At 46.3% G+C, this 72,089-nt stretch overlaps 1 pseudogene; it reads left to right on the top strand.

Moving 5' to 3' along the window:
• The first annotated feature begins 17,496 nt into the window (after window positions 1-17,496).
• On the top strand, window positions 17,497-40,060 carry LOC101388570 (Y-box-binding protein 1 pseudogene; annotated as a pseudogene).
• Window positions 40,061-72,089: the final 32,029 nt, after the last annotated feature.

Below are 72,089 nucleotides of genomic sequence, written 5' to 3'. Positions count from 1 at the left end.
CAGCTTGGGGTGAGACAGAGCAGATCTGACCATGCGACTCCCCTTCCCGGTCCTCTCAGAGGCTCCCCTTGCTGGAAAGTTAAACAACCAGCCCCTTGAGTGGCTTACAAAGAGCTCCAGATGAGTCCTGCCCATCCAGATCTCCCGCAGAGTAGATTAGGAGACTGTGCTTTGGGTGAGTATATGCCAGCAGATTTTACTCTAAATATCAGACTGTGCATCTGTCTCCAGCAGTCGCCAGATTCTGGGGTCCTCCAGGGCACAGACCTCCAGGTCTTGCACACAGTTGGTACTGAAGAAATATTTGCTGAGGGAATGAATGAATGCAGAGCTGAGTGAACATTCCTCAAGGGACTGAGTGCAAGCCCTGGAGGCTGGGATCAGAGTAATATGCACCTGATTCTGGCCACCTCTTCCAGATGCTCCCTACTCCGAGCACACAGCTTCCCCCCTTCCCTGCAGAGCCCATAGTTAACGCGGCCCCCTCAGTAATAAACATGCACCTTGCGGACTCCAATCTTTCTCATTAGGGGCTGAGGCAGATTGCTCATCTTCTTTTCCTGGTGCTGATGAATGAATCATGCTGCCCAGCAGATGGCCCTGTGCTGTCCTGGGTGAAAGTGCTCCCGTCCTTTCGGGACCTGGTACCAGTGGCCAACACAGAGACCCCGCATTGTGTGGACGTGGGCCCATAGGGGAGAAGGTGGTCCACGTGGTGCTCCAGTCCTAAGGGGCTTTAGGTTAAAGCCTCAACCTTCAGCCTGACATTCAAGGCCCTTTCAGGCTTGGTCTCAGCTTGCTTGCCAGGTTGGACCTTTGTTCTCTAAACCCCTCCAGACAGCATGTTCCTTCCTTCTCCAGGAGTTCATTCATGCCGTACCCCTTTATTGAGTCCTCCTCCTTACATGTCTCTCTGAAGCTCACTCATTGTGAAAAAGCCTATAAAAGTGACACCTCCTCCATGGAGCCTTCCCTGACCACTCGCAGTGCAGAATTCCCATGTCCTCCTTTTACACTCAGCAGGGAATGTCTTCTAGCCCCAGCTCTGTCACTAACTTTGTGTCACTTTCCCTACCCATGTCTCAGATTCCTTGTGTTTAAAGGAAAGAAAACACAGACTTTTCTTGAAATTTAAATGACCTTCATTCATTGAACATTTACAAACATTTACTCCATATTTAGTTCAAAACACACAGGAGAAGGTGCAGAGGAGAAAAAGATGAATAAAATACAGCTTCACCCACAAGTTCACTGGAAAATAATCTAGATGATGATGATGATGATGATAATAATAATAACAGTAGCTTCCCATTTATGCTTTCCAGGGCATATTGGGCTAAATGTTTTATATACAGACAAACATAAAGGAGAAAATAATACCAAGTAATAAAGTGCTTTGAAATTAGATAGAGCTGCAAATAAAAATGATCTTGCTATCACTACTCGTCTTTAGACATCTGTCCGTCTTCACTCCCATTCAGGCTACAAGCTCCACAAATCAGAACAGGAATCATCCCTCTTTGTGGATTCCATGGTGCCCTCAGCAAAGTGTGTCTCAATCCGTGGTTGTCTGCTGATTGGTTACAGTTCTTCCAGAACCAAGGGGACCAGAGGAAAGGCTGCCCGGTCAGAGGTAAACAACACTGGAGGTCCAGTCAACAGGGCCTTACTGAGGTCACCTCGTCCAGGCCTGCCATCGGCCAGGCCCAGCAGGCAAGGAGAAGTTGTCCTTCTTTGAAGGGCTTCAAAGTAGAAACATCTGCTTTTCCCGGTAGGTCCTGAGTTCTGACTCTTGTTCTCTCAAAATTCTTCTCTTGGTCTTATGCCCTCCTCCCGGATCTTCTCTTAGAAACATCCTTTGTCTGCAAGGAAAGAGCAATGCCCTTCACGTCCTCTTTCCTCACTCGCCCTCCCGGTCAGCAACATCTCCTCCCTCCCAACGCAACAGGCGCCCACGGCTTTCAGCCGCTCCAGGTTCCACCCAGATGGAAACGCATCCACACTAAGTTGGTGGGCAAGGCCTGAGCATCGGAAGACGTGGATCGGGTCTCGACTCTGGACCCGGCCCAGCTCTGCCTCTATAACTCTGAAGAGTAAATGCCATCCTTCCTCACTTCTAGGCTCATTAGGAGAATCAAATAAGATGATGTCTTAATGGACCTTACCATCTGGGTCATGTGAAACAGAGCTGAGGGGTCATTATTACCTGCATTTTAAAGAGAGTCCTTTAGGTTTCAAGTTTTAAAGCAGTTTTACTAAACCTCATGATGGAAGTTCAGACCAAGTTCAGACCTTTCTTCTTTTCCGGAAAGAAAAGAGATATGGGGACACCAGGATTGCTCAGGACCCATCAGTGTCACCATACAAGTAGGCACAAGTCTTTGGTCAGTCTGTCTCCCTTCTCTGTCACTCAGGGTAGGTGCTGCGGGAGCGGGGAGGGAAGGGTGGACTCCTCTTGTGCTGGGCAAGAGAGGGGACAAGTGGGGAGGTCACTGCAGTGTCCGGCTGGGGCAGGATGCTCCTTGTGGCCCAGCTAGTCTCTAGGTCACTTCACAAAAGGTCACTGTACCTGCATGGAGAATTTTCCAGCTTTTAATGAAGCCACCAAAGCAGTGCGTCGGTAAAGTTCAGCCTCTAATCCCCAATCAAGGCTCTGGGCCTTAGCTGCATCCGGCATCTGGTAGGCAATGGCTATGGTAATTGTTGCTCACCCTCTCTCTCACCTTCCAGCACAATTTCCAGTGGGAGGGGATCCTTCCCTCTGGCTCCTGACAGCCAGAGACCTCTCCCCAAGGTGATGTCTCAGAGTGCGAATGGGGAAAGTTCTGGGTTCAGCCTAGCTTCCAGCTCCCCCCACTTCCCTGTCCCCCCGAGCCCCTCCCCTGCTCCTTTCAGTGTCCCCATTCTGTGTTGCTTGTGGCCTTAGGCCATTTATTAAGAACCTACTCTGTGCCAGGCACTTTTCATACGTCATCATTTAATTCTCAAAATAAGCTTTCGAGGAAGAGTGACCCCAGCCCTTTTCACCAGAGGGACAACCGAGGGTCTTAGAAGGTGTGACTTGCTGTGGCCCCACAGATGGGAAAGGGCAGATCTCAGACTTTCTCTGGGTCTGTGGGACCCCAGAACCTTACCACACCAGTTCCCACCCCACTGTGGATGTGACATGAGCTTTGCCGGGGCCGGGGGCTTAGGACAAGAAAGGATGACTAGATCGCTATCAAACAGATTATTACAATAATGACAGCTGCCGTTTTTGAGCCAGTGTCCTGGCATTTAGTAGATGGTGAGTATTCAGTTTTTTTTACATGAAAGGTACTATCTGGGCACATTACTACCCATCTCACTTAGCTTCACAACAATCCTGCCAGATGAGAACTTTATCCCCATTTTACAGATGAACAAACAGAGACATAGAGAGATTAAATTTATCTACAAGTTTAACTGGATTAAATTTCCACTTTTGTAGGTAGAAATTAGAAAAATATCATCAACTTCATATGGCTCAGCCTAATTATAAGTAAAGTAGTGAAGTTCGAACCCAGTTCTTTATTAATTCCAAAATTCCTCCCTTCCCCAATAAAGCATAGCCTTCCTTTTGCAGTTTTTTGAAGCTATATGATAAAATAGAAGAGAATTGGTATGAAGAATAGAACATCAGCTCTGCTAACCTTCTCTATCAACTCTGGAAGGTCTTTTTCCTGTTCTAAGAAGCACTGGCCTGGTGGGACTTTCCTGAGCAGGAGCCATCTCTAAAGGCTGCCGGGCAGAAGCAAACAGGCTAGACTTTGGGCTTGGAACAACCACAACAGCATAGACACACAAACAACTCTCTAGGTAGAAATGCGTGGGGCAACGCCTGAGTGGATAGAGGTTTTCGCATAGCATTGTTCCTGAGATGGGGCAGACCAGAGACAGAGACCCCTGAAAGTGAAAGGGAGTGGGTTGGGGTCTCGCCACATGCCTACCCCAGACTCAGCAGAATGCACACCTCTCGTCAGAGTTGAACTCCTGGTCGTAGACATGTGATTGGGATTTACTTTGATTTCCAAAAGTGGACGGTTGTGCCAGCCTCCCAACAACACAAAAGCTTATGCATTATTTACCAGTCACTAGAAAAGTCAGCTTAGGAGGCAAAGAACACGTTTCCATTATAACCCTCATCAGAGTGCCAGAGAAGCATGTGGCGTTAGAGCTCAAAAAATGCTGGCAAATCATGGACAAAAATGTTGACAAAAGAGTAAAAATAGTGGAATGAGGTGAGAGATGTCTGCCCCTGGCCCTGTCCCACGGCCGTCCCCTACAAATGGTGGCGTCTCCGTAAGCACGGGAGCACCTTGCTTCAAAATACATTTCATGTTGTTAACGGGGCGAGGCCATTTCAAGCTCCAGTTTATGGTCTGAACAACTTGAGGGGCTGAGGCGAGGTTCTTCCTTCTTTGGGACAGCATTGAGACCCGTGTCCTTTGAACTGTGTCCTGGTTCAGTCCTCTCCATCTTCTCTGCCCTAACTGCTGCCTGATGAAGGATACTGAAGATATTTAGCTGGCCAGGATGCACGCTGTGACTGTGTCCATCTTTGTTGACCTCCCCAGCAAGGCTAAGTGAGACTCTCCCATCCTCTCCAACCCATGCTTTCATGAAATCCTTTCACCGCTAAGCTGCAATATTGGAATCACCTGCAACACTTTAAAAATATTGATACCTGGGTCCCTCCCCAGGAGGTTCTGGCTTAATTGTTCTGGAGCATGGCTTGGGCATCAGAACACTAAGTCTGGGTTCCTGACCAGCTGTTTCTAATGTGCAGCCAAGCCCAAAAACCTCTGTATAAGCTCTATTGTCTCCCCATTACCTACATAGTCCTTGGCATTCAAGGAATATTTGTTGAATGAATGAATGAAGGTTGATGAAGAAATGAATGCATGCAGGGCTTCCTACCCAGGAGCGAGCAACAGAATAACCTGGGAATGTTTTGCAAAACATATGAGCCCTGGCCCATCACCCCTTCTATTCTCCATGCCCCTCCATCATCCTCCTCATCATCCACCAATTCAGATTCAGTTCATCTGCCTATAGTTTGGGTTTGTATGCTTTGAAAAAAACTCGCCAGGTGATTTTGATGCACCGATCTGGTTAAGAAAAATGAGTGAATGAGAGAATGAATAAGACATTTGAGCTAATAGAAGGAGTTTGGGGACCAAGAAACTGAAGAAGCAAAGACAGTTGAGCATTCTATATGGTTTAGGAAATTGGTGGGTATGATCTTCCACAAATCTTGTTTCCTTTCACGCAATTGGCAAAATAAACAGCACTTGCTGGGGAAGCAAGAAGCAGCTCTTTCCTCCTTCCTGTCCCTCCTTCTCCTCTTTTCTAGGAGAAGCCAATAATTGCCTGGAAGCATGAGCCTGGCCTTTTCCCTTTAGATTCCAATTTGCAGGTCGCAGTGGTTGCTGCCTTATTGTTAGCACATATATTGGATTGGAAATTGAGGTCATGGTGAGGAGGGGGAAAGGAGGAAGAGGGAGGAGGGATGGGCCAATTCGGAAGTTGGAGATTAATTGCACCTCCCAGCTCAACTCTGCAGGACCTTGTTCAAGCCATTTAACCTGCAGTCACTGGGACTTTAGGGAGTAACAGAGAAAGTCAGTGGTGAGGGTGAAGAAAGAAAGAGACGAGCAAGTCAGCCCCTGCAGGCAGCGGGGCCCTTCTCCTTCTCTGCTGTTCCAGAGGGAGGTGCAGCAGCTCTGCGAGGACGCACAGCTTCTCCTCGGCCTTGACATTCAAGGGCCATCAACAGCCAGGCGGGGGAAGCCAGGTAGAGACATGAATCAGGGGAGTGAACCAAGTCCAGGAATCTGCAAACTGCCAGCTGCTGGGCTTCCAGCAATTTTTAGTAGAAAGAGTAAGACAAACATACAAAGAACAATAAAACTACAGAAGTGAACCTTATACTATCAGTGTCCAATGATACTTTCTGCAACTGGCATAGGGAATTGACTTTTAAATTTTATTTCATGTTAATGAATTTAAATGTAAATAGCTACATTAGCTAGTGGCTACCATATGGGATAGTGCAGATCTATATGGTGGGGTGACTGGATGGGGAGGAAGGAGCATGAACCCAGGATGGGGTAGGAAAAGAAAAACACTGATGAGGCTCCACATAACTTGGACAAAAATTTAAAGTCCCTGTTGTGTGGGATGGAATAGTTTATAAAATATTGTCCCTCTTAGGGAGAGGCAGGCTCTCTGAGCTGTGGCTTCTCGGGATCTTGAGCTAATACAGAGAGTTCTTGTTCTCAATGTGCCTCCAGCACCACGAGGGGAGCCTACCACTGAAGCCTGCTCCACTCAGGAAGAAACGATTCCATTTTTCCATTGCACCAGTTCTCATAACCCTTCCTATTGAGGAGACTCTAAAAGGAGACTCTCCTGCTGGGCTGAGGAGAAAGCTGGGATTCGAACTCAGAGCTGACCAGCTCCAAAGCCCCCAGATTCTCAGCCCTCTGCAGTCACTTCTCAGATTGGGAGTCCAGAATTCCTTGGGTCAGATTCTGTTATCAACTTGCTGAGTGGTGTTGATAAAATCACTTAATTTCCCTGAATCTTATCTGTAAAAAGAGGAGGTTGGCAGCCCCTGAGATGCCCATGGTTCCTTCCTACTGCAAAAATACTATTTCTAAGGCATTTAAAATTCCCCCACTACACACCAATTGAAGTCAAATGGGCAATGGAATGGCTTCTCTCTCACTGCAGCGAGCTTTTCTTCCAACCCTAATTACCCTCGACATTAGCTGTTTTATCTATTAATGTTATCATTACTATTAGAACAGCTCTATTTTCTGCTGCTCAGCCTGGATCACCCCCAGGAAAACCATTGTCAGCTTCAGCCAGGCCTGAGCGAGCAGCGGGTCAGAAACTGGCATAATCTGCCCCTGAAACCAATGGGGTCACACAGCGAGCTCTTGTTATTGTCTCTCTGCCCTTCTCTCCCATCTTTGCCTTCTCTATTTTGTCATTATTCCCCTCTTCTCCCTTTTCCATTTCCTCTCTTCCCTCCCCCACTGCTCCCTCCAGCTTCCTCTTTCTCATCTTCTTCCTCTCTCCCCTCCCTCGCCCTGTCTGGGTCTCTACCTCCCCTGCCACTCTTGCCTTCTCTTACTCAAGTCATGGGAGCCCTGGCAGACCTGGTTTTATGCTCTGCCCAAGCCACAGACTAAGCCACACATTGGTGGGCGAGAGGAGCAGGTAGCGGCTGGAAGGGTGGGAGGCACTACATCCCACGATTTTCAGATGAGCTTATTTCTCTAGATGAAAGAGAGAGAGCCTGGCATGGGAGCAGCTCTTGTTGCTAATAGCAAACAAAAAAGGAAAGGAAAAACCTTCTAGCCTGTCATTGACTGAACGTGTGTGTCATCCCAAAATTCCTATGTTGAAACTTGACCACCCAATGTGATGGTATTAGAAGGCTGGGCCTCTGGGAGGTAGGATTAGTTGAAGTCATGAGGGTGGAGCACTCCTGACCGGGATTAGTGCCTTTATAAGAATCAGGAAAGAACTTGCTTTCTCTCTCTCTTTCTGCTGTGTGAGGATACAAGGAGAAGTCAGCCGACTGCAATCTGGAAGAGAGCTCTCACTGGAACCTGTCCATACTGGCACCATGATCTTGGACTTTAGCCTCCAGAACTTTGAGAAATAAATTTCTGTTGTTGATAAGTCACTCAGTCTATGGTACTTTGTTATAGTAGTCTGAACTAAGACACAGCCAAACCAACCCCCAAACCCAAACATTCCACAAGGCATTAGCAGTGATGTTTGGGAGCTGGGAATCAAAATGGGGGAGGTTACTCCCTATCCTCCAGCTCAAGGAAGGGGACTTTCTCCTCAAACACAGGGAGCCTTGTCTCACAGAGAGAGGCAGACAAAGGAAGGATACAGACCCGGGGGCAGCCAGCAACTGCAGCAAGGGATCCCTGAAGTCTTCCACTTGTGATTCGAGGCTCCTCAGCCAGGCTGCCTCTCTGTTTGCAAGACCTAAATAGGGCAGCTGCAGCTCGGGCTGGAGACCTGTGAGTCTGCATGTTTCATGTGCCCCCATATTGGGATAGTGAGAGAAGAGCCCTGGCGGTGCTCTCAACAAAGTCTCAGGGATTTGCTGCTAACCTAACTCAGCCACGCTTACTGCCACCCCACCCTCTGCTGCTCCATTCTACAAGGATCCTGCTCCACAGAGTTAAGACTTGGGATTCCCGTTGCCTCTGGGACCAAGGCCCCCCTTTCAAGCCCTATTGCTCTTTGTCAGAGGTAGCTGAGAAGCAGGAAAGGGGAAGATGACCCTGAACGTTTTTCTCTAAGTTTGCAGAGCCAGTCTGGGACAGTGAAACAAAGCCTAAGTCTGGGTTCCTGGCCAATGCCACCACTTACTAGCCTTGTGTTCCCTCCAAGCCTCATTTTTTTTCATCTGTGAAATGGGAACAGAACACCTCCTTCATAGGAGATCTTATGAGGATTGAAGGGATAATAAGTACTCCCTTTCTTGGTCAGTGGACAGGTGGTTTGGTTAGCCTGGAAGCTGGAGGATGAACTCAATGACCTCTTCAGGTTACTGCCTTGTTTGGCATCTATAACTCTAGGGAAACTTGAGTGAGTCCAGAAATGACCCTGCAATTGGCTGAGGTAGGTGAGACTTAACAGCTCATTACTTGTGTGGCTGACAAAGTGACAGGGCCCTCAAGCAATTTTGAGGCAGTCAAGAGAAGGTGTCAATGATGGACATCTCTTTAGCATCAGGACCAAATTTCTCAGGCATCGCGCATCAATTTTCAGCGGGCTCCTGCTGATTCGGTTTTCACGGTGATGTGGTGCAGAATGCTGATGCTGATGCGCTGGGAGGAGGAGAACAAAAGGAGCATCGCCACATTTGAGTAATGTCGACGCTCAGCCAGGAACAAAGCGCTTGTTATGTGATAGACTTAATGGGAAGGGCCAACCCAGGGCAATAGCCTGGAATTGTAGGGCAGTGGAGCGACACTTTCCCCAAGGGAGGTAAAACTAAAGTGACTGCAGCTTCCAGCCTTAGGTAATGGGAGGGAAGTGGCCAAACCAAAAGAGGCTGGTCAACCTTCAAGAAGAGGATTGTTTTCAATGGCCATCTGCCAGGGCCACTGTGGATAGTGACACAGACTTGAAGGCAATAAGTAGATGACAGTACAGGACTATAGAGAAATGGCAGGTGACGGGCCAGCAATAGCATGTTCAGGAAGCCAGTTGAGATCAAAGAATCAGGTAAGTCTCGAAGACCAAGGCCCATGTGGACACCAGAAGGAGAGTCAGAGCTCTCGGCGCCGGTGGACCAGAGGCACCTCCCCAAACTCAATCCTGCAGCAGAGGCTGCCTGTTCTCCCTTCTTCTATCATCTCTGCAGAGTTGGCTGGATTGAAGGGTGGACAGGCAACAGGAGAGAGCGGCTTGCTCATGATGAAGGCAGAGCTATTAAGTGTCCCCTGAGGTTGGGACTTTTTCATGGAAGACAGAAAAGATGGCCTGCAGCTCTGTGAGGAGCAGTTTATTCAAAGAAGGGTGACTTTCTGTGTTCTCCTTCTATCAAGGAAAGAGGGTTTAACAGAGCAGTAAAATTGCCAGTGCGATTCAGGGGAAGAGTTTCCTGGCCATGAACACTGTGAGTATGTGAGCAAGAAAGTTGGGAGATTTCTTTTCTTTTGAAAAAGACAGGGTGGCAAGCAGTATGGGAGGGGTTGCCAGGGTCTTTAACACATAGGAGGCTTTCTTTCTGGGATGGTCAGGGGTAGCTCATCCTATAGGTAAGGGGATGCAAGAATAACCTCTCTGATTCACAAGTTCTACAATCTTCTGACTCACCTGTGCGTCACCTGCTGCCTCACACATCCAACCAGACTCAGCCTATATGATAGAGGTGGGCGACTTACTATTCATACAGCTTATCAGAGCAGATCATTTCCTACCTAAATACCTCCAGGACAGATCTGCATGAACATGAGTGTTATCATTTTCTGATTTTCATGAACAACACTTTGAATATCATGATATTGCCTCCTTCTTCACTCTGCTCTTGTGTGAAACAAGCCGGCCTTCTCTCCCTCTTTCTGTCTCTTTCTGTCTCTCTCTCTATCACATACACTACGATGAGAACATAGCCCTGGACCAGATACCTGAACCTGGTTCCCAAATCCTGATGTCTTCTTTGGCACCATGCACACATGAACCATTTGCATAAGCGAATCAAGGCCAGTTATTACCAGGACACAGTTGTAGGTTCTTGCCTTGGCTTCCTGCCATTAGAGCTGTTTAAGGGCTGCATTCCTCAGATGCATGGGGAGATAATAAAAGAAGAAACCGAAGGAGATTCTGGGGTTGTGGAACAGAGAGCAAGGAGGGCAGAAGCAAGTTTCTCCCTCTCTTTTTGTCTCCAGGGGAGTCTAGGAAAACACTGCAATAATGATGACGATGGTCACCACTGCTGAGCACCTGCTGTGAATGGTCACGTACACAGAGATGCTAATAATGACAGTTCACTCTTGAGAATTTGTGGTATGTATTTTACACACATCTCTGCATTTACTCCTCTCATCAAACCTAGGAGGTAAATATCATTATTCCCATTTTACGAAAGACAAAATAGGATGAGGCGTCTGACCAACCTCACAGGTAGTGGAACAGCCAGAATTTCCAGACCCAGGTTATTCTGGCTCTGGAATCTTTCTACTTGCTTAACCTCCTGCTGTCCCTTGTTCTGCTGGTCCCCTAAGACCTGGATTTTCAATGAACAAATTTCAGTTTCTTCACCAGACCCGAACCCCAGAACCCCAGCTCAGTTTCCATTTCGACTCTTGTCAGCTGTCAGGAGATGATGAGCACATTTCATCCCCTCAGCTTGCCTTCCTGGCCTGACTGTAGGGTGCTTCCTTGCTTCAACCATCTGACCTCAGGGCAGGTGGTTTCAGCTACCCGTGGGCGCCCACCTCCCTCTCCTAAATGGCTGAGGGTGCAGGACCGTGCCTGGAGGGGAAGGTGATCTATCCACAGTAAGAGTCTCAGCAGAGGGATGGCTCATTTCTTTCATTTTCCAAAACTGTGTTTCCAAAAATATGTTTCCATTTTACTTTATTATAAAAGTAAAAATACTCTTAAAAATAAAGGTTTTGTTGAAACACAGTATAGGGCAGACGTTAAGAGTGGGGGAGAAACAATGTAGATTTACCTAATTCAAATAATAGCAACATAGTATTCCACAGACGAACCATCATTAAGTCAAACATGCCCCTACTGTTGGACAGTCAGGTTCTTTCCAGGTTTTTTGTCATTAAAAAGAACAGTGAAATAAACAAATATATACTTATATGCTGGTATTTTTATTTTTATAAGAGAGAGTCTCCAAGGTGGAATTTCTGAGTCAACATGTAGGGATGTGGGGTGTGTGTGTGTGTGTGTGAGAGAGAGAGATTTAAATGCCATTGTTACTGTGGTGATTGCTCATCTGAATCTATTTGATCTTTTCTGTGGAAGTATCTAATCATGGAACTTCTAAGAATGGAACTACTATTTGTAATGGAGTTGACTTTTCTTTGTTCTAGAGAACATTTTTATAATACTCTCTTTTCCCCCTAACATTTTAAAAATTTCAAAGAAAGTTGAAAGAATTTTACAGTAAACACTTGTGAACTCATCACCTCGATTCTACATTTTACTATATTTGTTTTATTACATATCTGTCGATCCATCCAAACCTCTAACCATTCTTCAACCCAACTGTATTAATTTCCCAGGGCTGCTGTAACAAAGTATCACAGACTAGGTGGCTTAAACAATAGGAATGTACTGTCTCACAGTTCTGGAGGCTGTAAGTCTAAAATCAATGTGTCGGCAGAGTTGGTTCCTTTGACGGAAGAATCTGTTCCAGGCTTCTCTCCTTGCTTTATAGATTGCTGTCTTCTGTCTACGTCTCTTCACATTGTCTTCCCTAAATGCGTGTCTGTCTCTGTGTCCAAATTTCACTTTTCATTAAGGATACCAGATATTTTTTTTCCTTTGGTGAGGATCATTAGCCCTGAGCTAACATCTGTGCCCATCTTCCTCTATTTTGCGTGTGGGACGCTGCCACAGCATGGCTGGATGAGCGGTACGTTTTGTCCGGGCCTGGGATCTGAACCCGTGAACCCCAGCTGCCGAGGCAGAGCTTGAGTGTGAACTTAACCACTACACCACTGGGCAAGCTCCCTAGAGTCATTTTTAATGGCACATCTTTACCATTCCAATTTCTTATGCAGTTATTGTTTGCTAAGATTTTCTTTCCCTCTTTGGGACAATTTTGGGGGTTATTATTTGACTAGAAAAATCATCCATTTCCTCTAGAGTTTTAACTGTGTTGCACATAATATCCATTTATTGTATATATTGCATATTTGTGGTTATTTATGTCCCTTTTTTCCCCAATACTACGTATTTTGCTTTCTTTCTTCTGTCTTTAATGGACTATGCAGGGATTATCTTATTTTATGATTTTTTCCCCCTCAAAAATCAACTTTTGACTTTATTCACTGCTCTAATTTTTTGTTGTTGTTTTCTATTATATTAATTTAAACATGTATCTTTATTAATTATTTTTTTCTAACCTCTTTTGGCTTATTTTGTCATCATATCCTCTAATTTTTTAAGTTGAATACTTACCTAATCTATTTTCAATTTAAATGATAATAAAAGAGGAAATTTAAGACTATCAAAATTTCTGTGAGTAGATTTAGCTATGCTGGATAAGTTTTGATGTATGGTATTTCCTTTCTGATTATTTCCTATTTATAATTTAAATGTAGTCACTATTTAAGAAAGTAATGACTATTTGAAATTATAAACACAAAAATGTACTTTACTTTTAGTTAGTTGTTATATGGTTAAGGTTTTATTTTTGGAGGAAGAGTATTGTTTACTGTTTATTTTCAGGTTTTTTAAGATCATGATCAGACAATGTGGCCTATTACAAGTTTTATATTTTGTAATTTCTTAAGCTCTGTTTTGTCCCAAGTACATGATGAATGTATTGTAATGTACTGTGTGAATGTACTGTAATGTACTAAATGTACAATGTACTAATGTACTGAATGTACTGTAATGATAAATGTTCCATTGACATAAAAATGATGTATGTTTTCTGTAGATAGAGCTTTTAAATCAAATCTGTTGATAGTATTATTAAAATCCTTTTTATCCTTGTTATTTTTTCTCTACTTAATCTGTCAAATTTCAAGAGAAATGTATTAAAATCTTCTACTATTTTCATTAATTTTTCTTATTTTTACAAGAACTTAAAAATTTCTGATTTGGCTACTATGATGGTTAATTTTGTGTGTCAACTTGATTCGCCGTGGAGTGCCCAGATTAAGCATTATTTCTAGGTGTGTCTGTGAGGATGTCTCTGGAGGAGATTAACATGAGGATCAGTGGACTCAGTAAAGTAGATTGCTCTCCCCAAAGTGGGTGGGCATCATCCAATCTGTTGAGGGCCTGAATAGAACACCAGGCGGAGGAAGGAGGAATTCATTCCTTTTTGTCCAGCCTCACTGTTGAGCTGGGACATCTCAACTCATCTTCTCTGGTCCTCAGACTAGAATTTACACCATCAGCTCCCCTGGTTCTCAGGTCTTCAGACTAGGACTGAATTACACCACTGGCTTTCCCGGGTCTCCAGTTTGCTGATGACAGATCATGGGACTTCTCAGCCTCCATAATCGTGTGAATCAATTCCTCATATTAAATCTCTTTTTATATATATCTCCTACTGGTACTGTTCCTCTGGAGAATCCTGACTAAACAGCCCCTATGTTGTTTGTGCAAATAACTTAATGATTATTTTATCTTCTTCTTCATGGACTACATCTTGTATCATCATAATTATCCTGTTTTTTGTCTCAGATCTGAATTCCACTTTATTTGATATTATTGTTACTGTTCCTGCTTTCTTTTTGTTTGGCTGATCTTTTTATTTTCAACCTTTTCAAATTTTCTTTGTCATCATGTTTCCCGTGTGTTTATTGGATAATGAAAATTTTACAGGATTTTTTTTTTAATTCTCTGTATTTTAATAGGGAAATGGAGTCCATTCACATTTAGTGCATTATACTTTGTATCATTAATTCTAAAGTATTTTAAATTTAGTATGTTATTTTAAATTGTTGCTTTCTTGGTTTTCTTTTTCCCTAGTTTTGCTGACAGTTTAGTCAAGACTGCTGTTGCAAGTGACAGGAACCAAACTAAACAAGCTTAAGCAAAAGCAGGAATTTGTGCCTCACATATGGAAAGTCCAGAGGGTGAAGCCAGGCAAGGGTGGACCCAGGTGCTCAAGTGATATCATCATGGATACTCTTGCAGATTGCATTTCTTCTCTGCAAGCTTTATACACAGGCAAGTTGTTTCTATGAGGAAACAAATATGATCACCAGCATCTCCAGGCTCATTTCATCTGCTTAGCAATCCTTGGGGAAAGAAAGTGTCACTTTACCAATAATTCCAGTGAACAATTCAATAGAAGGCTCTTAATTTGTTCAGCTTGCGTCAAGTGCCCATTCCTAGACCTATAACTCTTCTGTAAAATGGGTTATTAGGAGCATTAAATAAGTTAATATTTGGAAAGGACTTTGAACCTGGCAACAATAGAAAGTGCTGTATTAGTATTTATTAAGCAAAAAGAAAATCTGGGTGCCATTAGCAGAAGAAGGAGGAATGGATATTGGGCAGGCAAAAACAGGGGTTACCCACTATATTTGGCTTGCTCTAATTGCTGCTTATTCTCTTTTCCTCTCATTAACTGTGATGTTTTGTTATGCTTTCTGATTCTGTTGTTGATTACCTTCCCATTCCTAACAGTCATAATTACACTGATTGTTTCGGTTATTACATTAAAATTCTCTTCCCATCATTCCCAAAGGTTCTGCAAAACTTTTCTCCCAAGATGAGCCCTGGTGGTCTATCGAACAGTTATAATTCTGCTGCCTTCTAATTGTAGCATGGCAGATGAGAAATCCAATGTTAGTCTGATTCTCTTTCATGTGTATTTCCTCTCACCCTCTTCCCCCTTCCCTTGGATTGGAAGCTTTTAATATTTTTTTTTTACCCTTTGGGAAGATTCAATATCATAATTTAGGAATTTCTCTAGGATATTTCTAGGTTTGGGTCTATTCTCATCAGTCTTTACTTGGATTTTTTAATGTCTTTTCAATCTTCAAATTAAAATCTATCTGGAGTTCAGGAGAAATTGTCTTCTCTATTTGTTCCCCATTTCTCCTTCTGGATCTCCTATTTTTTGTCTGTTAGGTCTCCTGGATCTTTCTCCAGTTTGATTATCTTTTCCTTTATTAATTTCATTTTGTGTCTTAGTTCTGTTTTATGAGGCAATTCTCTTGGTTTTCTGGATCTCTAATGTGATTCTCAATAGTGACTATCTTGTTTCTCAGTTTGCCTATTTTATCTATTAAATATTTAGGGTTTTTTTTTTTTTGCTTTGTTTTTAGCTTCTGAAAGACCCTTTGTGCTCAAATTGCATCTCTTTGAGAGCCCTTGCCACTTTTTAAAATTAATATTCTCATACATCTCTTTCATCAGCCCTTCTTCAGTGGGAACCATCTGCTCCACACCTCTTACTTAGTCATTCCCCATTAAGATCCCAGAGTCCCTTAAGTGATTTGTAATTTTGCTTTTCTTTCTTACTGTTTTTGTTCCTTTCGGCCCCATATAGGGCAGGTTGTTTGCGTTCCTACTAGCGGTGTCGAATTGACAAGTGGTGGAACACACGATTTCTGCTTTTTTGAACCAGAGATGATTGAACTGGCAATTATTGAGGTTTGAGGAGGATATTTCCCTGCTCCTAGGACTGTAGAAGGTACTTGGAGAAATTCCACCTGTGTGGTTCCCTTCCTGGACCACTAGAAGTAGCAGGATCAGCCAGATTCTCCTTTCTAGAGTTACACAAAGCAGGCAGTTAAAGCTCCTCTCCAAGTAGGTTCACAGCCTTCTACTGGCTAAGCTCCCTCCACCTCTCCAAAAACCACAAAAATCCCTAACTTCTCCCTAGGTTTAAGGAAATGAAAATCTGATCCTCTGTTGCTGGAATCTTGGCGCTTGCCTGGATCTAAGGAGAATAAAACACATTCTCTCTTCTCACAATCCCTGAGATCTCCAGGTGCCACTCATTCGGCTGCCTTGGTTGTGGTATCATTGTATACTGTTTCATATAGCTGTAGCTATTTCATTTTCAATGCTATATAGTATTCCACTGGTGAGTATAGGTTATTTATTCATTCTACAGTTGAAGGACTTTGGGGTTATTTCCAATTTGGGCTACTATAAACAATGCTCTGCAAATATTCCTATAGATGTTTCCTGGTGAACATGGGCATGCATTTCCCTACAACAATGTAGTGTGCTATTCCTAGGGATCTCTAAGACTTTTTCAGGGATTCATGAGGTCAAAACTTTTCATAAGACATTATTTGTTTTTTTCACTGAGTTTACATTTGCACTAATAGCCCAAAAGCAATGGTGGTAAAACTACCAGTGCCTTAATATGAATCAAGGCAGTGGCACCAGACTGTACTAGTAGTCATTGTATTATTCACCACAATGTACCACAGTTTAAAAAAATGCCTGTTCCATTAATAATGTCCTTTATTAAGCAGGAAAACTTATTAATTGTATTAAATCTTGACCATTGAGTATATTTTTAAAAATATTCTGTGTAGCATCAAAAAAATATCAAGTATGTAGGCAATATTTAAGAAGGGAAAGACTTCTACAAGGAAAATTCTGTAACTTCATTGAAGGATATTGAATAAGACTTAAACAGATGAAGAAATATGCCCCATTCATAGATTAGAAGACTCAATATTGTAAAGATGTTAATTCTCCCAAAGTTTATTTGAAGAGTCAATGCACAGAGATTGCTGACATTGTTTTACGTTTTTGCAAAACTCTTTAACGTCTGGCTAATGGAAGAGAGCTTAATTCTTAGGTGGCTGATATTCTTTGATGCTATTATGAAAGGTGTCTTTCATAAATTTTATTTTCTGTTAGCGGCTGATACACAAAAATACTATTTAAAAATTATTAGCTTTGTATCCAGCAAACCAATGCTAATAGTTTAACTGTAGATTCTTCTGGATTGTCTAGGTGCACAATAATTTCTTCAGTGAATAGTGACAGTTTTATTTCTTCATTTACAATCTTTGTACCTTGCATCTATTTTTCTTACCTTAATGCCCTGGAGAGGATCTCTAGCACAATGTTGGACTCCAATTGTTGTATCAGACATCCTTGTCTTATTCACCATTTTATAGATATTCTTTACCACATTGAGAAAGCACCATCTCAGAGAGCCCTGAGCAGTCTCACTGCCTCTGCCAACCTACTTACCATCACACCCAGGAAGAAACACAGCAGCCGCAGCCAGCCCCAGCCACCATCATGGCAACCATGAGCAGCGAGGCCGAGACTCAGCATCCCGCTGCTCCCACCCTCAGCACAGCCTACCCCAAGCCTGGTGCCACCTGCAGTGGCCTAGGGAGCTGTGGCCCTGGTGGCCTCACTTCCACAGCATCAAGAAAGTCATCACAAGGAAAGTTTTGGGAACAGTAAAATGGCTCAATGTAAGAAATGGATATGATTTCATCAACAGGAATGACACCAAGGAAGATGTATTTGCCCACCAGACTGCCATAGATAACCCCAGGAGCCACCTTTGCAGTGTAGGAGATGGACTGTGGAGTTTGATGTTGTTGAGGAGAACCAGGTAGGGAGGCAGCAAATGTTACAGAGGCTGGCGGAGTTCCCGTGCAAGGAGCCATATGTGGCAGACCATAACCAGATTGACTACCCACGTGGTAGGGGTGCTCCTTGCGATTACAGCAGAATGACCAGAACAGCGAGAGTGGGAGGAGGAATGAGGGACTGGAGAGTGCTCCCAAAGGCCAGGCCCAACAGTGCCGGTCCCACCGCAGGACACGGTGCCCACCCTACTACCTGCGGAGACCCTATGGGCGTTGACCACAATATTCCAACTCTCCTGTGCAGGGAGAAGGGATAGAGGTGCTAACAACCAGGGCGCAGGAGAGCAAGGTAGACCAGTAGGACAGAATATGTACCAGGGTTAGAGACTACCGTTCTGCAGGGGCCCTCCTCACCAAAGACAGTTGCGAAAGGACAGCGTTGAAGAAGATAAGGAAAACCAAGGAGAGGGGACTCAGGTCAGCAGCCCCCTCCACGTTGGTACCACTGCAACTTCAATTACCGACGCAGACACCCAGAAAACCCTAAACCACAGGATGGCAAAGAGACAAGGCGGCCGATCCACCAGCTGAGAATTTGTCAGCTCCAGAGGCTGAGCAGAGTAGGGCTTACCATCTCCACCATCATCGCGTTTAGTTACCCAAGAAGAAGAAACGACCATGAAATTCCAGCAATAAGAAATGAGCAAGAGACTGGAGCAGGAGACTTTAAGTGCTTGATCTTTGCCTGTTGACCAGATAACTAGAACTATCTGCAACATTTATACAGCTTGGAGTTTTTGTTGTTTTTATTGAAAGGTGTCTCTTTTCGGTAATGACAAACTTTTTTTAGTTTTGTTTTTCTCAATACATCTTTAAAGATTTTAAAATTGTTTTATGTCTAGTCAAGTTGAGATTTTTAAGAATCTCATTTTAAATTTGTAATAAAAGTTTACAACTTGATTTTTTTCAAAAAAGTCAGCAAACTGCAAGCACCCATTATAAAGGTCTTTAATAATAATAGTAGTAATACCAATAATAAAAGAAAGCATCCTCTCTATTTCTATTCAGCTAAATGATTCTTCCTTAAAATTATAAACCAATGTTGCATTTTGTGAAGATTTTTTCACATCTATTGTTGATAGCCATGTGATTTTTCTCCTTATCCTATTAATAAGGTAAATTACCTTGACTGATTTTTCTAATGTTGACTCAGCCTTGCATTTCTGCATTACATCCAACTTATTCGTGATCTATATCTTTCTATAAATTGTTGGATTCAGTTTCTAAAATTTTTTTGTAAATTTTTACATATGTGTTCATGAATGAGATTTGCTTATAATTTTCCTTTCTTTTAATATTCTGTCAGGCTTTAGTATCAAGGTTATGCTTAAGTTGGGAAGTGTCCTCTTATATTTTTATTCCTCATGATTGTATAAAGATTCAAGTATTTCTTCCATTAATTGCTGATAGACTCACTGGTGAAATCATCTAAACTTGGAGTTTTACATGGAGGAATATATATATATATTTACTACTAATTCAATTTCTTTAATGCTTGCATAAAATTTTTCAGCTTTTCTCCATAATTTATTTATTTGAACTCTATTGATGGAAACATTAATTGCTTTCAGTTTTTACTATTACAAAGGATACTGCAATGAACACATTTATACAAGCATTTCGCAAATTTGTGTGTATCTTTACGTTTTTAATATATTTTTATAAGATAAATATTTACAAGAGGAATTGCTGGGTCACAAAGTATGAACATTTTTAGGTGTCTGTGTCTTAATATCAGACCATTTCTTTCCTGAGGAAGCAGCATTAGATTGAGAAATGCCCTCTGTATTAATTATTTATTGTGGGTAACACATTACCCCAAAACTTGATGGCTTAAAACAACAATAAACATTTATTATCCTCATAGTTTCTGTGGGTCAGAAATTTGGAAATGGCTTCATTGGGTGGTTCTGACTTGAGCTCTCTCATGAGGTGGTCATCAAGATGTTAGCCAGGGCTGTATTGTGTGAAGGCTTGACTGAGACTGCAGGAGCCAGTCCAAGATGGCTCACCTATGTGGCTGGCAAGCTGGTGCCAGTCCTTGACAGAAGGCCTCAGTTTCTCCCCCAATGTGGGCTCTCCACAGGCTGCTTGAATATTGTCACAACATAGTGGTTGGGTTCTCCAGAACAAAATGAGAGAGAGAGAGTGCAATGCCTTTTGAACTAGCTTTGGAAATTACACACCATCACTTCTGCTACATTCCTTTCCTTAGGAACAAGTCACTGATTCTGGCCCACATTGAAGGGCAGGGGAACTAGACTCCACTTTTTGAATGAAAGAGCATCAAAGAAATTGTGAGCATATTTTCAAACAATTGCAGCCTCCCTCTAAGCCTAGTTTAAGTGGATTGATCTCCTTGGCATAAGCCTTCAAAAATATGTTTCTGAGGAAAAGTTCTCAGTGCACTGAAGTCAGCGAGGCAAATGGGATCAGCTGGCGAGAGTGTGGAACTGGGGCTACAAGCTGTCAAGCACCTGCTGTCGTTAGTGTCCAGTGTCCTTAGTGTCCTGGCTGCTATCCAGGCTCAAGACTTATGTCTTAATTATGTAAATGGAGCGATTATGCCATCAGGGGCTCTGGTAAGCTAATTACTAAACAAGAAATCAATGCTGCTGAAGTCAAGACTAATGAATCCCAAGGCTCCCAACACTCTGACTGTAATTGCAATATTGAGGATCTTATTTCAACAGACCATGCCAGAGAGCTTGGAGGGAAGATGGTCCTTCTCATGATGATTTATTCATTGACGCCCTATCCAGGCTTCCTTTTCTCATCGATGCTAAGGGCTGGAAACAATCCCTAGCCACCCCTTTCCCATTTCATGGCCACCTCTGCACTTACCCAATCAGCCTGCAAAAGCTCAGGCTCTGGGAAGTGACCATATGGATTATTGTGGCCAGTTCCAGCGGTGAGGGAGGGGCTTCAGCCAGAACATCAGCTCAATTAGATGTGACATTTGCATCTGGAGGATCAAGGCAGGGTGAGAGGGTTTCACTAGGACCCCTTTCTCCCCAACTCTCTGCTTTTCATGAGATGTCTGATTGGCCCTGACAACGGACAAGACTCGACAGAGAGGTCTCTTGACCCTAAAGACCCTGGAGGCACAAGAGCGCCTACGCTCCCCATTGTCCACCCTTTGTTCTCCCTCACTTCAACATCACAGGGCTCTGGGCTCTGTCTCTCTGGCTTTATGTGGCTATTTTCCCTTTAATTCCAAATTGCCTGGTCTCACCCTCAGCTTTTATCCGGTGCTGCTACAAGAAATAGCCATGTGCCATCTGGCTCTGCAATTATTATAAAAATACTGTCGAGGACCATGACTGGTACATTTGCAACAAGATGATGAGGGGAATTTGTCTGGTGTCCCAGAATTGTGGCTAAGGTCCAAACCAAAGCAGTGGAGAAGAGGCGCGGAGGAACCCTGCATTCTATAGAGACTGGCCAGGAGCAGAGCCAGCGCATCCTGGCAATATGACAATGTGGTTTGAAAACCACAGGTTGCAGAACCAGCCTACCACCTTCAACCCGCACCCCATCCTGACTCCTCGGTTCCTCCACTCTTTTTTATATAAGCAGACGACCAGGGAATGTGGGGAGATGGCACCAGAGCTGCCAGTCTTACAGTGTTCATGATGATGGGCAATTTCCTTTTCTTCCCATGGGAAGACATACGTGATCACAGAGACCACTGGCTACTTCTGGTCTAGAGATTTCTGTAAGAGGCCTATGGAAATGGCCCATGCAAGCAGAGGGAGAAGGGACTGTAGAGGGCCTGGGAAGGAAGGACTGGAGGTACCCCTATCCCAGTTCCCCTTACTCCCTGGAGAACACAGAGGAAGTCCACAGCCTTTCCTGTGGCTCTACCTAAAGAAGCATGGAATGAGAAGGGTCAGGAGCTATGGGCTGCCCAAATAGTTGCCACAAGTGAGGAGAGTCTCCATCCAGAGAGGGTTGGGGGCCATAGCCCAGACTGAAGGAGGACTTTGCCACCTCCTCTCTGAGTGGGTCCTTGTATGAGAGGAGACCCAGGATGAGTTGAGCATTGCTCCAAAATACCACCCCACCTTCCACGTGGAGACTACCACTTCAGCAGGGTCCTCTAGCCTCACATGGACCAGACTGAACCAAGCCAAGATCCAAGACACCACCTCACCACTACTGGCCCTCAGCCATGCTGAGATGCCTCCCACCTCCCCACTCCTCCTTCCTGCCTCTAAGCCTCGAAAGCTAGACCCAGAAGAGGGAGGAGGAGCAGAAGTGAAAAAAGCGACCACGTTGCTCACTCCTTCTACCTCCGGTACCTAGAGCGACAATCTTCCTGGGGCTTGTTGCAGGGAGGAAGAGCTTTGATTCAGATATGGATTTGGAGTTTTAAACTGACTGGACTGAGTTTTTAATAACTGAAAGTGACAAGAACATTCACTTTCTGCCCAAAATATCATTAAGTGATGGGGAAAAGGGATTCAACAGAACATAGTAGAAAGCAGTGACTGGAAAAAATTAGCTTTTGTGTTTATACCCCACTGAGTTGAGACTCTTCAATAACCCACTACACATCATTGCAGTCAATGCTCCCTAAAGAAAGGCCCGTGGAGGGAAATTATTCTCAGAATTTTTTGCAAGGCTATCCGGGATGTGAGGAATGAGCGTGTTCACACACTGTGGGAGTTAAGGTAAATTATGATGGCCTTTTGAGGGATCACTTTGGCAATATATTTTATAAGCCTTAAAAAGTGCATACTTTTGACCTAGTAGTTTTATTCTTAGGAATATACTTATTTATTGTTCGATTATTATGGAGTACCAATTATGTGCCAGGCACTGTTCCAGGTACATTGACCAAGACAGACACGATCCCTATCTTTATGGACATTACGTCTTGGTGAAAGGGAGAGGCAGGGAAGCAGGCTCTTACAATAGAGCTTGATTCCTGCTCTAGCAGAACGAAAGGCAGGTGATGGCGGCCCCCATGAGAGGGACATCTGACTGAGTCTGTGGTTATGATGATGATGGCAGGGTGTCAGGGGAAGATCATCTGAGTAAGCAATGTCTAAGAGCTGAATAGGGGTTAGCTAGGCAGGGGATCACAGGTGGATGAAGAATGTCCCAGACAGCAGGAAGAGTGTGTGCAAAAGCACAGAGGCAGAGAGTATGGCATGCTTAAGGAACCCAAAGAAGTTCAGTTTGGCCAGAAAGAGAAGCAAGAGTGAGGGGATGAGAAGGAGGGAGGCAGAAAAGGGAGGCAAGGGACCCTAAGGAAATAATTCTGGGTGCATACCAAGACTCACCAAAGCATCATTCTTGATTATGATATCTGAAGCTCCGAGACAACCTAGGTGTCAAACAATAGGTTGGTGTCACCAGAACAATAGAACACTACACAGCCGTGAAATGATGCTGTGGAAGAAGATTTATTGACACAAAAAGATGTTCAATGTTATATTGGCAAATAAAAAATCAGGATATAAAATAGTGTGTAGTATGTGTTGTTATTGTTGTTTTGTTCGTGCCCATTGCATTGATTCCAGCTCCTAGCGACCCTGTGTACAGCAGAGCAGAACCCTGCTGGTCTTTTTGTGTGTGTGTGTGCCATCCTCTCATCTTCAGGTGCTGTATCAGATAATGCTCCACTGCTATTCATAGGGTTTTCACGGCCAATTTTTTCAGAAGTGGCCAGGTCTTCTTCCTAGTTTGTGTAGTCTGGAAGGTCCACTGAAACCTATGGCTGATATTTGAAATACTACTGGTACTTGAAATACGGGTGGCATAGCTTTCAGCATCACAGCAACACGTAGCTGCCATAGTTTGACAACCAACAGAGAGACGTTTGGTGTGGTTCCCTGACCGGGTAATGAATCTGGGCTTCAGCAGTGAGTGCGCTATATCTTAGCCACTAGACCACAGGGCTGGCTATGTATAGTATGGTCTTATTTTTATTATAGAAATTATACAAAAATAACAATATTTATCTCTGGGTACTGGGATTGGAGGTGAATTTCATTCCTTCCTTTTTGTTCAACTGTGGTGTCTACTGTAGTGTATCTGTGCACAAGTACGGCTTGAGTAATAAGGAAGGAGTGAAACTTATGAGAAGTAAAATCACCAAAATGTAAACTTAAAAAATTTGGTGCCAGGAAAATCTTAGTCTCCCTGTTAATCATGAAGAAATTATTCAAAATTGAGAAAAGGAAGTTGATGTAAACGCAGCTGACACGGAATATCAATTTTAACATTTATGGGCTTCAACAAATTCTGCACGCTCATGCAGACTGTCCACCCACACGCATGCTGCCATTCCCAGCCTCGTGCAGGAGTGGCTGGGCCCCAGGCAGCACCAGCTTCTTACGGACGTCCCCAGTTCTGGCTCCACCTCCTTCTTATCTTTGTATAATAAGGCTATGTTCTCTAGTTTCATCTCAGATGCTTCTTTCTATTTTTTTAAACAGCTTTATTGAGGCATAATTGATATACAAAACACTGCACATATTTACTGTGTTGATGAGTTTGGACACATGCGTATCTGCAAAACCAACCACAACATTCAAGGGAATATCCATCACCTCCAAAAGTTTCCTTATGCTTCTTTGTGGTTTATATGTGTGTGTGTGTGTGTGTGTGTGTGCATGTGTGGTAAGAACACTTAACATGAGATCTACCCTCTTAATAAAATTTTAAGTGCACAATACAGTACGGTTAGCTATAGGCACTATACTGTACAGCACATCTCTAGAACTTATTTATCATGCATAATTGAAACTTTGTACCCACTGAAGGATTTGCAAGCAGATAAGCCTATAACTTTACACTAAAGTTTATTCAAGGCCTTATGAATTCCAGGGAGTCACACAGCTTTGTCCAGGAAATAGGCATCTTCTGCTGGGCCTACTAGAGTGGCCCACTTGCACGCACACACATCCAGCATTATGAATATACACCAATGTCTTAGGGAGGCTTGTACGGTTGAGGGTAGAGAAGCTTGTGATGTGCTCTCTCCTCTTTGATAACAATCCTTGCGTTAGTTATCAGATTTCCTTCTTGTCCTGCATGCCTGTAATCTGAAACTGTTGATGCTCAAATATTAGGGTGAAAGAGGAGCTCTTCAGAGTCAGCACTTTGAGTTGAGTCTGATCCTTGGATATGGCGCTTCTCCAGCCATGTGGCCCCTCTGTCTAAAGCAGACCAATCTCCTCTCTGTCCCTTGAAAGAAGCATGTGGTCCCCTTGTCCATTCCCGTGTTCATGCTGGTCCTCTTACAAAGAATTCCCTATCTGTACCACTTCTGGTTTATCCACACTGATCTGTCACAGCCCAGCTTAAGTCTCATCTTTGTGAAGGCCTCCCCAATGCTACAATTTATGTGTATCCAAACTCTATGAGCTGCATGGAAAGAGCATGGATTTTGCCACTGGAAGCCCTAAGATCCAATTGTGACTTCACTACTTACTAGTTGAGCGATCTTGGGAAGTTTACTAACCTTTAAGAAATTCAGTTTTTTTCACTGAAACGTTGTGAGGATTGCAAGATGTTATATTTTAAGGCCCTTAAATTACCAAAATTACCTGTATTTAACAAGCATTTATTAAGCACCAACCGTGCAACCAACATTAAACTAGACATTACACAAATGCTAGTTTTGTTATAACACTCAATAATCAATAATTTCTTCCAGGGAATTCAGCAAATAACATCTGCTTTGTGCTTCTATGTTTCACCTGTGAATGTCTTGTTAATTCTTTCACATTATCAAATATTTATCAAACCCCTACTACAAGCGTAACGGGGATAAAATGGCGGACAAGAACCTGCCCTCCTGTAGTTGCGTGGATACAAAGGGGAACTTTTGAAGGCTTTCAGCAAGGCAGACTTGATGGGTTTTTTGTCTTTAAAAATATCACATTTTTTCCAATTAGTTGGAACTTTCTTCCTTTCCTTGCCTAGCCAGTCCTCCCATTCTTTATTTCTCAAATTTGATGTCACCTCCTGCAGGGATATTCCCTGACCTCCTAGTCTGGGTTTCGTGCCCTCCCATGTGAGCTCTTCATGTCCCTGCACAGCTCTCATCACGCTGGATTGCAATTGTCTGGTTGCCTGTCCATATGCCCCTCGGCCACGAGCTATATGAGGCGACAGAGCTCATACCTGCCTCTCATATTTGTGTCCAGCCAGAGCACAGAGCAAGTGCTCAGTAAGTATTTGCTGAAAAAATGGTGACCCTGGCAAGAGCAGTTTCAGGGAAGTAGTGGGAGCAAAGCTAGACTACAGTAAGATGCAGCAAGAATGAGAGGTGAGTCCTTGAGACAGTGAGAAGACACGCCGCTTCTAAAAATCTTACTTGAGAAGAGTTCGAGTGAGAAGGGCAAAAGCTAGAAGAGGACACAGGGGAAACTGAGGGTTTGTTTTGTAAGATGGGAGAGATTTAAATATATTTAAATGGTGACGGGAAAGATCCGGATGGAAGGAGATTAAGCCATAGTAGACTGTATTAGTCAAGTACTGCAACAATAATGCTGCCTGATAAACAACCCCCAATCTCAGTGGCTTACAGTAAGAATGAACATTTATTTGACTCACTTATGTGTCTGCAGGTTGGCTCTGCATGGTGTCGCAGGTCTGCATATCTGGGTCTGCTCCTTGTGCTTCCATCCTCCTTGGTCCAGTGAGCTAGCCAGGGCATGTTCTTCTCACGGTGTTGGCAGAGACTGAAGAGGGAGGATCAGAAATGTGCAAGGTCTCTTAAGGCCATGGCTCAGAGCAGGCACATTATGACTTCTGCCCACATTCCACTGTCCAAAATATGTCAAATGGCAATCTCAATCTCAGCATCAATAGGGCAGGGAAAAAGCACTCTGCCCACGGTGAGTGTTTTTATTAACTGTGAGCTAATAATAGAGAAGTATGCATGTCTGAGAAAGAAAGAGAGAGAGAGAGAAAGAAAGAGAATATGGAAATAATTGATGAGGTGGATAACTTGAGGATTGAGGATGGCAAGAGAACAAAATATTGGCATATTGGCAATACAGCAGTTCAAATGATAAAACATGGAGTCCAGGCTAGACAGACAAGAATGAAAAGAAAGTGGAGGCTGACAAGGTGAGTGAGTACAGGGATCAAGAGTTGCTGATGAGGCTGAAGATGAAATAGCGTACAAGGAGCTGAGTAAGAGATGGTTAGGTAAAGGTTGAAGTCTGAGAGTGAGGCCTTTGAATTGAAAAGTTTTGCAGTGGAGAAGTTCAAGCTGCTGACCAGACTGGGGCTGTGGCTATGAATAGCTGAAGCAGAGAGAAGGTGAAGGTAACTAGAGCTGAGCTGATCGAAGGACTGGGAGGCCCAGGGCTTGGATGGGTGGTCACACACACAATGAAATCACCTAGGGTTGCAGCAGGGTGGAGCAGCAGGGTGGGGATGGAGGAGACTGTGAGGCAGGATGTTACCGGGGGACCTGGAGAAGACAGGGATAAGGAGGAGTAGGGATATGGGCCTCAGAGGCAGGGCCTTACACAGAAGTAGTGGCAAAATTTCTAAAAGCAGCATCAGGGAGCAGGGAGGATGTCATCCCCAGCTCCTGAGAGAGACATTTCTGGGTTGTGGAAGAAGGAGTAATTCTTAATTGAGAAGCCTGTAGGGGAAGGAACATTCTTGGGAAAGAGCCAAGTTTCAGTTAAGCTAGAAAGAGAAGAGCACTTCAGTTGAAGAGTTTGAGGGAAGAGGAAAGTTGTTTTATTGCCGCGTTGGTTCTACAGGAAACCATGGGATCTCACATTGTGGTGGAGGAAGCCCAAGGGAGTGCCAAGGGGAAAGACAGCATGGATGTGAGGCATGGCTGGATCAGTTGGGGAAAGAAAGTGCCAGGTGTTTCCAGAAAGAGGGAATCTAAAGCAAGGAGAGTTAGTTTCTAAGACTCTCACCATGTGGGAAAAACAATAGATGTCCTGGATGAGCAGCCCTAACTCACTAGAAAAGCCCTTAGGAAATGCTTAATAAAATGAATAAATGTCAAAGAAAGTATTGGAAACATGAGCTACCTTCTCCTCTAATAGAAAGGGCCATGGCTCTAATCTTGGTCCAGGCAAGGGAAAGGGTCAATAGTCTGCTATGCTGTAGTAACCTGACCCTTATTGCTTCCAAAGCTTGGGAATTATCTGCCCCAAAATTTCAAAACCTCTGGTTATGGGTTTTGATTTCTCACTAATCTTTATGGGGCTTACCTTGATAATTAAATTATGCACAATATTTACCAGGTCATCTTCTCCAATTAAGATGATAATTAGCTTCCATGTTCTACCAGGTATTTACCAGCCTCTCTATGAAAAAGGGCTTAATGAAACAATCAGGACACATAATCACATTAACAGTGGGGAGCCCATGGGGAGGATTTGAAATGTCTAATAGAGTGGAGAGTAATGGGACTTCATGGCAAACACAGACCCAGGACTGACTGTCACAGATCCAACGGCACTTGAAGGAGAGTATGGGCCAGCTGGAAAGACTGGGCACTTTATACCACGGCAGGTCATTGAAACAGGAAGATGGTGCACGCAACAGTGTGGGCAACAGGCCTTGATACAATGATGACCAACAACAACAACTTCTACTACCAATACTATTTGTCAAATGCTTATTGTGTGTAAAGCATTGTACCAGGGGATCTACAAGCATTATACCAATTCATACTTACTGAAACCTTAGGAGGTAAGTGTTACACTCGGCTATATTTTACTGACAAAGCAGCTGAGGCTCAAAGAGGTGCAGTAACTTGCCTAAAGTCATATGGCTAGTAGGTAGCAAAGCTGAGACTTGAATCCTGGTTGAGAAGAGGCACACTCTTCCATGTGGCAGGAGACTCATGTAAAGCAGAGAGGCTCTGGCTACAATGGTGTCTTCCGCTAAGACCATGTGGCTGTCACAAAAATGGCTTGGACCAAGGGAGGCAAGTATATGGCATATGTACTGCCTGTCACTCCCTCCAGTTCTCCCCATGCCCGACATCTCTAATTTATCATGAGACTCTTCCCCACTGAGCACAGATGTGGCCTCATAATCTTTCTCACCCCAGCACTGCAGGCAGCCACTAAGTCAATCAGAACTGACATGTGAGATGAAATCTCTTTGCCATCCCTGAGTGTGTGCTACATGAAAACATGAGTAAAAAGCACTGGGCTTGGAGTTTGAGGGACCCGGCTTGAATCCTGGTTCTCCCTTTTCAAGCAACTCCAGAACCCGTTTCACCATCTGTGACATCTGAAGTGTTGTGAGGATTAAATTAAACGTCAACGTGAGAACCACAGTGTCTGTTGCAGTGGAAGTCCCAGGGAAGTATTTGTTTTCTTTTTTCACAAATGGTGATCAACACATTCAGACTTGGATCAGGGGCAAGGGTAGGTTTCTCAAAGGCTTAGAAAACTCCCTGGTGGAGAAAGGCAATGACAGAAGAGCCTGGATCCCAATGCATGGAGAGTGGCAAGGTCCAGGGGCAAGGACCTGCAGTGACGTAAGTGACTGATGTGTTAAAGAGCAGTCCAGCCAGGTTTGGAGGGAGGCCTCACGGAATAGAGAGGGAAGGAAGCCAATTCTGGCAGATACTGAGAATCCCTGGGCCAGGCCCAACCTGGACACAAATCCCAACTTGTACCAGCCAAGGTGAGCCAGGCAAGTTGACCTGAGGTGAGGCTTCGGTAATTCTGGGATAAAGAATGTATGCTAGACAAACAGGAAGTGTCTTGCTTGGCCTTTTCTTTATTTTCCATTCAGGCTGTGTTTGGTTTTTCTTTAATTTTCTAAAGTTGCAAAACATCAGATTCTTCTTTATTGACCTGAGGGGAGAGAGGACTGTCTACACCAAAAAGGAAGGGGGTGGGGGGCAGTCAGAGTGACCTGGATGCCAAGAGTGGAGGGCAATGACCATCTTGGAGGAGAATGAGGAAGAGCCATATGGGGCTGGAGAAGCCAGAGAGGGGACCCCTTGGGGGTGTGGAGAGGAGGTGATGAGGGAAGCCATCGGCAAGAGACAACAAGGTCTTCTTCTGCCTTTGATTCTAGTCTCCTTCTGTCAGATCTAAGTAGGCAGCTGCATGTCCCTCTTGAGTCCTGGTATCCTGCAATCTCATTTACCCCTTCCAGGTGTTGACTTGGAGTTGATGGAGGTGGGGGAGGTCTAGAAAGAGCCCCTAAAAGGAGAGGTTAACAAGTCAGGGATCCCAGCTCAAAGCACTGGATCTGGGCACCAGGGTAGATCCTGTGTCTTAGGGAGAAGGAAGGAAACCAGGACTAGGTTCCAGTTTAGGGAGAGTGTATTAGGCTCTTTTGATGGAAAGAATTTGGGGCTTTCTTGGGTAACCTTGAGTCAGTATATACATGTGTGTTTGGGGTGAGGGAAGAAGTGTCATAAAGAAGAACATGGAAATGGAAATAAGGTTATTAAAAATCTCAACCACATGGTCAGGCATCAGGGGTATCAAGGAGGGCTTAACAACCAGGCCTTGCAAGAACAGGAACTGAAGTCCTACTGGATATTGCAGAGACCAGAACTGGGAGACTGGATTAAACCCAGGTAGCTCTAGGTTTCAGGACAGATCATCACCCTCAGCAGTTTCATCTTCACTGAAGTATTTTCTACTCTCATGTCTGCCTCTTTGTGTTTATCTCCTTCTCAGGCTATGGACCAACCCCCTCACTCTAGTCATATTTTTGGCTTCCTTGTAATTTAGTTTACTTATAAATATCACTTACTCATGGTTAATCATGGTCCTTGCCTCCCCCTGATCTTTCTCTGCATCAGTTTCTGCTTCCAATGCCGACTGAAAAATTCTCCCTAGAGAATCTCATAGTTCAAATTCCTCATAGAGAAAATCTAATTGGTCCAGCTTATCATAACTGTCTCAGTTGAGAAAGAACTTTTCAAGTCAGACCAACTCATGGATTGGCTGTCCTGGGTTGTCCAACTATGAGAGGAGCAGTTCCTCACTGAAGGCAGCCCAGGACTACGCATCTGCACTTCTGGTCTGTGTCCTCTCTCTGTCCAGATTGGAAGCTCCTGAAGGGCAAGGCTTGGACACTCCATCCTACATCAGTCAGGGATGGTCCTGAGGACTCGGGGGCGGGAGCTGAGTCTAATAGTGGGGGTCCAATATTCCCATGTATGGAGAGCGAAGGGAAGTAGAATCTGGGCAGGAGAGCCAGGGGCCGGGCAGTGTCAGGCAGCATTAGTCAGCCAAGGTCAACCCCCGTCTTTATCTGTATCCAGGTGTCTAGGTAGAGAGAATGGGTGATGTTGGATGACATCTTCCCAAACTTCACCTTGCCCAATGGTAAAAGGAAACTATCCCTCATACTAAAGGTTTAAATAATATCCTAGAGCCATTAGTTAGGCAGGAAACTTATTTCCTCCACACTGGATTTCTTTCCAATGTGGAAAGTGCCTTTCAACTGCACATCTGGTCTGTCTTATCTCTGTCCAGATTGCTAAAGTCTGGTCACTGAGCAGTGCTCAGGCCAAACGTGAATGGCTCCATGCCTCCACGGTGCCCATCCAATTCCCACAAAGGCTCTGTAGTCTGAGACGGTCAGATAGCTGGTGGTTACATCGCTGTACACTTGGCTTGGGAGGTTAATGCAGCAGGAGACAGTAAGCTGAGAGGAGTCACCTGGCACAAGCCAGAAGGTGCAGTGCCTTAGGCTGCAGATGAGTGAGGGCAGGCCTTAAAGGGTTTGGGAGAGGGACAATGTAGTCACATCTGCATTTGGATGGCCCTCTCTGGATGCTGGGCCGAAGTTGAATCTAGGGGTAAGTCTGGAGGCAGAGAGAGCAGTGAGGAGGCAACCGCAATGGGCCAAGTGAGAGACGACCAGGGCCCGAGCTAGGCAAGAGTGCTGGAGAGATCTGGTCCTACAGAGCCCAACAGGGAGCAGCCATGCTGAGCTCCCTGCCCCTGCATCCACCGCACCTGGCACGGTACTGGGAACCCTCCCCAGAAGGGGTTGAGGGTATTGCTGCTGCTACCTGCTCACTGCAGGGTAGCTTTCCCCAGCTGTCTGGCTAAGCAGTAATTTGCCCTAAACTGTCCTTAGGACTGTCTTGGTTTTAAGCAGATGATATTGCCTATAGGTAATTACAAGATTATCTAATGGGCTCAGGGAAACCCAGGTACTTCTCATGTTTCCAGCTTGAGTGGCAAAGAGGTGAGCCAAGACCCTGTGGGAGGGCTTGCTGGATACTGCTGGGAGATGGGCAGTTCGAGGAGGGATGAGGAAGGATGGCCAACCCCCTAGCTGGGGAGGATGTTCCCCATGAGAGTCACAAAGAGAGAAGGAATGCCCATGGAAGCAGTGGGTTTACTCCATAGTTTCTGCTAAGTCACCTGCCTGAGAGGTCAAGCACATCACTAGCAATAGTAAATCCCAGTTACGTAGCACTTCCAATGGGCTAGGCATTCTTTCTCAAAGCGCTCCCATATACAGGATCACATTTAACCCTCACAACAACTTTATAAATTATTATGTACATTTTACAGATAAGGAAACTGAAACTTAGTTAAGCAACTTGTTCAAAGTCACAAAGCTAGGCAATAACGTACAACTTTTGGAGCCTTCCATGAGTTTGGTCATCCCAGCACAATAGACCCCTGCAGCAGGTATGGGATAGAACTAAGGAGGGCAAGTCAGACGGGAAAGCCAGTCGCCTGGCTCCGAGAGAAGGTCAGGAACATGGACAAGGAAGCTGCTGCTCCTGGACTTGTGTGCTCTTCCCTCTAACGCAAGCAGAGCAGTTCAGTCGGGGCTGGCAGACTGGTGGGGTGGCTCCTTTCTGTACCATCTGTTTGAGAAGAAGGGGTTATGCCCAAAGCAACAGTACGTCAAAGTACACAGAGGGCCAGTTACGTCTTGGGTCTCATCACTTTCCTCAGCTTCCTCCTTCCCTCTCTGCTACCTCCTACCTCTCCTCTATTTCTCTCCTCACCCTCCCTCCTTCCTATATCCCAGTGCCCTAGCATCAAGATATCTACAATATCCAGCTACTATCTCAAAAGCCCTGACCATCCAACTCAGTCCAGTTGAGCACACCCAACCAGCCACCATCTGTCCAGTCTCTGGACATTTGGACCTACATCTGGACTGTTCTCTTCCTGTGCCTCCAATTCTCCCCATGCCTATCCTCATCAAAACTTCCATACCTTGAGAGCTTCTCAGCTGGGAAATTGAAAATCAATCAAAATAAACCCACTCACACTAAGTTGAGTATAATAGACAACTCACCTTTAAGCCTTCAGGGTGTTTGTTCATTAAGCCAAATGGATTACTAATAGGAGAGACTTCTGTTAACAAACATTTGCTGAACATCTGCCCTGAGATGGGTTCTGTGCTGGGGGGCATGCAAGACTCAAGTGAGCCAGAGGATCTCACTCTTCAGTCAAGAAGACAAGAACACAAATAACAATGCCATGAATGTCACGAAGAGGCATATGACTTTATTAAGACTGGGGAGGGGCATCATGTCTGAGCAGGGTGTGGGAGATCAGGAAAGGCCTATGGATGCAACTATTTGAGCTGGGCCTGGAAAGACCAGAAGGAAGCAGACATATACATGTGGGGGTGTATGCCAGGCATTTCAGACAAAGGGAGCAGTGTGGGCATAGCCCTGGAGGTGGGCCTGGAACGTGTATCCAGAACACAACGGGCAATTCCAATGCGTGAGAAAGATGCTTCTGCTTGAGAGTAGGCAGAGAAAGGGATTTCTTTAAATCCCATCCCTCGGTTTCTTACTGCATTGGAAGGACCTGAGATTTACACTTGCTTTTTCTCCTCTTCTCATGATGTCCGACCCAGTCCAGTTCGTCCCTCACTGGAAGAAGGGGCCAGATGCTGTTTTGTCTTTCTCCAGTCTTATCTAAGGGCTTGCCTTGAATCACCACCCAGCAACTCAGCTCTAACCTGACCCTCCAAATCTGTGGGCAAACTCACCTGTCATCAGATCTATGGGGCCCCAGAGAACCACTCCAATCTTTTCCCGTGGCTCCTTTTCTTTCCCTCAAGTTGACCCCCCCCAAATACTTGGTTTCTATAACTGTAATAATAATCCTCCCTCTGAATAACTTATCTACTGTTTATGCCTAAGTACCATGTGGCACAAGAATGATATATATAGCACTAAATGTGTCAGATTAACTTTGCTCAGAGTTTTGCTTCGTTACAACACCAAACTTGATTCATGTACATTGAGTATTTAGCCTCTCCATGCCTCAGCTCCCAACATATGTAAAATGAGGGGTATGGATTAGATTAGTGCTTCCCCATCCGGCCAGTGCTCAGAAATACTGGTTGGCCTTTTAGAAATAAAGAATCCTAAACCCGCCCTCTAAGTTCTGATCTAGTAGATCTGAGGTTAAGTTGCCAAATCTGTATTTTTCTCTTAGTTTCCCAGGTGTTTCTACTGCATCCATCCAAGGACTGACATTTGAGATACACTCTGGGGTAGATAATCTCTGTGACCCTTTCCAAAACTCATTTATTCATTGATTCATTGACCGCAGAGAAGACACTAGCCGAGATGAGGCTGGGGAGAGGCAAGGGACAGATGTGGCAGACTTAATCCATTTTAACAAGATTAGAATTTATCTCAAAGGCAACAGAAAGACTTTGGAGGGTTTTAAGCAGGGGTGACAGGATCAGATTTATGTTTCAGAAGCAGCATTCTTATGAGTGTGGAAGATGGGCTGGAGGTGGGAGGCTGGGGAAAAGGCTTTGGAAATAATCTGCCTGAGACGCTGATGGAGACCTGAATGGGAGTGGTGGCAGCGAGGGTGGAGAGTGGACAGATTTGTGTGGCATTCAGAAAGTAGAACGGACAGAACTGAGTGATTTCTTTTTTCCTTTGATCTGGGATAGTGTGGATTATTGCTGTTGTTGGGCTCTGCAGGCTTCCTCCCTCCCTAAGCTGAAGAACCCCTCACTGTGTGGTTCTTGATCAGCTCAACAAGAGGCACAGATGCCCTAGATTTTGACGCAAGAACTGGTGACTCAGAGAAGCAGGGACAGCGGAGCATCCATTCTAGAGGCAGTGCAAGTAGCCACAACTTTCAGTCTCCAGAAGCAGCACAACAGAGTGCCAGGGGGATGCCAGTGTCTGATGCCAGCAGCGGTGGCTGTGCCATCTGGTGCCCTGTGTTTACTGGCAATAACTGAGTTCTCACTGGACTGCTGTGTGGGCTTGATTTTGGTTGAAGATCTAACAGTGTCTAGCTTATTCGTTCCTGCCTGTTTTACAAGCGTGGTTCTCTAATCTCCCCTGTGACCGTGTGAGCTACTACGATATTTTCAATGAATTCCTTTTCTGCTCCAACTGCCTGAATTGTTTGTTTCTTACGTCCACGTTCCCTGATTGCTACCCTGTCTGTGTGGGAGGCAGAGAGGGCATGAGCAGCTGGGTATAGTCCTCAGTCCTCAGGCAGAGGAGCAGGTCGTGAGGAAAAGAATCCCAAATGCTGCTGGTTGGCTTAGAGACTAAATACACCTCTGCTCCTGATTTGCTCCCGCTCAATAAAGATAGCTTGGATTGAGCTCTTCTTCACTATTCAGAGCTTTCTCTGAACTGCGCCACTCCATTCAAAACCCCAGTGGTTGAATAGTCCTTGCGCTGCAGACTATCAGGAAACCATCATCTTGGCCTCACTACGTGTGTCCATCTTCCGGAAGGGGCAGCCCTTTAATAACCTTCCAGTGCTCTCCCAAATTCATGATATTCTTGACCTCCCAAGACTATGGAAAGGGAAATGAGACCACAAATGAGAATGTGCTTTATTGTCTATGGAAAGGGCTGAAGAACCCTAAGACAGTACTGATGGTACCTCCCTAAACACAACTTTAGTAGTTCTATATAAATTGATTGCTTTCTAAGGTCAATCACTTTTCCACATATTTACCTGGTAACTTCCAAGATGCTTTATTTTGTTTTCACATATATGGCATGTACAGTGGCCACTGGAACACAATATTTATATATTTTTTATTGTAGTAAAATATAATTTATCATTTAACCATTTTAAGAGTACAGTTCAACAGCATTAAGCACATTCGCATTGTTGTGCTATTATCGCCATCGTCCATCTCCAGAACTTTTTCATCTTCCCAAACTAAAACTCTGCACCTTTTAAACACTGACTTCCTATTCTCCACTCCCTCCTGTCCCTGGAAAGTACCTCTCCACTCTCTGACTTCTCTAGTTACCTCATATAAGTGGAATCATACAGTTTTTGTCCTTTTGTGACTAGATTATTTCACTTTCAAGTTTCCTCCGTCTTGTAGCATGTGACAGGATTTCCTGCTTTTTTAAGGCTGAATAATATTCCACTGTATGTACAGACCACACTTTGCTTATCGATTCATCCATCCATGGACACTTGCATTGCTTCTGCATTTTTGCTACTGTGAATAATGCTGCCAAGAACATGGGTGTACAAATACAGTGCATATTTTTATGACCTCTTCCCAAGTAATTAAGCAAAATCGTAATATGGATAATTGCACTTTAATTTTTCTGTTTTGTAACTCTGAAGAATTGTATAATAGACTTGCTTAAAGTGGGTCACACCCGTATTCTTTATTGTTCCCAAATAGGAAGATACAAAGAACATCTACAAATGTCCATTTCACACTGATGTAGAAAAGCCCATTATAGCCTACAGTGAGAAACCACTCCGTAGGGGTGACTTACACATGCAGGTGTCAAAACCCTCAGGTGACTCTCTCTGCCCTGCTGCCTTGGTCAGAGAGTGTACCTGAACCTCTCTCCTTTTAGAAGGATCCTCTCCTTCTCCCCCCTCCTTCAGGGTTACCCGCCTAACCTTCACTAGCTTATTCTGACCTGGGCCTGTGGATCTCTCAGCAACAACAGTAACCAAGAATTCTGCACCTCTCTAAGGTTTTTGGCAGTTTGAGAGAAATAATCAAGTATAAAAAGGGTGTGTTCATTTTCTCTTTGCCCCACACCTCTTCGGACCCAGAAGGATTGCCACCTTAGTGTTCTCAGAGTCATTTGCAAATGGGGTTAGAACAAAATGACAAAAGAGAGGAAGATGAGAAAAGAAAAATTCCCGGAGCTTGGAAATAGGGCTCAGGTTTCATCTGCAAAGTAGGTTAAGAATCGAGAGTTGGAACACCACAAAGACGGTGTCTGCATTTCCTTCAGCACTTCTCTAGTTGAAGTTTTCTGTAAGAGCAGAGAAGGGGCAAGATGTATCGAGCACCAATATGTGTTGTCTGGCATTTGCACTTAATCTTCATGATAACACTGCAACATGGATTTCTATCCCTATTTTACCACTGAGGAAACGGAGGCTCAGAGACATTCAGAACCTTCCCAAGGTCGTGGAGTTTGGACGTGAACAAAGTCCTGTGTGACTCCAATTCTGCTCTGATTCTGACTCCTTCCATGACGACATTTCCTTTATTTTCTGCGGAATAATTTTCACAAGGGGGGTTGTGACGGTCTGTGTCTCTCTCTCTGGGGGTCCATCAGAGTTTGACAGAGACCAGCACGGGACTCTGCTATCCAAGTGCCAGCCATGCCTCCTTCTCCGCCTCAGAGGCAGTTCTTGGGGCACAGGAAGTTCTAGATCTTTCTTATTCTCTGTTGGCTCTGTCCTGTTTCCTCATTACTGTGGGCCAACAAAACCCCCACCTGCCTCAACCCATCTTCTACCCCTAATACCCATGACCAACCATTTGCTCACCACTTTTAACACTAAAAGGGGTAGAAATAAAGATTTAGGTTGCACATCAGGAAGAACTCCCTGACTCTGAGGCTCTAGAACATACAGATGAGAAACTCATAAAGGCTGTTGTGTCCCCTTTCCAGGAAAAGGGCCACCCTGCCCCTGCCCTGCCTACTTGGACCGGGTACAGTTCTGCCTGGAGGCAGGGGAGGCACCGAATGACCTCCAGAGGGCCCTGGCAGCCTGGGAGGCAGGGAGCCTCTGGTGCAGCCGCCTGCTTGGCCACAGATGTTCCCTGTCATCAATCACTCAGTGCATCTGTTTGCTGTGCCGCTTGTTTAAAGAGCGAGGTGTTGGCTAATTGAAAACTAAAAGATCCATCCGTCTCGCTCACAGCCAGCATGAAATCCACTCAGCCATGCAAGATTAAGGCAAAAAAGGCAGTGCAGAGCTACAGTGTTCTTGGGCTGGTGCACCCCGTGGAGGTCATCTTGCCCCCTGAGTGAGCAAGGCTATCCGCCCCACCTTGGAGCAGCCGAGGGTCACCCATATTACACTTGGGCTAACACTTCCTCATCTATTATCCTCAATGCAGCCTAGAGAGAAAGGTATTTTTAGCCCCAATTTAGAGATGGGGAAACTGCGGCTCAGAGAGATTAAACAATTTAGCCAAGGTCACACAGCTGGTAGGTGACAGAGGCAGGACACCAATCTAGGTGCTCTAATTTGTCAGGAGAGGGGTGGCCCATCCACTGGGTAGCTCTGTCTTTGACCCATGTAGAGGTACTGAGCTGGGAGGCACCACGTCCTTCCTTAAGTGGATTAAACCTTGGAAAGAATGGCCTAAGGGTAGACGAGGGGGAAGACTGAAATTTCAACCATATCTGCAAGATTTTGTTGCTTTAAAAGCAAATATGGCAAAACATTAGGATTCCTGATTGCTGTGCTATCTCCCTATCAAGCCTGCCAGAGGACGCAGGACAGTCCAGATCCACATGATAGTGCCAAAGGCAAGGGCCAGGGGAAAAGGCCCGTCTCCCTCTCTCCCAGTTCCTCCAGAGATGGCTGCATTTGAGAGAAGTACTGGCCTGAGACTCAGGGGATGGAGGACTGGTCCAGAGCTGGATCTCTGTGGCATCCGGGAGGGCACTCCACTTCTCTGGGCCTCAGTTTCCCCTTCTAGAGTGTTGGGGGGGTGTTAGATTTATGCTAAGGTCCTTGCCAACTCTAATTTTCTATAATTGTGTGGGTCGTTGGAGGAAATACAAACTTAATCTTTGTGGCCCAGAGTGGCTTGATTCCAGCCAGGATGGACTGCCCTGCTATGCACGGTCAGTCAGTCCTTTGTCCTGTCTGTGCTGTTCCCTCTGCCCAGAATGTTGTGCTGCCTTCTCCCCCTTGGGAACTGGTATTGTTTAAGCCACAGGCGCTGTGGTATGTTACAGGTATTATCTGAAGGTCTCCACTCTGGATTGGCAGGATGTGAGAGCAGGGGCCTGGTTTTATTCCTCTCTGTGACCCCAAAATCCGACATAGAGCCCAGCAAAGGGAGGACAGTCCATAACTAATTGTTGAAGAAAGAAGGAAGGGAAGGAGAGAGAGGAGAAAGGGGAGAGGAAGGAGATTTCTCTGCAACCCAAACGACCCCTGAGTGGAGGATGGTAGCAGAGGAGCCCTCACCACCACCTCCCTTCCCTTCCTTCCCTCTCCCCTGCCTCGGTTTGGAGTCAAAGGTGAGCTGGAACCCCAGAGGCCCCCTTTGAAAATCCATCTCAGGTCAACTCCAAGCAGGCTTTCTCCAGGAAGAGCCAAGCAACAGAACTGACCACAGGGGTTCCAAGACCAGGAGTCAGAAAACGAACCCTGAACTTCTCCTCGTAATGCGACTCCCTGGATGAGTGGTGCTTCCCCCAACCCTTGTCCTCTGGCCCCTCAAAGGAGGGAACAGACAAGCAGGTGATGACAACGCTTGACTACTAGCAGCCCTGCATATACAGGGTGTTACTTTGTGGGGGGAGAGCACAGTGGGCAGTTGACCCTCAGTTCCCGCCTAAGCTCCGACCAGCCACAAAGCCAGGGATGGCGGTATCCCCCACCCCCTTGCCTCTCCCCCCAGACCCTGGTGCGCGGAGCCCGCACACATCTGAGCAGCGGGGCGGGGCGGGGCGGGGCGGGGCGGGGCCTGTCCCCGGGGCGGGGCCCTGGGGCCCCCGCAGCCAGGGCGGCCCCGCCCCCTCCCTCCCGCGCTCCCCGCGCTCCGGCGCCGCGGAGCTGTCCAGCCTCAGTGCCGGAGCCAGCCGCCTCGCGCGCGCACCGCGCCGCCTCCGCGCCTCGTCCCTGCGCCGCACGCCCGCCCCGCGCCCGGCCCCGCCCCGCCCCGCCCCGCCGCGGCCGGTCCACTGCGCCCGGCGGGCCGGAGCCGGCCAAGCGGCTGCCCGCCGGGGCTCTGAGCGGCGCGGCGGGGCCGGGAGCCAGGGACCCGCCGAGGAGAGCGGCGGCCCCTGACGGCTGCCGGAGGGGCGGCCGCGCGTGGATGCGGCGGGAGCCAGAAGCCTCGAGCAGCCGGCGCCTTCTCTGCCCCTGGGCGCCCTATGGCTTGAAGGTAAGCGCCAGCAGGATGGAGCGACAAGCGGCCCGGGGCCGAGGCAGGTCTCAGGGAGAGGAGGAGGGAGCTCAGAGGGCGGTATGGCCGGGACCAGAAGTTTGTCCGGCCACTCCGGCGCCGTCTGCCCGCGACCGCCCCGCCTGCAGTCGGGCTCTGCACAGACTCTCCGTCGGGCCGTTTGCCTGGGGGGCGACTGGAACCCAGCGGCTGCCGTCCCCTCTCCCTCCGTCTCGGCATCCTTCGCGCCGCCAGGTCGGGAATCCTCGCTCCGGGCACGAGCGGGCGGGGCTGGGGCAGCCTCCCCGCGGAGCTCTGAGAGCAAACCCCGCCGAGCCGCGGCTTCGCAGGGTGGCCGGCTCCCGACGATCCCGGGAGGGCACTTGCCGCCCAGCACTCAAGCCCGGGACCCTAGGGCGTGTGGCCAGAGTTTCCGACCGCCCCGGAGGGAGAAGGGTTGCTCTTGGCAACTCTGCATTTGTGCGACCTGAGACTTTTCGGTTTCTAAGGACAGAAGCCAAGGATGGGAGAGAGGCCGGTTCTGGCTCTACTCTCCCACTCCCTAATGTGTTGGCCGCTGTCCTTGGTCCTGAATTGACGTTCTCCTTCGCCATCTTTCCGTTTGAGACCCAGTGGAGGAGGGAGGCTGGCTTTTCAGACCCATCTCGACCTGGGAATGGGGGTGATGGTGGGAGCAGTAGCGGAGGGTGACTGTCCGACTCTGAAATGGACCAAGAGCCCCGGTGGGGCGGTGTGCAGAGACAAGCGGCAGCTCTAACCGCCAGGCAGAGTGTGTCCCCATCCCTGTTTGCTGCGCACAGCCTGTAAGCGGTTCCTCTTGAAGAGCAAAGGTAAGAGGGTGCGTGTGTGTCTACAAAACAGGCTTCACCATGGACACAAGCCACAGCACTGCAGCTCCATAGGGAGCTTTCTCTCAGCCACAGGGAAGCTGTCTGAGCGAGTCACTGTTGTCCCAACTGGAACCCCACTACTTTTTGTGCCTTTTGCTAAGGTTGGTGAAGTGCAAAGCACTTTGTGGATCCCTCTCCAGTTCCTTCTGCAGATCCAACCATTTCTGGATTTTGACCAGGCTACAAACACTTCAGGCTAATCCTTGCTTCTCCCCAAGAATTAGATGTTTAGAGATTGTTCCCCCTTCAGATGCAAAGGCTCTGCTTATCTTTGATTCATCCTGCAGCATTAGGACCACTTGAAAAAGAAATCATTCTTCTCGTCTTTCCCCTGTTGCTGCTGTATAATGAGGGTGGACACAGAGAGAGGATGTGGTGAATGTGACCAATTGCAAGAGAATCAGTGAGGTGGTTTGCTGGCTCCCACCCCCTGCCTTTGACTTCTCTGCTTAGTGTTCAAAATTCCTCGTATATGTGATGGAGTGCGGGGGGGGGGGTGGTGGTGGTGTTTGACGCTATGTCTGAAATCAGACATCTGACAGAGAAGACATTTGAAAGGGTTAGAACTAGGGTCAAGTGAAGGCCATTGTAGCCCCAGCCTTGCTCTCTTGAAGAATATTCTGAGTTCCTTCTGAGTTCATCCCCTGCACAGCCTGGGGATGAAAGGTGCCTGGAAAATGGAGGGTTCTGATTTGTTGTAGAGGTCTGGGACAGCATTTCTCTAAGGCTGTTTTTCATTTTAATGTACTCCCTGCATCTGAATCACCTAGGAAGCTAGTTCAAATTGCATATTTTTGATTTGTCCGTGAAGAACTGCTAAATGAGAATCTCAAGCTGTATCTTAGGAATGTATATTTTAACAATATTTCTGGGCTATTTATGTGTATACTAGGTTAAGAAATCACTTCTCTTAAAGTTCATTCTTCTCTGACTAGGGGGGCATGATTAAGGTCTTTAATTGACCCCCCTTGCCTCCTGCAGTTAGACATGTTAAATTCTTCAGGTGTCACACTGTTGATGGAGGGACCGTCCCCTTGATTCAATCCCTTTGCTGAAATAAAGGATGCAGCCTAGTCTCCTCTCCCCCATGCTCCTCCTAGTCTTTTCTTTTTTCTAAAACAGATTTTGGCCTCTCTAATAATCACCAATACAGCTTCAGGTTGACTTGTGTAAATACTAACTACTCCCCTCTGGGGGCCAACCCAGTGTTCCTCTTACCTTCCCCTTCTGGGGGAATTATTATATTTCATTATGAATGTGCTGTGATCTGCTAACCCAACTGCTCCTGAAATGCCAAGGAGTGATTAGTTCAGCTTAGTAGCACGTCATGTTCCCCAAGGCTGGTAGCCACTCGTGCCCTGCTGGCACTGACATATTGACTGTATTGACTTGGTTCTTGTGCTCTATAAGTTAGGAAGCTTGTAGGGGTGAATGAGGCCAGTAATGATGTTTGTGGGCTAGTCAGTCTCCTACTTTCACCTGCAAAGTTGGATTATGTCTGTCTAGAACATGCAATGATGTAGGAGTATCTGAACTTGAGAGAAACCCTTCTGTTCCTCCTTCTAACGAAGGGAGCTCAGAGTCTCATAAAAAATATGGCCTCGTATACAACTAGGATTGACCTGCTGAAGCCAAACTGGTCTGAGATCACTGTTCTCTGGGTAAACACGTGTAAGGGGAAAGGTGTGTGGATTTGGCCTGGAAAGAGCTGTCTCCACCTTCCCTGTAAGTGGAAGTCGCATTTTGGCGTTGAAGAAGATGCATGGCTGTAAAGATAGCATGGGGTCGGGGGGAGGTAGAGGATGATGAGACTTCCTTGCGCCAACACTACCCCTTCCAGTGACTTATATTTTCTGACCTGCCACCCCCCCCCCCACCATTTCTCCCTCCCTTGTGGCTTAATACCTGTGAATCTCCAGCAGTGAAGCTGTTTCAGCACCTAAGAAGGGAGAGGAGAATCAAAGGTGAGGTTTTATAATGCCAGGACCCCAAGCCAGGTCTCCAGTATCTCCCAGCATCAGGTTTATCTCACAGGTCACGATAACCTAAGATTTGAGGTCTTGAAAATAACTTAGAATCGCTGCCCAGTCAATTGCATTTCCCCTGGGTCATAGATACCAGGACTTTAGATCCTTAGATTATTTAGGCTCCTCAGAGGTCATCCTGAGTGCCTCTCACCCTAAACAGGGCAGCTTTTCCTCTAGTTTAGAAATATGGTGATCTCTTTCTTGTTACTCAAGTTCTCCCAAAAAGGAGCCATATAAGCTTTCCAGTTCCAGGGCACCAGGATTGGGCTTGGTAACCAAAGCTTCTCCATCCTACCAGGAGCTCGGCTTAGCAGGAGAGCATCCTGCATCTAGGAAATGCTTGAAAACTGTAGGCAGCAAGAAGGGCACAGCTTGGTTCAGTTTCTCAGAAGGCACCCTCCCCTGTATGTAGCCTCTCACTTAGCTGACCCCAGCATCTTATCTCCCCCCACCACCCCCCACCATAGGGCATCTTATGGCCCTGGGAGGACTCCAAGATTTGGCTTTGGGATTATGTATAAATCCTCCAGCTCTCCAGGGTACTAAATGGAGCCACTAAGAGTATGCAGAAGTTTCTTATTCACCAATTCCGGGTAGTAGACTGATTTTATCTCCAGCCTTTTAAATTACTCTAATAGTGTGGAATCCAACGTTAATACACCCCTGCCTCTCACCAGTCCCCATCACCAATGTAATTGAAGATTTCTTTCTTATTTTTTTTAACAATAGAATCGTATTATCTAAATGCATAGGCTTGGAAAATAGCTTGATTATAGTGTCAGTACATGTGGGTGGAGGAGTAAAGCTGCAAGATTCAGCCACTTGGTTTGCTCCTGTTTGAGTCCAGAGAAAGGAGAAGAACTTGCCCTTCTGGACTGTACATTTTCCCTCTTCTTGTCCCTTTCACCTCAATCTGATAAATAGGTTAAATCAACACCCTTGGCAGTTAGGATGTCCCCTGGGAGGGTGCAGCCGCTTCCCTCCCTAGGAGACATGGGAATGTTTCTCTGCATAGGAGCAGAGGCCCCTGCTGGCTCCAGTGTACAGGGAGGAGCCAGAGATGACGTACTGGGGCTGGGGGACTCCCTCTCTCTGTGCTACTGCAGTGTCCCAAACTCAAGGACCTGGAGGTCGCAAGGGCATCTGAGAAAGCGTGGGGCAGGGTATGGGGGTGGGAGCCGAGGAGAAGTAACTCTCAGGGGCAGTTGGAAGAGACAGATGTTAAATATGCAGGTATAAGGCATCAGCTTAGTGCAGTTTGGGCAATTTGTCGTAACCTGATGGCACTTGCAGGGATCTTCCCGTTTTCCAGGAAGAGACAGGGGAATTGTTTGCTGTCAGCAGTGTTGGGGAGGGGAAGGAGGGAGGACCCCTGGCTTTCCCTGGAGCCCGCTGAGTGATGTCAGCCTGCTCCCAGACAGTGGATGGTAAGCGAAGTCAGGCAGACTCAGCCCCCAGGGGCCCCATCAATAGGCCCGTAGCCAGCCTGGGCAGACCTGCCTTCCAGGGCGCCACAGCTCAGCACAGAACAGCAGCCACGGCCCCAAGGACACTCCCCTGCAGATGTCTGGGAGCCAAAGTGAGTCTTGGGGCCCATCCATTCGTCATTGGGTTCCTTCAGAATGTGCCTGCCCTTCTTGTTTCCACCCCCGCCTTGTTGTTATTGTTTGGATTCTAAGTGGCCCAGCAGGGGAAAGGCATTAGAAATGAAATTATTTTTGTAACACGCTGTATAATTGCCTCCTCTCCTTCCTGCTACCCCAGGCAGCAACATCACTAGCAATTGCCCAGGAACCCTTGGTCTGGGAAAGTGGGTTATTCACAGTCTTCCTTAGAAGGGCTGCTTTTGACAAGTGGTCCTGCTCACCAGTCCCTCCATCGCTGGTCTAATCATTATAACAGCCAACATTTATTCTGCACTTGCTGTGTACAGGATACTGTGTTGAGCACTTGACACGTGTTTTTCATTTCAACTCTTGATCCTGCAATAACTCTATGAAATAGGCATTATTATCCTCTTTTTAGAAAGAAAGATGCATGGGCTTAGAGAGGTAAGTGGCTTGCACAACGTCACAGGGCTAATATGCAGGATGGAGATTCAAAGCCAGACTGTCTGATGCTAAAGCAATAGCTGCCTCTGACCTATGTAAGTGACATACGGAATAAGAAAGGGAGGAGAATAGGGATAAGAAGGCACTTTCTTTGATAAACTGAAGTGACAGTGGGCTTTGCATATGATACCAGGAAAGGAGGAGATCGCAGAGAGAGAATAGATGAATTAACTTCTTGGGATTCTTAAGGTTGAGGACCATCTAAGAAGTTATTCTGTACCTGGATGTGGGCCCCTTTGGATGAAATGCACTGGGAGTAAACGTTAGCATGTAATGGGAATAGAGCGGAGGGAGGCAGGAGCAGAAGGGAGGCAGGATCAACTAGACCTTCAAGCTTGAGGAGGGCAGGAGAAGAGGTGGACTGAGGGAAGTGGTGGTTTTCCTGTAAAGCTAGTCTGAAACTGTGATAAGATCACCTCCTGTCTCACATCTCTTTGAGGTGTACGGAACTGTCCAGAGGATGAAACCCAGACTTCTGCCAACCTTTTGGCCTTTGGTGTTGCTTTCTTATTACCATGGGATGAAAGCTTGTCACATCTCCAAGACTAAGCTTCTTGATTTTACAGAGAGGGGAGGTATGGGATGGCCTGGGATCCTGCACAGATGCGTAAGTAACTCATGGGAGCTGTCTTTAAGGGCTAGCTGATCGGTGCTTTTCTGGGGGACAGAGGCAGTAGAGGCCTGGTGTCCCTGGGCAGGGCACTTAGCCTGAGCCTCAGTTTCTTCAGGTACAAAATAAAAGAACTGTTTATATGCTGCCTACTAGATTGGTATTCCTAAGATTCAACAGCACTGAAGGCTGCACTGAAATGATTAGATAACGGGTTCACCTAGTAATAAGCTAGAAGACTTCTAGCCTGTGTTACTGAACCTCACCATGAATTTTGTGAATGACACTTACTAGCGTTTGGTCCCTCATTTAAACCCTTTAAAAACAACACAGTATGTTAGTTAAGCCTGTGGGCTCTGGAGTTAGACTGCCTGAATTTGAATACTGACTGTAATACTTGCCCTGTTACGTTAAGCAGGTTGATTAACCTCTATCATCTTGGGTTTCTCCTCTGTAAGTGAGGATGTTACTACCGACCTCATTGGGTTGTAGTGATTAATTAAGGCAATAGATGTAAGATGTTTGAAAGAGTCCCTGGCAAAAGTAAGCACTCCATAAATGTTAATTATAATAATTGTTATTGTTATTAATAAGAAACTTAAGGGGAAACATTTTCAACTCCTTTTCTTTTGCACTAATTCAGCATCTGATTTTACATCTCTGAAATTAAGCTCATTTCTGAAATGTTCACCAAATTCAAGCTTACATTTCTTTCTTATGCTCTCCATTTATCTGCAGCACAATTCTTTGGCACTCACCTGTCAGAAGCTCTTACTCATCTTGAGCGAGAAGGGTTCAAGTTGCTTGTCATCCCTTTAAATTAGATTCTGCTGTACTTCCATTTTACCACACACAAGCCAGGAAGAGGTGTTGGTCTTCATGGAGATGGCTTTGCACAGGCTAATTTTTCTTCCTGGCTTCCTGGGTCGTTAATCTGCCCCCTCATGGTTGGAGCCTTCTTGACTGTCACTGTCATATGGTGTGGTGCACTCTGGCATGGGCCCTTTTTTATTAAAAATGAAAAATGAGGAGAACATACTAGTGTACAAGGACAAGTGGACTTTTCTTTCTTCTCCCCAGGTTGAGACAGCCAAAGAACCTCACAGTGAGAAAATACCCAAAGCTGGCAGAAATACATGCCCTCCATCTTTTGGGGTCATTAATGGCAGGAGCAAATGCCACCCATTTTTTGGATGAAGTATGGTCCTGCCTGAGAAAGGAGGATGGAGCCCAATAGCTTCTGGCCCTAGGACTCTCCAATCCTGAAAGCTACTCCCTCTCTTTGGCTTTTTTCTTTTTCTATGAATCCTTCCTTGGGGAAGACTCTGTCCTAATCGATGCATCTATTTTTGGCCAATTAAAAAAACTTACTGTTTAGTGAAGGTAGGAGATTTCTGAGGGCATGTCAGGTGTTCCATTCCCTGTCATCTTCCTCAGGTCATGTGGTCATTCTTTTCTTGGACTCCAAGCTCCCTCAGCTCTTGCATTCATTCTTGGTAGGGTCAATAAGAGAAGTGTATTGACAAGCAGAAACTAGTATCCAGGGTCCCAAGCAAAGGATGTCAGGCCCCCCAAAGTGGATCCATGTTTCCATACACATCTTTCCTTGAGCGATGCATGTAGCTGAAGGCCTGGGATTGCTCTGGATGACTAATGGCACAAAGTCTGCCTTTTGGCCAGTCTTCTCTGGCAAGCTAGAGGGAGGTGGGAGGAGGTGATGACTGCTCTCCATAGATCCATGCTGCCCTCCACACATTCTGGATCCTTCCTCAGTTACATTCTGTGGTAGCCAGCCTCCAAGATGGCCTTCAATACTCCCTGCCTCCTGGTGTTCATGTTCTTGCATAATCTCCTCCTGCATTAAATAGGGCAGACCTATGCACCAAGAGAATAAGGCCTACATGACAGATTGTGACTTCTGAGGATAGGTCATAAAATGTATCATGAATTCCATCTTATTCTTTTTTGGATCACTCGTTCTGGGGAAAGCCATTTCATTGTCATTTCATGAGGACACTCAAGCAGCCCTGTGGAAAAGTCTGCATGTCAAGGAACTGAGGCCTCCTGCCGACAACCATGTGAATGAACCATCTTGGAAGCAGATATTCCCACCCCAGACAAACTTTCAAATGATGTGACCACTGCCAAGGTCTTACCTGCAACCTTCTGAGAGACCCTAAGCCAAAACCACCCAGCTGAGCTACCTGAATTCCTAGCCACAGAAACTGTGAGATAATAAATTTTTGTTGTTATAAGTTGCTAGGTTCTGGGGTAATTTATTATACAATAGTAGATAACTAATACACACACTGAAATTATTCTCTGTGAGGTTATTCAAACTCACCTTCTGCAATGACGTGGAGTCATTCATTATCCATGTGTAAAGATGGATTCCTCTTACTGGACTAAAACTACCTCTTGTGAAATTCATGGGGTGCCCTCTGTTTTTGTTAGTCTGAGATTTGAAAGCACTCGTGTTTCATACATTATGGTCATGAGCCTCTCAGCCATCATCTTTTCACACCAGGCTGCTGATTTCTGTATTCTGCCTTCCTGTACTCACTCTTCTGATGTGGCAGCCATTCAACATGTATTTTGCTTTTTATTCTTTCATTGAACAAATATTATTGAGCACATACTATATACTAGGCATTCATCTTCACTCTAAATACATCAGTAAGCAAAACAAATATCCCTGCCCTCCTAGAACATACATTCTAGTGGGAGGAGAAAAATGGTAAACAGTAAATATAACAAGTAAATTACTGAGTATGTTAGAAGGAAACAAGTACATGAGAAAAGAAAACATTGATTAGGGTTAGGTGATGTAGAGTGCTGAGGGGTGGAAGGAAAGGGAAGTTTGCATTATAAAATAGACTGGGCAGGTTGGACCTTACTGAGAAAGTGACATTTGAGAAAAGACTTAAGGATGTGGGAGAGTGAGCTACGCAGATATCAGAGGGAAGAACATTTAAGGCAGGAGGATCATCCAATCTGCATGCATTTTTAATAGTTGTCTTATTCCCCAGGAAGCAATTGTAATACTCTGCATTTGGAACTCACTTTTAATTTTCAGAACCCATGAGGCAATAGTAATCTCTTTCATTTGTAAATCACTTTCACAGACGCTATCCCTATTGATCCTTACAACAACCCATTGAGGTAGGTATGGTAACCCCTGTTTGGCAGATATGGCCGCTGAGGCTCAGAGAGGTTAAGTGAAACTTGCTCAGGCTCACAGGGCTAGGAAGTACTGGAGTTATCGCCTTTTGACAAACTCTTGTGCTCTTTTCTTATATTGCCATCTTAATTCTTAATGCTACTCTGTCAACTGTGCATGTCTTGTCTTCCCCACTAGACAGAGCTCTTTGAAACAGAGAGTTTGTCCCATACTTCTCTGAACCTATTGTGACCTAAAATAATGCTAAGCACTTGGTAGTCACTTAAATTGTTGACTGAGTAAGTGGGTGAGTGGGAGGGTGAGTGATGGCTTACTTTTCCATAGCCACACTTACTTGAAGCCCAATAAGAGTGTCTGGGGCATCCTCCACAGGTTGAGTGGGTCAGCAAGATGTTTCATACCTTCTCTTTCATCCTCAATCAGCACTCTCTGTTTACCTTAAGACATGACTACATTATAGTTTGGCTGGAAATTCTTCACAGCCATCATGGGTCGTAGAAGTTGGGGGCTATTGAATAGTTGGCACCTGCTTCAATCAGACACACATATAGAGAAGAAGGTACTGAGTGAGCTGTCAAGGAAACGTATACAGCTGTGTTGGTCCAGGTCAGCCTGGGGACCTGAAGACAAACAGGATGCAACAATTGTTGATGGTTCTCTTTGGAGCTCTGAGTGGTTTGTCTTGAAGCTGGGATTTAGAGATTGGGGAACTGGACTGGCCCTTAGTTTAAAAGGTATAGATAAGCATCATTTACCTGAGACCCTGGAAAAGCAATAACAGTTTGAACCTCTCTTTCCCCAACTCGCTTCTAAAAAATGGAATATCCATCCCTTGCCCATCTAGCTATTTGGTATAACTAAGTGATTCAGAGGATGAACTTGGAAGCCAGACTGATGTAGGCTCAAGTCTGTGCTTTGCCAGTAACCAGCTGTGTGACCTCTATCAAGTTACCATAACTTCTTTGAGATTCAGGGTTTTTCCTCCACAAAATAGAGATAACCATGGCACTTACTTCATAGGGTTTCGTGGGAAGTTACTGAATCATGCATTTAAAGTGCTTAGCCTAGTACCTGCCACATGGTAAGTTCTCAATAAACCTTCACTATTATTATTCTTATCATATTATTAGGAGGCATAGAAATGCCCACAGGATCCTTCCCAAATTTTATCTTCTCTCTTCTGGAGGGAAGAAAAACATCATTGCAAATGAGGAAATTAGACAAGGTGGGCCTTGGCTCAAAGAGTATTATCCTTGGAAGAACCCAATGTCACACAGCAAGAGAGTGGCAGAGGGGACTAGAACTCACTTCCGCCTCAGCGCCCTTTCCACCACACCCTGCTGGCACCAAGCTCGGGTTAGAGCACGGAGTATTCAAGGAACTCAAAGAAACCAGGGGCTGAAGAGTGGAGTTTGAGGTAGAGACAGTGCAGTATGAGGCCAGAGGCATAGGCAGGGGCCAGGCTATGAATCATGAGGCCTTGTGAAGGGGACCAACTCCATCCTGAGGGCAACAAGAAGCCATTTTGAAGGGTTTTAAGCAGGAGAATAACTCAATCTAATTTATTTGCATTTTAGAAAAAATCACAGAGGCTGCCTGGGGGGAGAACTGATAATAGAGAAGCAAGACTAGAAGAGTGGCTGGGAGAGTTTCCAGTTGTCCAGGACAGCGATGCTGGAGGCCTGGACTAAGGAGGGGCAGTGGAGATAGAAAGACGCGAGTGATTTGAAAAGTTATTTAAAATTCAACAGAACTTAGTGATTGATGGGCTGTGGAGGATGAGGGGAAGGGAGAAGCCAAGGATGGTTTAAGGACAATGAAACAAGGGAACTAAGGATATTGGTAAAGTGTCTGAATATTGGGCCAAAATCTGAGCCAGGTAGAAAGGAAAGTGAAGATAAGCTGTGGATATTAGGGGGGAATGAGAATCAGTGGATCGATGGTGTTGATGAGATCAGAGAAATGGTATACTTGGAGTAATTGAGTGATTGAACTGGGATGCAGAGGCACTTGTGGTCACAGAGTGGGATCACTGAATTTCTGATTCAGAGAGGAGCAGTCCCGGGTGATGACAAGGTCCAGAATGCAATCATGGGACTAGGTGATTGAAGTGGAGGGTGTACTTGGAGATGAGATGGTCAAGGAGCTGAGAGGCCAAGGTGTTGGAAGCTGATTCCACCTAATCAATGGCAGGACTTGGGATGGAGTGGAAGACAGTGAGCTAGGTGCCAATGGCTTGCTTCAGTGAAGGAGGGGAAGTGACTAGGAATCTATGGATGACTGTGACAGAGAGGGATAGAGGGATTGTAGACAGGTGCATGCACCTCAAAAGAACAGGGTCTTCACAAGAAGGTAGACATAGGGATGTAAGGATGAGAGTCTCCTGGAAGGGCTGCAGAGGAAGTGGGGCCCTCAGTTGAGGCTGAGAGGGGAGGAGCCTGCTACTGCGACACAGTTCACACCTCCCTTCCAGATCTCATCACACTGGTTTCTCTTCTGCTCCCTCACTAGCTCATGAACTCACTAGATCACATTTCTCTCCTTATCTACAGAGAATGGAAGAGAAAGGGGAGAAGAAAGGAGAAAAGAAGGAGGCAAGTGGGTGTAAAGATGTGGATGAGAGAGATACAAGGAGTGGAGGTCACAAGGAACAGGAAAGGACATGGATCTGTTGACATTTGCTGTTCCTCTTCGCTCACTGTACTGTATCCAGCCTCTGAATATGTTGTTTTCTCTGCCTGAATTCTCCAACCTTTGACATTAAAAGCTAACTTCTAGTCAGGCTTTAAAATTGAGCATAGGCATCATCTCTTCCAGGGAGCCTTCCCTGATTTTCCCCCTACACTGGCCTGCCAGCCTGGGCTAGGGACCTCTCCTCTATATTTCCATAGCATGAAGTGCAGGGTTTATCACACTGTGTTGTAATTGCCTATATACTGGTCTGTTTCTCCACTAAGATGATCAATCCCTTGAAGGCAGATATGGAGTCCTTACCTCTCCAGACCTAGGTACCAGCCCACTGCGCTGTCCATGGTGATCAGGGAGTCCCTCCACCTAACACACACAGACACACATATACACAGAAAAATAAGACAAGGGGACACATTGTCTTCTGCTCGTCCTCAAAATCCCCCATATGATTAAGGCAGGCTAGAGAGTTCCTCCAGCAAGTGATTTAGACTGGAGAGATCCCCGGATGTCAAGGCTGTAAAGAACCTTAGGGACCTAGCCTAATTCTTCATGCATGGATGAGGAAATTATGCCCAGAGTAAATGATGCATCCAGAGTCTCCTGGCTGCTTAGCAGCAGACCAGACCCAGACCGGGGCCTGCCAGTGACCCAGCCCATTTCCCACCACACCAAACCAGTGCCCTGCACTGTGCCTAATAGCCAGAGATGGTGTTTGCACCACTGCTTGGCCTCAGGTAGCCTCATCAAAAGTTTCCTCAATTTAACCAGCTCCAAAAATCATCCCCTTGTCCTTTCTTCCCATTTCTAGGTCCAAAATTGCTGATTTAGTGGCCCCTATTACTCAGCTCTACTCTATTGCCTGGGAAATACAGATAAGTGAAATGTAAATTAGGACCAAGTTAGTACTCATATATTTTGAGGGGCTCACAGCTTTGAGTAATGGGGCTGCAGAACCGTTAACATCCCATTGTCTCACAGAGAAGCAGATTGTAGGCAAGTTGGTGCTCAGTATATCAAGTGACATGCAAAAGCCCTTTGAATGCTGTATTATTGTCATTAATAATAACATAAGCTGCACTGAATACTCCCTTTTCATCAGCCAGATCTTTAGGTCTGGGCAGCAAGGAAGGGACAGGAGAAAGGGTTGTTCCCATGCCCTGCACCGTTCGCATGCTCGGCAGGTAGTAGGCTGTCAATATATAATTGTTGCATGAATGAATGAATGAATCCTGTCCTCTTGCAGAGCAGGCTGGGATTTTCTCAAAAGCTGATACATCACATCCTAAAGGAACTGGGTTCCACCATTCTGAAGGAACTGGATAAAAGCCAGGCAACCAGCTGTGAGAAACCAAATGTCCACTGCCTTCCTTTCTAAGCACTTTTGCTTGACTGCTAAAGGTAGGGTGGAGAAGTGCACCGAGTAGGGTGGCTGCAAACCTGTGTGGGTTCCGTGAGCCCCAGGGCATCGAGAAGGTCTCCAGAGGAAGAAGGGAAGGTAGGCAGACCTCTACAGAGTTCACAGCCACGTGCCTTAAACATTTAGGGCCAAGTAAGCTTGGGAAATGTGTTAATTTCCTAGGGCTGCTGTAACCAAGTACCACAAACCAGGTGGCTTAAAACAACAGAAACTTATTCTCTCACAGTTCTGGAAGCTAGCAGTCTGAAATCAAGGTGCTAGCAGAGCTTGTTCCATTGGAAGGCTCTAGGCTCTTACTCGTCTCTTCCAGCTTCTCACGGCTGCTGGTGTTCCTTGGCTCGTGGCAGCATAACTCCCATCGCTGCCGGCATCTTCACACCATCTTTGTCTCCCTGCATCTCCCTGTCTCCTCTCTTCTTCTTATAAGGAAACCAGCCACTGGATTTAGAGCCACCCTAATTCAATATGATCCCATCTCGATCCTTAACTAATTACATTTGCAAAGACGCTGTTTCCAAATGAGGCCACGTTCTGAGGTTCTGGGTGGGCATGAATTTGTGGGGAACACTGTTCAACCCACTACAGGGAGCTTCCTGCATGTCTGGCTCCTGGTCCCTGTAGACATCTTTTGCCTCTTCCGGGGCAGGACAATTTCCCTCCCAGTCACCTGTCCTTGGAACAGCTGCACGCTTATCCAGTTGAAGCCTCATCTCCTGAGTTAGAAGGCAAATAAGGACAAGAAAGAAAGCAATTAGTAGAACTGGGAGTTCAGGATTAAAGAGGACTCACTGACATGCTGGTGCAGTGGTTAGTAAGGGGGAAGGCGGGGGAGTTTGGAGGAAGACAGGGAAGGAAGGGGGACCCTTGAGTGTTCCAGAAAGGGGACGCCTGTGGGAACCTGGATTCCTGCTGCACTTGGGCTCAGGCCCAGTGAGGGTGGTGGCTGGGTGAGAATATAAAGTGCCTTAGATAAGGAACTCAGGGATTTGAAGTTGTTTACTCAATATTCATCCTACAGCATTTATTAAATACCTCCTACGTGCTGGGTCCTTGGTCTAATGCTCTCAGTCTAACATTCTCAGATGAGAACACTGAGGCTCCAGCAGGCCAAGTGAACTATCCAAAGTCTCTTGGGGGCAGAGTCAAGACCAAAATCCAAACCTTCTAACTCTGTATCACACACAAAGCAATATTCTCCTCTCATATACTCCAATCTGCCCTGGGGATCCTTGATCTCCACCAGGGAATAGTATTAATAACAACAATCCTGCCTCTGGACAGGGCTTGACTATGCACAGAGTGTGTCCCCAGAAGTCATTTTACTACTGCTCTCGGTTGTGGTGGGGGTGGAGGCAGCAGTGAGTTGGGCGTCCTGACACCTGCCACTGAGTTCAGCTTTGCTGGGGGCAGAGGAAGGGTGTGGGATCTCTCTGTAGAGGGGAAGAGCCAGGACCTCACAGACAGAGGCCAGCAGGGACTGGCTCTGCGTCATAAACCATACACACTGAGGAAACCCCATCATTAGGTTTGCCTGGCTGACCAGTGCTCAAGGACATTGGAGGTGCTGATGGTGCTGGGGAGCTTTCTGGGCCCTTGGGCATGGATAACATGCCTGCAAATGAGGACCCCACAGCCTTGTAGCTTTACTTTCCTGCAGCCCTGCCTTAGCAGCCAGTGTGGCGACATTTGGAGGTGCCAATAGCATCTCCCAGTGGGGCTGAGCTGTCAGAGCCTGCCCTCCTGGGCTTTCCAGTCTGGCTGCTGGTCTATAATGACGTGGTCCGTAGTAGATTCTCAGTAATTACATGTTAAATGACTTGAATGAGCCCAGAGAGAAAAGTAAATCCCCTCACTGTGACAGGTGAGGGGGGGTGTCAGGGAAGCAGGTGTGGAGGATTTCCAAGGAGCTGCTCTCAGCCCAGCTCTGGGACTGGAGGCCTTAGAGGCTCAATCTGGGGCTTGTCTTGGGTTCTGCACCAGCTCCCTGAGCACCCAGAATGCCAGGCCTCGCAGCTTCTCTGGCTTTCACCTCCTCTTCATCCTCGAGCAGTTACCTGCCCTCCGCAGCATCTCCCCCCTCTGTCTCCATGGTAATGTCATAGCCCCAGGAGTCCATGGTCCTGGTGGAGGGGAGAGGAGGACAAGGGCAAGGACAGGAGCAGCTAGCAGTGTCCATGTACCTCCTCCAAGCAGCGAAGCTCTGACAGGCCAGAGAGGGGGCCCCACCAAAGGCTGGCAGCAAGGAGGGGCAGGGCTGAGGGCCCTTGGACATTCTTTGGTCCAGAAAAGGAGCCAGGAGCTCTTGAGCAGCAGGTGGAGTCTCTGTTCTCGGGGGCTTCTGGAGGTTGGCAGCTTGGGAATTTCCTTCTGTAGGAATCACAGACAGTCCAGCTTGGGGCCAAACTCAGGTTCTCTGTGGCCCAGGGAAACCCCCACAGCTGGGTGTCCCCACAGTCCTCTCCTCCCCATCCTGCCCCATCCCTGTTTCACCAGACAGTGGGCCTCTCTCCTCCCAAGCAAGTGTCTGCCTGTGGCAGCTCACAAGCTCTGTGGGGCTGAGGGTGGCCTGGGCAGGGAGGTGGGGGACCCCAGTGCCAGCTGGGTGAGTGCAGGGTCTTCAGCAAACAGCGCTGGCTGCTTCAGCCCTGGGAGCCGGGTGAACTGTTAACAATGGTCGAAATGAGCAGCTTGTCTGAAGACAGTTCATTTGATGGTACCTCTAAGCGTAGTCTCTAAATTTCAGTCCCTCAGACTCAGAGACCCAGGAAAACCTAATAGAATGGACACAAAAGCAAAGAAATAAAAGGCAGAGCCGGAATCCAGTATGTTTTTGCCAGACCATGGCGCTGCCCCTTGGAGCCCGCTGCCCAGTTTCTTGGAGATTTGGCAATCTGCTAATTTGCTGGGCTTTCTTTCTATGCAAACTAGACCCATGTGGGCCTTTATAGGGGTCTAGAGTCAGGAGTCTTGGGTTCTAGTCTCAGTTCCATCGCTCTGTTAAAGAAAAAATTATTCTGCCATTTGTTAAAACAGTAAGGAAGACTTTATTCAGGACTATTGTGATAGGTGTCTAGACCATTGCAACAGGGGAGAGAGATCCGTCTCAACTCCAAATATACAAAGACAGCTAGGGATTTATAACCAATGAACAGAATGAGGGGGTCAGTGGATGGAAAATTACCAAGTATAGAAGGACTCTTGCTGAAGGCAGACCGGGTAGGCGATCAGGTATCAAGAGTGGGGGACTCTCTCTAACAGACTTAGCGAGATTCTTGCTAAAACTGGGCTAAGCGGGTTCAAGACAAGGCACAAGGATGAGGTCTAGTCGAAAAGAAGGCTCAGAGGAGCCTGACTGAAGTGTGGTCAACCCAAATCGGGGGGCCTAGGGATATTTAATCTCTCTCGTCCTCTGATTCCTTTTTCTAAAATGATGCAATTGGATTGGATGAGGTCCCCTCCAGTGTGAACAGGCAACGACCACCAACGGCTGCTCTAATTCTACCTCTTTTCACCCAAAGCTTCATTTGAGAGTCACAAACGTCGCTTTAAAATACATCTACTATTTAGGTGTTAATTTTACAATCAGATGCTTTCTTTCCTACAGTAGTATTCAATTTACCCAAGTAAATAATATTTACCACTTTAAAATAATGACTATACTGTGTGCCTTATACACATTGCCTTTAATCCTTGTGACAGCCATAAAAAAATAGGAATTATTATTCCCATTTTACAGATGAGGAAACTAAAGATCAGATATATTAAGTAAACGTACTTAAAGCCACACAGTTGGTAAGAACTGAAGCTGGTATTTGAGCCCAGGTCTCTCTGTACAATTGCCCCCGTGCTGCCCCTGAGCGACACTAGGTTCTCCCACATGCTGGCTTTGTCTCCTTCACTTTCTTTGCAGTGCAGGCCACAGCGTATTATAATGACTTGCCTCTTTCTCTCCCCCCACCCTGCCCCATCCCTGTCCCCAGCATATGAGGTCAATTAGCGCATCTTCCTGTCCTTGATGTTTAGTACACAGCAGACCCTGCACATCTGTGGAGTGAATGTACGAAGGAAGGAATGCATAAACGTATTTCAAAAATTTGGAACTTGGGGACATTGGAGACTGCTTTTGTATATATATATAAATATAGTTCACAGTGCCGTGCACAATCATAGACATTCAATAAATGCTAATCCATATGCCCATGCACACACAATCAGCGCTGCTTTGTGGTGGTATACACACAGTATACGTTGGGATGGACCAGCACTATTTTTCCCAGATCACACTTTATATATGTTGTTTCAAATAAATTAGTGCGTTCATCTTGGCTGACACATTTGGAGGCAGAAGTAAATCTGATCCCTGTGGCCTCTCCATCAAAAACCAGAAAGGACTGTGTTTCCACATTAGCAAACATAGAGGAGGCAGTGAACACAACACTTCCCCCATTTTTTCCTGGTGATATTTGTAGGTCTACACCTGGCATTCTGTGTCACTCGTGTGGGCCAGAGATTACAAATGCAGGAAGGAGAGTCAAGGCATGGAACAAGGAAATTGATGAGAGAATCGTTTATCAAAATGTAAGGACTGGAAAATCATTTTATAATTAAAAATATAACACTGTGTGTGTTACAGGGATATGTGTGTTTATGTATAAAAATTGCTAAATACTCAAGTTAGACACTATGTAACCAGCTGAGCTATGACCTCAGGCCGTTGTTTTTCTAATTGCAGGTCTTGGCTATATCACCAGCTAGTTAGGAGCTCCAAGGAGGATTAGAAAGTCTTTTTCTGCCCTTCTAATCCCTCTTAGAAGGTCTTGCCTCCCCCCAGCCCACCACCGCCACTGCCAGGGTCTGAGAGGGTGCAGGGCTTCGGTGCCCGTCCCCAGCCCAGGCTGGTCCTGGCCTGCCTGCCCCACACCCAGTGGGCAGCCCTTGGAACCAGAGGCTGCTGTTCGGTTCAGCTTCCAGGGCTGGGGCAGTAAGTAGCCCCGGCTCTAATGAGAAGGACCAAGGTGACAAAACCCGTCAGCCGCTTGGAACTGCTACATGCAGAGGGACGAGGACCAGCATCAAACCAGCAGCCTGGAGAGCTGCCACTCGGACAGCACATAATTTCCAAATTAGATCTTTCTGAGGCCTGGTTTTTACGGTGCAGACAGAGCTCAGAGGCGGCTCTGGCAAAAGCTGCAGAAAGCAGACAAATGGAAATAGTACATGGAAAGTGATTTCATTCATAATCAACAGGGCCCCGGGCTTCCCTCTCCCTCTTTTTCATTAAGATGCAAACGGAGCTTTTGTTCTAGGGAAGTCCACTGCTGTGGTCCTGGTTCTGGCGGCTGCGGTGATGGTGGGGGATTCCAGCTGTGTCTTGGGGGACAGAGTGACCTGAGACGGGAGGAGGGGCAAGAGGTGGTGGAGCCAGTGAAGTCAGAGCCGGCTAAGAGCGGTGCTATGGCATTCTTGCAACTGGATGGAAACACAAGTACTATCAACCCTGTAGATTGATCCCCAAGTTCCCTGCCTAGAAATATACAGAAACATCTAGTCCACTGAGAAATGCTGTACAAGAGAACAGGATCATTGTTTTTCTTGCTGAGAACTCCCCTTCTTTCTGTCTATTGTAGCTTTCTATGATCAAGTGAAAGAATATTCACTGACTAAAGCAACACGTTGTGCTAGGCATATATCCTTTAATTACCCAGACCCCTGGAAGAGACACCGTCTCCATTTATGGATGCAGCCACTGAGCCTCACAGAGGTGGAGTGACTGATTCAAGGCCAACAGCTCCCCATGTACTCATCTGCCTCTCCTACTCCCGTATAAGCTTTGAGGAGGAGAAGGATTGTGTTATCTTTATATTACCCATTGGGGCCTAGCAAAGTGCTTTTCACACAGTAGGCACAGATGCATATTTGTTAAATAAAATGAATGCATTCATTTTTAGAATTCTTACAAAACTACTTAGCCCCGTCCTAATCAGCTGCGGAGACTTGTGCAACTTACCGACATTTTGTGGGTCTCCGTTTCCTCCTGGGAGAATCTTAGATGACGGTCACCTCTAGAGTTGGTTGGATCATCTAAGGTCAGCCTCCTGACTGGAGGAGGCTGGCTGCCTCTCAGATGATGCACACGGAGGCCCACAGTGAGCCCCGTGGTTCATTCATTCTTTTTTGCGGGGAGGAGGGAGGGGAAGGTGAGTTCCATTTGGAACCACCATTAATTTGTTTTTCTTTTTTTTTTTTATTGTGATAAAAAACAGATAACATAAAATTTACCGTCTTAACCATTTTTAAGTGTGCAGTTCAGTAGTGTTAAATATATTCACATTGTTGTGTAACAGATCTCCAGAACTTTCTCATCTTGCAACACTGAAACTCTATACCAATTAAACACTAATTGCCCATTTCCTCCTCCCCCCAGTCCCTGGCAGCCACCATTCTACTTTCTGTTTCTATGAATTTGACTACTTTAGAGACCTCACATAAGTGAATCATGCAGTATTTGTCTTTTTGTGACTGGCTTATTTCACTTAGCCTAATGTCTTCAAGGTTTATCCATGTTGTAGCATGTGAAAGAATTTCTTTTTAAGGCTGAATAATATTCCATTGTATGTATATACCACATTTTGTTTATCCGTTCATCCATTGAAATGGACACTTGGGTTGTTTCTACCTCTTGGCTATTGTGAATAATGATACTATGAACATGAGTGTGCAAACATCTCTTTGAGATCTGTTTTCAATTCTCTTGGATGTGTACCCAGAAGTAGGATTGCTGGATCATATCTAGTTCTATTTTTAATTTTTTGAGGAACCTCCATACCGTCTTCCACAGCAATTCCACCCTTTTACATCCCCACCAGCAGGGCACAAGGGTTCCAATTTCTCCTAATCCTTGCCAACACTTGTTATTTTCTGTTTTTTAAATCGTGGCCATCCTAGTGGTATGAGGTGATATTTCATTGTGGTTTTGACTTGCATTTATCTAATGACTAGTGATGTCGAGCATCTTCTCATAGGTTCATTCATTCTTGGTGGAGCTGAAGAAAGAACCCCAAAGTGGATAATAAAGAGGCAGGTATCATGGGGTTCCCATAGACCTTGGCCTGGGTCCAAGGAGCCCTGATTTTGACAAGGAGATTGAGTAGAGGGTGAAGCTTTTCTGCTCTCTCCTTCAGCCAAGACGAGGTACAGAGGATGCACTAATTTGCTCCTGATGAAGCCCCCTGGGGCCTTAAAGGTGTAGGGGGCAGTCATAAGTTACAGAGGGAAAAGCCAGGGCTTAGGAGTGAGACAAGTTCAAATCCTAAGTCTGCCTTCTATGGTTTGTGTGACCTGGAACAAATTACTTAACCTCTCTGAACCCTAATTTCCTCATCAGTAAAGTAGATCATTGTGAGAGATTCATACTGTTGTGTGCTGGTAAATATTTTTACAACCAGCTCTCCAAGAAAAAAAATAATGCTCTGATTTGTAGCATTTGCCAATTTCATTGTGTAAATACCCTAACTGTCACTGATTTCAAGCTGCCAACTTGATGTCCTTGAATGCAGGGTTGGGAAGAGAGATCTGCACAACCAGCTCCAGCCCCTCAGTGGTCCATGTGTCAAATGCCTTTCCCAGTGTTTGGGATGTGTCATCTGCTCTCTTAATATTAGTTCCCTTCCTCTCCTCCCCCCACCAGAGGAACTCTGGGTGTCCTAGGTTGTAAGAAAGGTTGCTCAATTCTCCATGTTTATTCAACAAATATATATTGAGCTTCTATTGCATACAAAATCCTGTCCTGGGGCAGAGTGTAGGGGCATGGAAGAACAGGGAGGGGATTTTTTTGTGTGTGTGTGAGGAAGAGCGGCCCTGAGCTAACATCTGTGCCAGTCTTCCTCTATTTTGCACGTGGGACGCCGCCACTGCATGGCTTGATGAGCGGTGTGTAAGTCCACACCCGGGATCTGAACCTGTGAACCCCAGGGCTGCCGAATCCAAGTGCGCAAACTTAACCACTACGCCACCAGCCGGCCCCGAGGGGATTTTTTTTTAAGCACGTGACCTAGTCTTTCTTTCAAAGACTCCAGCGTGGTTAGGTGACCCCCTCATGTCTGTCATCTCTATCATGTAACATGTTAATCACCTTTGTACCTGTCTCTGCTACTAAGCTGTCATCTCCTTGAAGACAAGGACTACATCTCACTTATTTTGGTATCCACATTGCCAAGCACTTTGAAGGTATTCAATAAATATTTGTTAAATGATTTCATAAGCTTGAAATCTACCTGAGAAGGCAAAACTGACACATCTCAAATATTCAGAGAATAATATAATAGTCAATCGTAATTACAAAAGTTCTCATTTGATAAGAATCCGAGTGCCTCAAAGCATTTTCGGTTAACACAGTTAACATTTATCGAGTGCTTATGGTATGCCAGGCATCAAAATAGTCACTCAACAATTATCTCATTTAATCTTTGCAACAGTGTAATGGAGTAGATGCTGTTATTAGCACCATCTCCGTTTCATATAGGAGTAAAATGAGCAACAGCAGCTAAGTAGATTTCCCAATGTTTTTTGTTGTTGATACTGTATGTGTAGAGCAGGATGTAAACCTAAGACTTGGTCCTTATCGCCCCATGAGGTAGAGAAAGGTGTTGTTATTCCCATTTTATAGGAGAGATAACTGGCTTTGACAGGGAGAGAGAGATTAAGTGACTTGCCCAAAGTCACACAGTGAACAGGATGCAGAGCCAGGATTAAGACCTAGGCCTTCTAATTCCTAACACAATACGTGGCATATCAAGTCTGACGTGAGGTACTATAGACAACAAAGGCTCGTTCAGAGAAGGGTGGTGAGACTGGGATGTCAAGAGGGCAGGGAGGCCTTCCAGAAGATGTGTGGCTTGAGTTGGACCCTGGGGAGCTGGGGGTTGACCTGGACCAGCAGGTGTCATCCTCGTGTCCTCTGACACACACACACACTCACACACACACACACACACACCAGTAGCCCTGCCCTCTGCTATCCAATGTGGAAAGCAAGGGGTAGCTTTTAGACAAACTCACCTCATCTCATGGGGACCACAGGAGAAGTGCTTGGCAGCAGCAGCTGCTGCTTCTCCTATGTGTTTATTTGTTAAGTTATTTACATAAAGGATGCACCAGCCCCTAGGCTGCCCGGACAGCATTGGCCCTTCTCATGGTCTTCATCTCTGACTCCTGGAGAGGTTGTCATGCTTCCAGTTACTTGGAAAGTACCTGTCTGCCACATATAATCTGGAGTCAGCCACCTCTCATTTTGAGGGCAGCGGTGCAACCACAGTGGCTGAGCCTGAAGCCGTGAATCACCGTTAGAGGAGGAAGTGTGTAGGTTGTCCTATAGGCAGGGTGGGTGTGAGCTGAGTGTGTTGGGCTGGTGGGGAGCCAGATGAGGGAAGAAATGAGACAGTGGAGTTCACTCGGCCTCTTGACCCGTCCCCAGCTGAATTTTTCTTTGAGTGTTTTTTTTTTTTTTTGAGTCGTGTAAGCTGTTAAAGTAATAATTTTCAAAAGGTTAAAAACATATTTCTCAAATAATTACATGTCAAAGACTTACTTAACTCATTAATGAGGGAACCAGCGAGATGACAAAACTAGGTTCAAAAGAGGTATGAGAAATATATCTTTATCAGTGGAGGAAAGGAAGAAACCTGGAATAAAATTGCTAAATTAGATACGAAACTCACAAATGTCTCAGAGGGCAAGAACATCCTAAAGTTTGGGATTCTCTTCTCTACTGGATGGAAGTCATTTGCATATTATCAGTTTTCTCCCTGTTAACCTCTATCCTATGGGCTTGGGCCCCTTTGGGAAGTAAACAGTAAATAAACAAAGTACACTGCCTAGAGAGTCAGAGGAGCCTTAGGTGGCCTTGCGGCCTTATTTCCAGGTTTTGGATATATTTTCTTAACATCTCAAAGGAATCCAGCTGGTCCTAGGCTATGGGGGATTCTGCCAGTTGCTGAGGATGTCTAGTCCAATTATGTATTCCGGAACTGAGGAAAGAACCACAGGATGGGTTTGGGGGCCCATTGGACCCATTGTGAGAATGACCAAGCTAAAAACCCCATTGATCACCTGACCTCCATAAGCCCCTACTGGGAGGGGTGGACCACAGTGGTGTTTTGAGTTTCTTGGAATTAGTGTCAGTTCACAGCCAGTGTCCAGTAATCCCTGAAAAGTCAGATTATTTCCTTTTTTCCAGTGCACAGTCACCATGGTAGAAGGCTGTAGGTCCCTTTAGGGAAGGCTGGAAGAAAGATTAATGGTATAAATTTTTGGCAGTGTAGCAAGGTTCTTCCTCAAGGGAACCCATCCTCCCCTTCATCCAGTGCTCTCTGGTAAATTGGCTCAAGTCTGGGAATTTATTGAGGGGTTGTGACTGTCTTTTGTGGTGATTCAAGTTAGACTTCTGTTCACTTGACCTAGAAGAACTCTTCTGCTTACAGGTCAAGTAAGAATTCAGTAGATGCCCATCTATTTCCCTTCTAAGGACACTGTGATCAACCAGCTGATGCCATAGGTCTCTGTGAGTCAGACTATTCTGACTGCTGCTTTGACTCTGCTGTCCATTAGGGCCTGGAGACCATGTGGGGTTTGGGGAAAGAGCCTGTGAGAAAGAGTGTTGAGATGTGAATTCTGATCCTGCCTTTGCTGTTAACCAGCTGAGTGACCTTGAGTAAATTAATAAGCCTCTCTGGGCCTGGTTCCTCAGCTCTCAAAGAGGGAGTAATAACCCTGCCCCGTTTGGTCAGAGGGGTGTTGTAAGGCCTTTGAAAACCACAATGATGTCTTTAAACTGTGGCTCTGTTTAGCTTTGGTGTTTTAGATGGTGTGAGTGGAGGACACATGCTGGGTTTGATCCATCAAAGAGCTTTGGCTCAAACAGTGATGCATTAGTTGCCAGCACTTTAAAATAAGAGATTTCAAACACAAGTCCAGATTTCTGTCTTCCTTTGAAACACTGGAAGCTGGCACATTCTCATAAGGCAACAATGGACTGGGGGGCCTCCTTTAAGTGGGAAGTGCTCTCTCCAGTTTACCAGCCCCTACCCACTACTTTACTTGTGACCATTGTGTTGATTGAGGGGACCTGCAGGGGCCATGCTGTAGGTGCACACAAACTGTGAGCTATTAACTGTGCGATGTGATAGTGCAACCAACAGGGCTGGTGCCAGTCTGAGTAGTGGCTCAGCGAGCAAACAGTCCCCCCCCCGACCGGGATGTGCCTCTGCTTACTAGATTCTGGGTGCCTCTGCCCCCAGAGTCCTTCTTTGGCTTTCCACCATCTTGCTCTGACTTCGGGGTGACTTTTTACTTTCTTTGTAGTCTCCCTGACTCCAGTTCATGGAAGACCCATCTGGCTTGTCTGAGTATATGCACTTGCCAGATATTAAGGCTAGTTCTGCTCTTTCTTCGACTATTACTCCAGCTTAAAATCTTGACCTAACCTTCCAGTAGTGCCCCCCAGCAGGCACCATCTCCATGGGAACAGTTCCATGTCGCTCTGTCACTCTGCTAGCCCAGCGTTTATTCATTCAGCCCATTTTACTGAGCACCTACTGTGGGTGTGCTCAGTGGGAGAAATGTCATGCTTTTCAAAACCCGCCCTTGGCCCACTGTGACCTGTGCCTGTTGGAAGGACACCTGCAGTTCACAGGTCATTTGGATAGCACAGGTGTGCGCCATGCCTAAACCTAATGAATGCTAAGTCCTTCCTTTCTCACCTGACCACCTTCCCAGGGCATCTCAGGTTCCCTCCTTGCCCAGGGATCTAGGATGCTCCTCATCTTTATAGTGAAAATCATCTTGTCTGAGCCTCACATATCAGACTCCCTGGGAGTGCAGAGGGAAGAGGTGCCGATGGGCTTGGGCAGTCAGGGAAGGTCTCTGCTAGGAGGTGGGCTTTGCCCTTGGAGGGTCAGTAGGATTTGGAAGCTGGGAATGGGGGCAGGTGGAGAAATGGCGACATTCAAAGTTGAGGGAATGGGGAGGGTGCGGCAAAGTGAGGAGATAGGAAAAGTACAGAATAGATCCACTCCTACCTGAGTGCAGCCTTTCCACAGGAGAGCAGCAGGCTTAATTTAGGAAGGTCGGAGGTAGAGAGCGAAGAATCTAGACTTCATCCTTCAGGGAAGTCTTTGAAGGTATTTTGAGCAAGGTGATGACGTGAGCCTAAAGCCGTGGCTTTGGGAAGCGGACTTAGAAGCACGTGCAGAATGATCCAGAAGTGAAGATAAAGGTAAGAGTGGGAGGAGGCACTCCCAAGTTCCAGCTTCCCCCTGACTCCTCCCGTCTCCTCCATCCAGGCTCCGGGCCCGTGGCCATGCATGGCACAGCTCCTCTGGAGGGGGCCAGGTAGAGCTGCCCTGCTCCTTGTCAACCCTCCTCACCTCAGGAGGTCCCAAATGAAGTCTGAGCCCAGGCCTTTCTGGGAAACGAGGCCGGGCTTGAGGACAGCAGAGGGCAGACTGCTTTGCCCTGGCCCTTGGGTGAGGACAGTTAGCAACACCAGGCCTCTCACTTCTGCTTTCCCCTAGTTCCTTCTCTCTGGGCTGGGCCGGGACTGGGAGAGATGATTAATGCTGCTGCCAAGGGAGCACCACGTTGCAGTTACTGAAACACCAGCTCCTTCAGAGGGGAAAATATTGTGGCAGGGATGCCTGGGCTTATTAGAGTGGGGAGCAGCTCTGAGAAGGTGCCAGGAGTCCCTGTGTTTCCAGGAACAGCCAGGGAGCTCCCTCAGAGCGTAGGATGTGGTTTCTAGCCACAGCTCATCTGGGCTGCCGTGGGGTGCTGGAAACACAGGCACTAGCCAGTTACCTCCGAGGCTGGGCTGCCCCAGGTTGAAGCTAGACTCCTTCACCCATTGCTCTGGGCTTCCCTCAGGGCTCAGGCGCTCTACTGGCCTGGACCAGAGATCTCATCAGGACTCAAAAAAAGTGTCAGAAGACGTCTGAGCCTTCCTGTCTCGAAGCTCGTTATCCCTGGTGACTCACCCACCTACTATGTCTCCTGGCTCCATCTCACAGAGAGATGATGACTTCCCAGCCTGAAGGTCCTTGGAGTATCTTCTCTGTTGCTAGGCCCCACCTCCAGAGACCCCTCAGGATCCTTTAGTGGGGTCTTACCCTCCTCATGACAACAGACATCTGCTTTAATGTGCAATAACCATAGCAGATAATTGACCCCAGATTGACGGGGGAGGACGTCCTGGGCACTCTAAGCATTGTCCTGCCTCCGCTGGCCCCTCAGCCTGGACAGGGGGAGATCACATCATGGCAGAGTGGGAGGAGGAAGCCTTGGAAGTCCTCTAGTGCAGCCACAGGTATTTATTAGAAAAGGAAACAGAGGCCCAGAGGAGGGAAGTTACTTGCTTGAGGTCACACAGCTGGAAATGCGGGCAGAGCTGGGCCGGAAGTTGGGGGCTGACCGCTGGCCCAGAGCTCTTTGCCTACACACCCCTGACTCCTGTGTCTGTCAGTCTGTCTTGTCTCGTGTGCGCACTCAGCCCCTGCGCTCCGCTGGTTCACAAGGCGGGTAGTGACTTTGCTGGCTGATGGGCTCGTGTGCTCTTGGAGTGCTGGAACAGGAGGCACCTTCTTTTCTTTTCTTTTTTTTCAGAGGGTGGTACAGAAGCATTAAAAAGTGGCAAAGTTTTCTTTCTCTTGTTCTCACAGCCATTTCCATGCACCCATGCCAGGTATTCTGTGCAACAGGGATGTGCCAGAAATCGCAAATTCAATAGGAAACCCGAGGGAGCAGGCCGGGAAAGGTGCAGGAGTGGGAGAGGATTTTATGTTTTTAAAAAACAGCATCAGGAAGCCTGTGCAATTGCCAGTGCAGCAACAGTCGGTACAGACATGGGTACAATGGAGCAGAACTCGGCCGTGCGGGGCAGGGTGTCTCCTGACCTCACTCCCCCAGCCTCTCTCAGTGCAGGCCCAGGGGGTGTGGGGGCTGCTATCTTGGGAGGTTGGAGCAGAATCGGGACAGGTTTGGACTTCCAAGGGCTGCGGTCTGCTGCAGGATCCGTTCCCAAGTGCCCTGAGGGCTTCCATACATTTGCTCCGTTTACACACACTCTTCTCGGCCCGGTTCCAGCCCTGCTTAAGTCAAGGCTGCAGATGAGATCAGTGGTGGCCGGTTAGGGTTTTTGTTCCGTCAGCCTATCAGCATGGGTGGCAGAAGGACAGGCAGATGGGAAAGAATGAATGCTTCTGTGCAAACTCTTCCCGCTTGGAAACAGAACAGGCCTTACGTGGGTGACAGCATCATCTTCATTTGCTACGGACACCTGGTTCCTAAATGCTGCCAGGACGACTGCCCCTCTCAATAGGGCTTCTTTCAGGTTGAGTGTACATGACCAGTAGGCCGGGGCCAGTGGAACCTGGCTTTGATGATGGCAGAAAGAACATGGGCTCTGGAGAGCCAGAGGGGCCTGTGTCTGAACCCCAGATCTGCCATTTACTAGCTGTGTGGTCACGAGGTTTCTCAGGGGAATTATAGGTGGGAACAAGCAGCCCCTTATTCCAGGAGCCTTATGTCTTCACACATTAGCATGATAAATATAACAGATATCTTTTTCTTGTTTTCACAACCACATGCACCAACCTGTATGTAAAATGAGGCCATTGTACTGACTTTGTCGGAGGACTGTCGAGAAGCTTGGCAGTGATATGGGTGCAGTATCTGAGAGAGTGTTGTGCATTCCCAGTACATTAGTGGGGCCCTCAGAGCCCAGGGGAAAAGAGGGACTCTGCAGTGAGACCCGCCCAGGCTCCAGTCCACCCCAGTGCTTATGGCCGTGCTCGGTTACGAACTGCCCTGAGCCTCGCTTGCGTGATCTGCAGTAAAAGGATTAATAATATTTACCTTCAAAGCTTGTTTTAAGAATTAGAAAAAAGGTGTGTGAAGTGTACGACAGAGTGTCCAGTACACAGCAAATAGTCCATGAACAGTAGCTGCTATTACTGTTACTGTTGTTGTTGGAAAGAAATCAGTTTTCTCCAGCACAGCCCAGTGTCTGACCCTCAACACCAGGGGCGTAGAAGCTGGTCTTCTCAGCAGAAATGACTACCGTCATTTGTCACTTAATGATGAGGATACTTTCAGAGAAATGTGTCGTTAGGCTGTTTGGTGTTTGTGTGAATATCATAGAGTGTACTTACACACACCTAGATGGTAAAGCCTACTACACCCCTAGGCTATATGTTACTACTCTTATGGGACCACTGTTGTATATGGGATCTGTTGTTGACCAAAACATCCTTATGCAGCGCATGACTGTGTAAGAAGCACTTGGACGGGGCTGTGGGGGTTGCCTGTGTAATCAGGGCTGGGATACACAGACCTCGGGCTCAGGGAGCAGCCCCGTGGGCTGCGGTCAGCTCCATCATCAGGGACCCTGAAAAAGGGGGAATGGGCAGGTGAAGCCTAAGACCCCCCCCCCATTTGTTTCACCTGCATGAAGCAGAGTCCCTGTGTCCCAGCAGGAGCCATCTAGGCCCCTGTGGTCTGCTAGGAAGTCACAGGAGGAAGAGCGTGGCTCAGACAGAGAGGAAAACTTCCTGGGCCAGGACAGTGGGCAGCTCACTGGAACTCTCAGACTCAGGCCCCTGGAAACACACCAGAACCAAGGCCGGGCCACCCCCAGTGTCTCTGTATCCAGCTCTGGGCACAGGCCGACCTTGGTTAGAGTCCTGCTTCCACCCCTACCAGCTGGGACTGTGGATATGTAGTTGAACCTCTCTGGGCTTCAGTCTCCTAAAAAATGGGGACATTATAAAAATTAAAAGACAACACCTATATAAGGAGTGTCACTGTGTCTGGAACACAGTAGGTCATTAAAATGACCGATATTAAAAATTGATCAATTGGCAGATATCATTTCACCTCTCTTTCCCCTCTGCCTCCTGCCCCTTGCACAGAAGCTTGACACACACGTGACGCTGTATCTATGCTCCATCCTTGGAGGAGTGGGTAGGGGAACCTCCCCCAGCATCCTTGCCTGTGGGTGGGAGCTATAGCCCAGCCCCTTCACACAGACACCTGGGTCTCAGAGATGCCTCCCACTGGATCATTCAGTGCTCCACGCTGGAACACCTATTTCTTGTTTGGGATAATTTTAGACTTACAGTAGACTTGCAAAAGTAGTACAGAGAGTTCCCGCATACCCTTCACCTAGTCTCCTCTAATGCTAACATCTTACTAACCATAGCACAATGATCAGAACTAAGAAAGCAACGTTGGTTCAATACTATTAACTAAATGACAGGTCTTATTTGCATTTTGCCAGTTTTTCTACTAATGTCCTTTTTCTGGTCCAGAATCTAATCCAGGTTTCCACACTGTGTTTAGTTGTCATGGATCCCTAGTCTCTTCTGATCTATGACAGTTCTCTAGTCTTCCCTTGTCTTTCATGACCTTGAGACTTTTGAAGAGTACTGGGCAAGCGTTTGCAGAATGTGTGACGCCTATTTTAAACATCAGTGATGGAGTGGGCAGCACAGGCATCTACAGTCTTGCTTTCACACTTTTCCAATTTCTTATATTTCTCTAGACTCCCAGAGCCATTGCTTCAGCCAAAAATCTGCCCAGTGGAGTGCAAGATCCCGTTCAGCTACAAAAGTGGTAGGAAGTTGACGTGTTTAGTGTGGCACACTAGCCATGTCACCTCCCCTCCGCAAAAACGTGTCCTCTTTCTTTCTCACACTGTCCAGCTTGTGCTCACATCTGAGCCTCAGCCCTCGAGCCGATCACTCTTATCTAGATGGTAGACTGCACGGGAACCAGGGGCCTTGCCTTGTGTTCAATGCTGCGTCCGTCCCCGGTTCCTAATCAGTGCTGCACATAATATGGCAGCAAACGTGTTGAATGGATGAGACATCATCACCATCAGTCACCGTTTACAGATGGCCCCTGGAGCACAAAGGGCAGACCTGCAGGTTATAGGAGTGTAAGGCGTGTCATTTTCTCGAGGGACAGACAGCCCTGGTGCGGAGATTAAAAACATAAAGAAAAAGCTAACATACTGGCCAGACGATACAGTAGACGCCCTCTTGCCCTCTTGTCAATCAACGGTTGATTGACCAGTTGAAAAAGTTCATTAAAGAGAGGATTCATTAAAAAAATCATGCTTCAAACATTTCATTTTGCCTTCAAGCATCCATATGCATTCATTTACCAAACTTTTTGTGTATATCTTAGGTCTTTTCTTTGAGTATGAGTCCACCAATTGGAGTTTTACCTCATCTTATTTGCAGAAATATCCCCATAATGCTTTATCTACAGTCTTTATCTACAAAAATACTTCCAATATTTTTATTTTTATTTGTTAAAACAGAGAAAAGATTTAAATTTACAAAATAATACAAATGTAGACTCCTAGATTTTCAGAATTTTCAGTTATCTCATTCACATATAACTAGTCAGGAGTTTTTTTTGTTTTTAGTGATTTTTCTTTATCAAAAAATTTCCCCAATGCATTCAACTTAGTTTTTATGAAATCAATCTTTCAATTTTGTATTTGTATTTCATTGTTTATAAAATAGTGAACTAGATTCGTGGCAATTACAGGAACAGCTAGTATGAACAGGTTTGGGAACAGATCGGACTGACTGGTAAGCATCCAGCCCTCCAGGTGTGCAGGAAGAACAGGCAGAGCACAGCTTCCTGGTGCAAGTGTGCTGTGTGCCATGGGCACCGGTCAGCATCCTTTCCTGAGAAAACGATTGCAGAGCGATGATTGATCCAATGCGCCCACAACTTGGAGGACATTGAAGAGCTTTTAAAGTATATGATCTTTCACCTCAATTTCGTTGTCATTTGCTGAGCTCCCACTCCATGCCTAGCATGTACGAGATGCTGGAGGAGCAAAAGAGGACCAAGGCACAGACCTTGCTGCAAAAGAGCACAGGAGATGGGAAGAGACGGACTTGCAGGTTTTGATATCACAAGCACCAAGAAGAACAAATCGTGTGCTGTGAGATTGAAGAGGAATAAACAAGTGATCCTCCCTAGAGGAGCTCATGGAAGGCCTCTCGGAGGAGGGTCCTTGCTCCTTTCAAGCTGGGGCAACTAGGGAGAATAAGTGAGAAGACCAGAAGTGAGAAGGGAATTTGGAAGAGGCAGAGACCACTGAGCATCTTCCTCTCAAAAAACTCAAGGTATTGGTGTTCTCTGAAATGGTAGCTGAAGGTACCAGCAGCAGCTGGATCCTGCTTGCTGTCATCACCATCCATCCTGGAGGGGACAGGGTCCTTGGGCCTCCTCAAGTAAACCCTGATATATTTGTTAGAAGTAGAGATAAGGCAGGAGGGTGGGGGTGACAGAAGCAGCCTCCCCGCAGGGAGCCCAGCACTGCAGAGTAAGGAAGCCAGCGAAGATGAGGGCAGGGCGCCTCTCCCAGGTCACCAGCAGCCCTGACTATCAGGCCGGTGCAGGCAGTGACCTCCAGACCTCAGTCTGTCTCCCGCCAGGAAAATGGCATGTTTTGTTTCAACCTGTGGGGCGCACTCAGTTGCTGCAGAGATTTCCACTTCCTGGGCTGCAAAAGTAATTAGGTAATCAATCATAGGAAGTCTGAAGCAGGCGCAGCCTTTGGGGAAAGAGATTTGTTTTTACTGTGTCACTTTGAATATCAACCGGGCAGAAAGGGTCCCAAGGGAGCCTGTGCTTCAGGAACAGTCAGACTGAGGGCTGGAGTCTCCAGGCAGGGCTAGGGAGGGGTAGAAAAGTCTCTACTTGCCTAAAAGGCACCCATGTTTCCTAAAGCTTCACCAGCCTCGAGAGTGCCATCTTCCCGCTGCCACCAGCCTTGATGGTGAGGATCAGGTAAGAGGATACTGAAACATCGTCAGACACAGCCTTTGTGGTTCAGCAACATGTTAGCAGCTCCGTTACCCTGGATGCTGTTAAAAAACAGGAAACTCAGATCTATTCTGGGGCCTGGCA

This window comes from Ceratotherium simum, chromosome 7 (genome assembly GCF_057802395.1).
Source record: "Ceratotherium simum simum isolate JZ-2026a chromosome 7, ASM5780239v1, whole genome shotgun sequence".
NCBI lineage: Eukaryota > Metazoa > Chordata > Mammalia > Perissodactyla > Rhinocerotidae > Ceratotherium > Ceratotherium simum.
The sequence above is the reverse complement of the archived record's forward strand: the minus strand, read 5'-3'. Positions and strand labels throughout refer to the sequence as shown.